Source organism: Macaca fascicularis, chromosome 12 (genome assembly GCF_037993035.2).
Source record: "Macaca fascicularis isolate 582-1 chromosome 12, T2T-MFA8v1.1".
NCBI lineage: Eukaryota > Metazoa > Chordata > Mammalia > Primates > Cercopithecidae > Macaca > Macaca fascicularis.
In genome coordinates this window covers 22,048,183-22,120,271 of record NC_088386.1, presented here as the reverse complement: position 1 = coordinate 22,120,271, position 72,089 = coordinate 22,048,183, and the positions used below count along the sequence as shown (strand labels likewise).

At 43.9% G+C, this 72,089-nt stretch overlaps 2 long non-coding RNA genes across 2 annotated transcripts; one reads left to right on the top strand and one right to left on the bottom strand.

The window, feature by feature from the left end:
• Positions 1-16,791: 16,791 nt before the first annotated feature.
• On the top strand, positions 16,792-22,412 carry LOC135966419 (uncharacterized). Its single transcript, XR_010579742.2, has 3 exons — positions 16,792-17,048; positions 17,442-17,500; positions 21,363-22,412. It is a non-coding gene; the product is annotated as an uncharacterized lncRNA (long non-coding RNA).
• Positions 22,413-40,626: 18,214 nt separating this feature from the next.
• On the bottom strand, positions 40,627-57,583 carry LOC123567891 (uncharacterized). Its single transcript, XR_006691010.2, has 3 exons — positions 56,695-57,583; positions 56,003-56,159; positions 40,627-41,347 (listed from the first exon to the last, which is right to left on the bottom strand). It is a non-coding gene; the product is annotated as an uncharacterized lncRNA (long non-coding RNA).
• Positions 57,584-72,089: the final 14,506 nt, after the last annotated feature.

The window sequence follows — 72,089 nt, the reverse complement described above, 5'->3', positions numbered from 1 at the left end:
CCACCAGCAGTGTATCAGTGTTCCCTTCTGCTATAAGCAAATTAGTTACTTTGCTTATAGCAAAGTCTAGAACTAGAAATACCATTTGACCCAGCAATCCCATTACTGAGTATACACCCAAAGGATTATGAATCATTATACTATAAAGACACTTGCACACATATGTTTATTGCAGCACTATTCACAATAGCAAAGACTTGGAACCAACCCAAATGCCCATCAATGATAGACTGGATAAAGAAGATGTGGCACATACACACCATGGATTACTATGCAGCCATGAAAAAGAATGAGTTTATGTCCTTTGCAGGGACATGGATGAGGCTGGAAACCATCATTCTCAGCAAACTAACATGAGAACAGAAAACCAATCACTGCATGTTCTCACTCATAAGTGGGAGTTGAACAATGAGACCACATGGACACAGGGAAGGGAACATGACACACCGAGGCCTGTTGGGGGGTGGGGAGCTAGGGGAGGGATAGCATTAGGATAAATACCTAGGGTAGATGAAAGGTTAATGGGTGCAGCAAACCACCGTGGCATGTGTATACCTATGTAACAAAACTGCACATTCTGCACTTGTACCCCAGGACTTAAAGTATAATAATAAAAAATAAAAATAAAATTCAAGAAAGTCAGGAAACAACATATACCAGAGAAGATATGGAGAAATAGGAATGCTTTTACACTGTTGGTGGGAGTGTAAATTTGTTCAACCATTGTGGAAGACAGTGTGGTAATTCCCCAAGGATCTAGAACTAGAAATACCATTTGACCCAGCAATCCCATTACCGGGTATATACCCAAAGGATTATAAATCATTACACTATAAAGACACTTGCATACATATGTTTATTGCAGCACTATTCACAAGAGCAAAGACTTGGAACCAACCCAAATGCCCATCAATGTTAGACAGGATAAAGAAAATGTGGCACATACACACCATGAAATACTATGCAGCCATAAAAAAGAATGAGTTTATGTCCTTTGCAGAGACATCGATGAAACTGAAACCATCATTCTCAGCAAACTAACACAAGAACAGAAAACCAAACACTGCATGATCTTACTCATAAGTGGGAGCTGAACACTGAGAACCCATGGACACAGGGAAGGGGAACATCACACACTGGTTCCTGTCGGGGTTTGGGGGGCAAGAGGAGGGATAGCATTAGCATATCTAACGTAAATGACAGATTGGTGGGTGTAGCAAACCACCATGGCACATGTATACCTATGTAAAAAACCTGCACAGTCTGCACATGTATCCCAGAACTTAAAGTATAATAAAAAATAAATAAAACAAATAAATAAATAAGAATTTTTTTCTGAAATAAAAAAGAAAATAATGTCAGCAATTGAAAGAATTAGAGGAATAACCTCTAAAATCCCTTCTTGCTCTAAACTTCTAGGCTCTAACAAGTTATAGTCCAATTTATTTAAGTCTTATTTCTCAATAAAGTTATAAAAGCTAACATTTGGGCAGGCATGGTGGCTCATGCGTGTAATCCTAGCACTCTGAGAGGCCGAGATGGGAGGATCACTTAAGGCCAGGAGTTCAAGTCCAACCTGGTCAACATATTGAGACCCCATTTCCGTTAAAAATAAACTTTAAGAAAAGCTAACATTTGATAGTAATAGAATTTGCTTCATTTCTCAGTTTTTCCCTCTATCTCAGTTATCTATTACTACATAAAAAACAATCCCAAAATTTGCTGGCTTAAAACAACCTTTACATTTTTTCCTATTCCTTCATGATTTTGGGGGCTAGAAATCTGGGCTGGGCTCTTGGGCAGTTTCTCTTCTAGTCCCGCCTGGGGTCACTCATACAGCTGCAGTCATCTGCAAGCTTGACTAGGACTGGAAAACCTAATATGGCCCAAGATACGTGACTCCCATGTCTACAGGCTGATAGTGGCTTCAGCTGGTGGGTCCAGGGGTCCTTAGCTGGGTGGCTCGTCTTTGCTCCATGTGGCCTTCTACCATTTAATAAGCTAGATTAGGCTTCGTCACATAGCAGACTGGGGACTTCACATAGCAGCATTTTAAGAAGGCAACAGGGGAATCTATAAAGTCTCTTAAGAATTGGGCTCCAAAGTTATACAACTTCCACTGAATTCTATGGGTAAAAGCAAATCATACGACCATGCAGAATCAAGGCATAGGATGATATAATAGATATTACCTCTTGATGCAAGGAATAGTAAGGATCACTGAAACTGAACGTAAATTGTTTGCAGCTTATGCTAACATTATCTTTTCACTTATCTCCACAGCCCATTGGTCACCAATATCAATGATTCATTGAAAATCTGCCCTCACAGTGAAAACAAGATGTTCTAACTACAATAACAGAATGTGAGTAAGCATAGTAAAGAAGTTTTTAGAAAACTGGCTTTCCCACACATGAAGTAAAGAAATAAAAATACAGTCCATTTCTTCACTTATACCACATCTCATTCAGTACCATCACAATGTCTACCAAAGCATTTCAGACAAAACACTAAGGCACTTTGCAACTCTGAAAGCAAAGTCCAAAAAGCTTTGACTACAATATTCCAAACTACTTTTGGCAGTTGAAAAAGGTAAGCTAAGAATGATGCATTAAAGAAAGGCCAGCTAGTAGTCATAGTTCCTGAACAATCCTAAATGTGTTTCAGGTCTCAAGGCCATGTAATTTTTCACAGTTGTGCTGGAACATCACATTACAAGTAAGTCGCCTGCAGCCCTGTCATGGAGACTGTCTGATTATTGACCATATTCCCTAAGACCTTATCACTTTACAGTCGCCCAGATATTTGCAAGCAGTAATCTAAGTAGTAAGTCATAGATCAGGTTGCTCAGCAGTCCAGAGATCTGAAACAACACATAAATCAAAATTGACAGGTAATTAGCCAACTTGCTTATACAGTAAAAAAATTTGCCACCAAATCTTCCAACTCAGAGACTGACAGACACCTGATGCTCCTTGATAAGATAGAACCTCGCCTTGACACACAAGTAAATGGGTAGCAAAGGCACTCACATTGTCATCTTTTCATATCATACTGAGCCAACCATGGAAAAAAACATCAGACCCTTCCAGGGAAATCATGCCCAAAATACCTGCAGATTCCTCAGCCCCTTGGGAAGGTACTCGGAAGGAAAAAGGACCTCAGATGCAGTTCAGATGAAATTTACCACTTCCTCAAAATCCACTCAAATCACTACTCAGATGACTTCTCTTTCTAGTATTCAGAATGTGTTCATTTCATTGTTTGAGGAGCACTTCCTTTGGGAGTTAAAATGAATTTTAAGGGTGGCAGGCCAGATGGCTGAATAGGAACAGCTCTGGTCTGCAGCCTCAGTGAGACCAATGCAGACGGCGGGAAATTTCTGCATTTCTAACTGAGGTACCTGGCTCATCTCACTGGGACTGGTTAGACAGTGGGTGCAGCCTATGGAGGGTGAGCAGAAGCAGGGAGGGGGGTCGCCTAACCTGAGAAATGCAAGGGGTCGGAGAACTCCTTCCCCTAGCCAAAGGAAACCGTGAGGGACTGTGCCATGAGGAAAGGTGCAATCTGGACCAGATACTACACTTTTCCCATGGTCTTTGCAACCCACAGACCAGGAGATTCCCTCGGGTGCCTATACCACTAGGGCCCTGGGTTTCAAGCACAAAACTGGGCGGCCATTTGAGCAGACACCTAGCTTGCTGCAGGAGTTTTTTTCATACGCCAGTGGTGCCTGGAAGGCCAGCAAGATGGAACCATTCACTCCCCTGGGAAGGGGGCTGAAGTCAGGGGGCCAAGGGGACCCCACCCCCACAGAGCCCAGCAAGCTAAGATTGACTGGCTTGAAATTCTCACTGCCAGCAAAGCAGTCTGAAGTCAACCTGGGACACTCAGGCTTGGTGGGGGGAGGGGTGTCCACCATTACTGAGGCTTGAGTAGGCAGTTTTCCCCTCACAGTGTAAACAAAGCCCCTGGGAAGTTTGGATTGGGTGGAGCTCACCACAACTGGGCAGAGCCGCGGGAGCCAGACTGTGTCTCTAGATTCCTCCTCTCTGGGCAGGGCATCTCTGAAAGAAACGCAGCAGCCCCAGTCAGGGGCTTTTATATAAAACTCCCATCTCCCTGAAACAGAGCACCTAGGGGAAGGAGTGGCTGTGGGTGCAGCTTCAGCCAACTTAAACGTTCCTGCCTGCTGGCTCTGAAGAGAGCAGTGGATCTCCCAGCACAGCACTCGAGCTCTGCTAAGGGACAGACTGCTTCCTCAAGTGGGTCCCTGACCCCTGTGCCTCCTGACTGGGAGACACCTCCCAGCAGGGGTCAACAGACGCCTCATACAGGAGAGCTCCAGCTGGCATCTGGCAGGTGCCCCTCTGGGGCAAAGCTTCCAGAGGAAGAAACAGAAAGCAATCTTTGCCATTCTGCAGCCTTTGCTGGTGATACCCAGGCAAACAGGGTCTGGGGTGGACCTCCAGCAAACTCCAGCAGACCTGCAAAGCAGAGGCCTGACTATTAGAAGGAAAACTAACAAAAAAAAAAAGGAATAGCATCAACATCAATGAAAAGGATGACCACACCAAAACCCCATTCGAAGGTCACCAACATCAAAGATAAAAGGTAGATAAATCCACAAACATGAGGAAAAACCAGCACAAACAGGCTGAAAATTCCAAAAACCAGATCCTCCTCTAAAGGATCACAACTCCTTGCCAGCAAGGGAACTAAACTAGACAAAGAATGAGTTTGATGAATTGACAGAAGTAGGCTTCAAAAGGTGGGTAATAACAAACTCCTCTGAGTTAAAGGGCAATGTTCTAACCCAATGCAAGGAAGCTAAAAACCTTGAAAAAAGGTTAGAGGAATTGCTAACTAGAGTAAACAGTTTAGAGAAGAACATAAGTGACCTGATGGAGCTGAAAAACATAGCACAAGAACTTTATGAACATACACAAGTATCAATAGCCAAACTGATAAAGCAGAAGAAAGGATATCAGAGATTGAAGATCAACTTAATGAAATAAAGCATGAAGACGAGATTAGAGAAAAAAGAATGGAAAGGAACGAACAAAGCCTCCAAGAAATATGGGACTATGTGAAAAGACCAAACCTATGTTTTATTGGTGTACCTGAAAGTCACAGAATGGAACCAAGCTGGAAAACGCTCTTCAGGATATTATCCAGGAAAACTTCCCCAACCTAGCAAGACAGACCAACATTCAAATTCAGGAAATACAGAGAACACCACAGAGATACTCCTCAGGAAGAGCAACCCCAAAACACATATTATCAGATTCACCAATGTTGAAATGAAGGAATGAATGTTAAGGGAAGTTAGAGATAAAAGTTGGGTTATCCACAAAGGGAAGCCCATCAGACTAACAGCAGATCGCTCTGCAGAAACCCTACAAGCCAGAAGAGTGGGGCCAATATTCAACATTCTTAAAGAAAAGAATTTTCAACCCAGAATTTCATATCCAGCCAAACTAAACTTTATAAGCAAAGGACAAATAAAATCCTTTACAGACAAGCAAATACGGAGGGATTTTTGTCACCACCAGGTCTGCCTTACAAGAGCTCCTGAAGGAAGCACTAAATATGGAAAGGAAAAACTGGTACCAGCCACTGCAAAAACATACCAAATTCTAAAGACCATAGACACTAGGAAGAAACTGCATCAACTAACAGGTAAAATAACCAGCTAGCATCATAATGACAGGATCAAATTCACACATAACAATATTAACCATAACGGTAAATGGGCTAAATGCCCCAATTAAAAGACACAGACTGGCAAACTGGATAAAGAGTCAAGACCCATCAGTGTGCTGTATTCAGGAGACCCATCTCACATGCAAAGGCACACATAGACTCAAAATAAAGGGATGGAGGAATATTTGCCAAGCAAATGGAAAGCAACAAAAAAAGGAGAGGTTGCAATCCTAGTCTCTGATAAACACACTTTAAACCAACAAAGATAAAAAAAAAAAAAAGACAAAGAAGGGGATTACATAATGGTAAAGGAATCAATGCAACAAGAAGAGCTAACTATCCTAAATATATATGCACCCAATACAGGAGCACCCAGATTCATAAAGCAAGCTCTTAGAGACCTACATAGAGACTTACACTCCCACACAATAATACTCCGCTGTCAATATTAGACAGATTAATGAAACAGAAAATTAACAAAGATATTCAGGACTTGAACTCAGCTCTGGACCAAGCAGATCTAATAGACATCTACAGAACTCTCCACCCCAAATCAACAGAATATACATTCTTCTCAGCAACACATCGCATGTATTCTTAAATTGACCACACAATTGAAAGTAAAACACTCCTCAGCAAATGCAAAAGAATGGAAATCATAACAAACAGTTTCTCAGACCACAGTGCACTCAAATTAGAACTCAGGATTAAGAAACTCACTCAGCCAGGTGTAGTGGCTCACACCTGTAATCTCAGCACTTTAGGGGACTGAGGCGGGCAAATCCTGAGGTCAGGAGTTCAAGCCCAGCCTGACCAACATGGTGGAACCTCATCTCTACTAAAAATACAAAAATTAGCTGGGCATGGAGGTGTGCACCTGTAATTCAGCTACTCAGGAGGCTGAGGCAGAAGACTTGCTTGAATCTGGGAGGCACAGGTTGCAGTGACCCAAGATCATGCCACTGCCCTCCAGCCTGGGTGACAGAATGAGACTCAGTCTCAAAAAAAAAAAAAATAAAATAAAATAAGAAAGAAAGAAAGAAAGAAAGAACGAAAGAAAAGAAAAGAAAAGAAAAAGAAAAAAAAAGAAACTCACTCAAAACCGCACAACTACATAGCAACTGAACAACCTGCTCCTGAATGACTACTGGGTAAGTAATGAAATTAACACAGAAATAAATAAGTTCTTTGGAACCAATGAGAACAAAGACACAATGTATCAGAATCTCTGGGACACAACTAAAGCAGTGTTTAGATGGAAATTTATGACATTAACTGCCCACAGAAGAAAGTGGGAAAGACCTAAAATCGACACCCTAACATCACAATTAAAAGAACTGGAGAAGCAAGAGCAAACAAATTCAAAAGCTAGCAGAAGACAGAAATAACTAAGGTCAGAGCAGAACTGAAGGAGATAGAGACATGAAAAACCCTTCAAAAAATGAATGAATATAGGAGCTGATTTTTTTTGAAAAGATTAACAAAATACATAGACTGCTAGCCAGACTAATAAAGAAGAAAAGAGAGAAGAATCAAATAGATACAATAAAAAATGACACAGGGGAGATCACCACTGGTCCCACAGAAATACAAACTACCACCAGAGAATATTATAAACACCTCTATGCAAATATAATGGAAATCTAGAAAAAATGGATAAATTCCTGGATACATACACCCTACCAAGACTAAACCAGGAAGAAGTTGAATCCCTGAATAGACCAATAGTAATTTCTGAAATTGAGGCAGTAATTAATAGCCTACCAAAGAAAAAAAGCCCAGGACCAGACAGATTAACAGCCGAATTCTACCAGAGGCACAAACAGGAGCTGGTGCCATTCCTTCTGAAACTATTCCAAACAATAGAAAAAGAGGGACTCCTCCCTAACTCTTTTTATGAGGCCAGCATCATCCTGATACCAAAACCTGGCAGAGACACAACGTAAAAATAAAATTTCAGGCCAATATAACTGATGAATATTGATGGGAAAATCCTCAATAAAATGGTAAACTGAATCCAGCAGCACCTCAAAAAACTTACCCACCACGATCAAGTAGGCTTCATCCCTGGGATGCAAGGCTGGTTCAACATATGCAAATCAATAAATGTAATCCATCACATAAACAGAACCAATGACAAAAACCACATGATTATTTCAATAGATGTAGAAAAGGCCTTCAACACAATTCAGCAACCCTTCATGATAAAAACACTCAGTAAACTAGGTATTGATGGAATGTATCACAAAATAATAAGAGCCATTTATGACAAACCCACAAACAATATCATACTAAATGGGCAAGAGCTGAAAGCATTCCCTTTGAAAACCGGCACAAGAAAAGGATGCCCTCTCTCACCACTCCTATTCAACACAGTATTGGAAGTTCGGGCCAGGGCAATCAGGCAAGAAAAAGAAATAAAAGGTATTCAAATAGGAAGGGAGGAAGTCAAATTATCTCTGTTTGCAGATGACATGACTGTATATTTAGAAAACCCCATCATCTCAGCCCCAAATCTCCTTAAGCTGATAAGCAACTTCAGCAAAGTCTCAGGATACAAAATCAATGTGCAAAAATCACAAGCATTCCTATACACCAATAACAGACAAATAGAGAGCCAAATCATGACTGAACTTCCATTCATAATTGCTACAAAGAGAATAAAATACCTAGGAATCCAACTTATAAGGGATGTGAAGGACCTCTTCAAGAAGAACTACAAACCACTGCTCAAGGAAATAAGAAAGGACACAAACAAATGGAAAAGCATTCCTTGCTCATGAATAGGAAGAATTAATATCATGAAAATGACCATACCGCCCAAAGCAATTTATAGATTTCATGCTATTCCCGTCAAGTTACCACTGACTTTCGTCACAGAATTAGAAAAAACTACTTTAAACTTCATGTGGAACCAAAAATAGCCCATATAGCCAAGATAATCCCAGAGAAAAGAACAAAGCTGGAGACATTGCGCTACCTAACTTCAAACTACACTACAAGGCCACAGTAACCAAAACAGCATGATACTGGTACCAAAACAGATGTATAGACCAATGGAACAGAACAGAGCCCTCAGAAATAATACCACACATCTACAACCATCTGATCTTTGACAAACCTGACAAAAACAAGCAATGAGGAAAGGATTCCCTGTTTAATAAATGGTGCTGGGAAAACTGATTAGCCATATGCAGAAAACTGAAACTGATCCCTTCCTTATACCTTATACAAAAATTAATTCAAGATGGATTAAACACTTAAATGTAAGACCTAAAACCATGGAAACCCTAGAAGAAAACCTAGGCAATACCATTCAGGACATAGGCATGGGCAAAGACTTCATGACTAAAACACCAAAAACAATGGCGACAAAAGCCAAATTTGACAAATGGGATCTAATTAAACTAAAGAGCTTCTGCACAGCATAAGAAACTATCATCAGAGTGAACAGGCAACCTACAGAATGGGAAAAATATTTGTAATCTATCCATCTGACAAAGGGCTAATGTCCAGAATCTACCAGGAGCTTAAACAAATTTACAAGAAAAAACAAGCAACCCCATCAAAAATGGGGCAAAGGATATGAACAGACACTTCTCAAAAGAAGACATTTATGTGGCCAACAAACATGTAAAAAAGCTCATCATCACTGGTCATTAGAGAAATGCAAACCAAAACCACAATGAGATACCATCTCATACCAGTTAGAATGGCGATCATTAAAAAGTCAGGAAACACATGCTGGAGAGGATGTGGAGAAATAGGAACACTTTTACACTGTTGGTGTGAGTGTAAATTAGTTCAACCATTGTGGAAGACAGTGTGGCGAATCCTCAAGGATCTTGAACTAGAAATACCATTTGACCTAGCAATCCCATTACTGGGTATATACCCAAAGGATTATAAATCATTATACTATAAAGACACAGGCACATGTATGTTTATTGCAGCACTATTTACAATAGCAAAGACTTGGAACCAACCCAAATGCCCATCAATGATTGACTGGATAAAGAAAATGTGGCACATATACACCATGGAATACTATGCAACCATAAAAAAGGATGAGTTCATGTCCTTTGCAGGGACCTGGATGAAACTGGAAACCATCATTCTCAGCAAACTAACACAGGAACAGAAAACCAAACACTGCATGTTCTCACTCATAAGTGGGAGTTGAACAATGAGAACACATGGACACAGGGAGGAAACATCACACACTGGGGCCTGTTGGGGGATGGGGAGCTAGGGGAGGGATAGCATTAAGAGAAATACCTGCCCAAGCACAGTGGCTCATGCCTGTAATCCCAGCACTTTGGGAATATGAGGCAAGCAGATCACAAGGTCAAGAGATCAAGACCATCCTGGCCAACATGGTGAAACCCTGTCTCTTCTAAAAATACAAAAATTAGCCAGGCGTGGTGGCACATACCTGTAGTCCCAGCTACTTGGGAGGCTGAGGCAGGAGAATCGCTTGAACCCAGGAGGCAGAGGTTGCAGTGAGCCAACCTTTTCAGTGGCTGAAAAGGTTGAAAGCCACTGCACTTTCAGCCTGGCGACAGAGTGAGACTCTGTCTCAAAAAAAAAAAAAAAAAAAACAAAGAGAAATACCTAATGTAGATGATGGATTGATGGGTGCAGCAAACTACCATGGCAAGTGTATACCTATGTAACAAACTTGCACATTCTGCACATATATCCCAGAACTTAAATTATAATTAAAAAATAAATTTAAAAAAAACAGCTCCTGCCTTTAAGGAAGGAGAAGAAGGGTGTGACAGACAGTGAGTAGAAATTGTGACAGTGAGTCACACAGCAAGCAGACGGTGACATTCTCACACAGATTTTCTTGTTTAACACAACACTCCTGTGATACGGGTATTATTACCCCTATTTTATTTTATTTTATTTTATTTTATTTTATTTTATTTTATTTTATTTTTTTGAAAGGGAGTCTCGCTCTGTTACCCAGGCTGGAGTGCAGTGGCCCAATCTCGGCTCACTGCAAACTCCACCTTCCAGGTTCACGCCATTCTCCTGCCTCAGTCTCCCGAGTAGCTGGGAGTACAGGCGCCTGCCACCACACCCAGCTAATTTTTGTATTTTTAGTAGAGACGGGGTTTCACCATGTTAGCCAGGATGGTCTCAATCTCCTGACCTCGTGACCCGCCTGCCTTGGCCTCCCAAAGTGCTGGGATTATAGGCATGAGCCACCGCGCCCAGCCACTCCATTTTAAAGACTGGGGAATTGAGGCTTCAGTTAGTAATCAACAGAGCCAAGATTCAAATTCAGGGAAGAGCAGAAGGAAAGAAGCAGGGCTGGGAAAGAAGGTGAAACTCAAGTGAAACACTGTAGGTAAAGCACTTTCTAGCAATACAAGACTTTGCAAACAGCTATGATTGTAATGTCAGTGAGCGTGAGGCAGAGATGTGACAACCAAGTGGAGAATACCCAGCTCCCTGCTGAAAATAAAAAACCTGGGGAAACGTTAGTTGCCAAGAGAGTCAAAATTTTAAAAGGGCCTAAGGATGGATGTTGGGTGAACTCAGGACAAGTGGAAGGAAAAACAAGTCAGAAGGAGAGCCAGGAGTATTTAGTAGCCCCAAAGCCAACAGTGTCAAGCACAAAAGAGTCAAATGCAGCCAAAGCGTGGAAGAGAAGGAGGCCCAGAAAAGAGTCACTGGATTTTGGAAATTGGGAGGCCACTGGAAACCATCAAAAGAGATGGAGGGTAGGTGACAGAGATGTAGGTTAGAGAGAATGTGGGCAGTGAGGCAGTAAGGACATCAGCGTAGAATCCCCATTCAGAAAGTTTCCCCAGGAAGGAATAAAAGGAAATCAAATGCAATGATAGTTTAGGAGATAGGAAGATCTAAAGAAGGAATAAGCTCTTAATATCCAGGAGAGAAGGCAATGTAGAGGTTGAGTACCATTCCCAACTTCTTCACCTGCATGACTTTGGGACTGTTTGTATAAAGAGAAATTTCTGTCATTGCTGCTGTACCTAATTAGAAAATATCTCCTCATTTTTCATCCTACCAAATTCTATTAATTCTTCCTGTTCAGTATCTCTTGGATTTATCTTCCCTTTTCTGCCATACTATCTGAGAGCAGGTTTGTCTCTTGGACTTCTGTGCCATCCTGCTGGTTCGATTTCCAAGCTTCCCACCCCTTCCCACAACTTGAATCTGAACCAGATTAACCTGTCAAAAAATCTAGTTTGCAAACATGAAAAACACTGTGTGGTGAAAGCACCCCAATATGCATTGGTTCAAGTCAGAAACCTCCAAAAATGCATGAAGTTCATCAGGAGCCTCCATTCCTCAAAGCCAGCCTTTCCTTAGACCCCTTACACCTTGACAGTCCGAAGACTGTCCTCAGCCCTCACTGTACATTAGACTCATCAGGGAAGCTCTAAAAATGCTGAGGCCCAGGCTCATTCCAGAGATTCTTTTATTTGGTCTGCAGCGGGTCAAGGCAAGGGTATATTTTAAAAGCTCCCTTGTCAATTATTTCCTGGTTCTCTTTACCGCTCTATGGGACACTCATAAACCCTGCTCTGAGCCTTTGCTCAGCAATGCTTTCCATGCCTGAGACACTTTCCTTCTTCCTTTCTATGAATCTGAATGCCACATTTCCCAAAGGCCTAATACAGTCTGACTTTTTTTAGGAAGTCTTTCCAGACCACCCCAGTCAGCAATTATCTTCCTCATCTCTAAGTTCTGATAACTGTTACAGATGGCACTGCAAAATTCAGCCCTTAATTCAATCAACATGTGCCTTCAAGGAGTTTATAGTCATGGTTTGGTGTGGTTAGTATGGGATGCACACAAAGCAGAGAGAGCTGCATGGAGAAGGGCAGGGCAGTGTGGAGGCCCCAGTATAGCCAGGAGGCCTCCGGAGCTTCAGGCAGCAGGACATGGGTCTGGATCTGTAGTCAATGGGAAGGTCAGGAAAGAGCTTGTACACCAGCAAAAGATTGGATCCTGTGGTCCTCAAACCCTTATTAGTCCTGGAGCTCTGTTTCAAGGAAATTCTGCAGAAGAACAGCAGATGGGTTCCCTCCTCACCTCCCCACCCCCTAGATATCCCCTTGAAGGTGTCACACAACTAGGACATTTGAAAACCATTGCCATGAGCCATTGAGTGTCTCGAAGGCAAAGACATAGGTTTTTCTATAATTATTTTATGTGAACAAATCTCAACTCTCCAGTAGATTTACAACCCTTAAAGGCAAGAAAACTGCCTCTTATGTTTTCGCATTCCCTAGAGCACCTTGTCATTCTGGAGATAGAGTATAATAAACAGTTAAAAACGCAAGCTTGAGCAAAGGAGGCTACCCACCATTGGGAAGCATAGAAGACAGAATTTTCAAAGGACTATTCATCATTTCAAGATTGATTTAAACATCTAAGTGGTACATGAGGAATAGAAGTGAGGTGACTTCCAAGAACTTGGAAATGCAGTTGCTCTCGAAGATTTAGGTTGGCAAAATTCATTCACAATGGCTGAAGTTAGCTATTATGCTAAATGAAAGAAAACCATAGCCTAAAAGAATTTCTATGAGTGTGTGCCCAAAGATTTTGGGAACACCTGAGATTCCTTTCAAGGTGACAGGATTGAAATGAAATTGGATTTAACCAATGGAGAATGAATCAGCTGTTTTGTATACTGCCTGGAGAAATTCTGTAGAAACAGAAAGAGAGTGAGCACACAGAAAAAGGGAAAACACAGGATCAGAGGCTGGCTGTGTTTACCCATGACTTCCAGGGGAAAGAGAGACAACTAGGTGGACAGAAGCCACAGCAGTAGAGGAGTGTACCTTCTGTGAGGGCCTAACCGAGACCTGCATCTGCCAAGGCTTACGGCTGCAAACTCAGCAACTGACTCTGGACTATTTCAAGAAAACAGTTGGGAATAAGGGGTAGGGGGATGTCCTGTTGAATCGAGTAGTATGGAAAAGCACAGAGGATCAATACAGGGGCTGGAAACCAGGTTCAGAACAGATGAAAACCTGAAGGTCTTGGCCACAGAAGCTATTGCTCAGCCTCACCTGGGTGCTCTCCCCAGCATAAATAAACTCCAACCATACTCCCGGCATTCCAGACACAAAGTCCTGGGAGAGAGTATGATGGATCGAGCTGAGGTCACGTGCCTGTCTCTCAGAGGAAAGCTCTGTTAGGAGGAGCCTTCTACCTTTAACAGAGGAGGTTATATATTAGACCAACCAATCCCAGAGCCTGAACATGATGGTAGAGAGAAAGATCCCTAAAAGGAAACTGGGGTGCCCAATGGGAAAAGTCACTGGACAGTCAATATCCACAACACAGTCTGAGGAACTCCAGGGTTGTTCTCTTGCCTTTGTCCCGACCCTGTGCTCACCTGGCCACCTTTCCACTTCCAATCCACCGTCCTTGCGCTGGGGCAGGGGCTTCTTCCCTGACAGCAGATGTAAACCTTTCTTTCCAAAAGAAGGCAGATCCCTCACTGTAAGTTAGCAGGATTGTCAATCAGCTAGGATCATGTTTACCTCAAGGCAGATCTCCTGAGTCAGGTCTTGGGATGCGTGAGGGTGAGAGCCAGCCTCTGACAGACAGCTGACCTCACCCACGAGCTCCACCCGGCTGCACGCCCCTCCACGCTGCGGCAATGACAGGCCCCACATGGCCAGTCTGGATCCAAAAACCTGCCACAAGGTTGAATTTCCTTGGATGTATTTTGTGAATTTCCACTTTCATCCATATGAAATTAAAAATCCATCTACAAAGTTTTCATTACAAAATAAAGTCTGCCTTTTCCAATCATTCCTGGACCATCTGTTGCTACTTGAGTGATTTGCCCCTCATGTAATGGAGATTGGCTCCCTGTTACGTCGCTAACCACAGGCTTGAGGAAGTCAGTCCTACAAATATGCTACTCGGGCAAGAATAAATGGGTCAATGACAACAGGTCAGGCTGCTGAGACTTCAGAGTCAGATATACTAGGGCTGCCATGATAATATTTATCCTTTGGATCATATCTAGAGTGAAAGGCCTTTTAACAAACCCTTGGTTTGGTTTCCTTATTTTTCAGATGAGGAAACTGAAGCCCAGAAAGGGGAAGTGACTTGCTCAAAGTTATCCAGCTCATAAGTGGAAGAACTAAGAAAACCTGATCTCATCCATCCTTTCCATGACATCATTACACTGTCCTTAAAAATGAGAAATTTCATCAACTTTCCAGGTCTCTTAAAATTAGTGAGTGCTCTCATCACTGGCCCTTTGTATCCAAACAGGAGATGTTGATGCTGTACTTGCTTCAATATGATACTCAGTGAAAAGCTAATAATTAGGAAACTCAAGAATTGTCGTGCCCTGATAATTCACATTTCTGGTAATCTACTGAAAAAAAAATGGGTGGGCAAGATCTTTTTTAGAAATACGTTATTACAAACATTCCTAAGTTGTGTGTGTGCGTATACGTGTGTGTGTATGTATACGTGTGTGTGTGTGTGTGTGTCAAAAAGAAGAAGTAATTTTCCACCCTAGTAAATATCATCAATGTTAAATGCAGCCTCCGAAGTGAGGGCCCCATCAAATCACATTTCTGCTGCATCACCTTGAGCAAGTTCCTTATTTGAAGGTCGGTGTCCTCTTCTATGAAATAAATAACCTACCTCAGCATGTTGTTTTAATTAGACAATCCACAGAAAACATTTGGCACAGTGTTTGGCCAATAGCAAGCCCTTGAGTTTTTTAAGTTCTTAAGTTATATTAACATAATGAAACCTTTGGTGTTTGCTTTTTCACAAGGCCCTAAGAACACCTCCCTGATGTTTCAAAGCATAGCACTGGTTCTCAAACTTGGCTTGTTTAGAATCACCTGGGGAGTTTTAAAAAGTGCAGGTGCCAAGGATGCACTCCTAAAGATTCTGGCTCAATTGGTTTAAGGTGCACTTGGGACTTTTCCCCCATTGTATAAAGCTCCCAGGGGACCTTGTATGCAGCAAAGTTTGAGAATCACTGATCTACAAAACTGAACCCATAACCAGAGAACAGGCAAGACAAGGACCATCAAGCAGTCAAGCTTACAGTCACCGCAACATCACTCCATCTCCCTACCTCATGAAGTTCACACTGAGATCTCGAAGCTTCTCATTCCAAAATATTTAAGATAAAAGAGGCCAGGCACAGCAGCTCATGTCTGTAATCTCAGCACTTTTGGGAAGCCAAGGCAGGAGGATCTCTCGAGGTCAGGAGTTTGAGACCAGCCTGAGCAACGTGATGACACCCTGTCTCTACAAAAAAAATTTAAAATTAGCTGAGCATGGTGGTGCATGTCTGTGGCCCCAGATACTCAGCAAGCTGAGGTGGGAGGACTACTTGAGTCCAGGAGTTCAAGGTTACATAGAGCTATGGTCATGCTACTATGCTCCAGCCTGTGTGACAGAGCGAGACCCTGTCTGAAAGAAAAAAAAAGAGAGACAGAAAGATTAGACTAAAATTGAACTAACTCCAGACCTTACCTGGTAGATGATTTTGGGGTGGGGAGAGGGAGGTGGAGGGGATGTCAAATCTTTTCCCATTTTCTCCTAAAAGAAGAGCAGCTTGGGGGAAAAAAAAAAAAAAAAAAAAAAAAACCCAGCTCACCAAAAGTACAGAGATGACGGTTCTGGAAATTAAAGGAGTCATTGTTTTATTTACAACGTGGAGTAATGGATTCTTATTTTTTCCTATAATTTTTTTTTCTACCTGGTAGCAAGGCCTCGAGTTTGACTGCATTTTAACAAGACACAAGAGAATCAGAGGAAGCTTTTGATTCGGGCTGGACTTTGTTTTCCAGGCTTGCCGAGACAAAGGGGAATCAGGCATGTGATCTCCTTTTCCAGCTAATTTCACAGAAGACCTGGAAGAGGAAGGCAGCCTGGAGAGTCCCCATGAAGGTCCCCACGGGCCCAGATTTCGCCCTTTTGCTGGCCTGGCCTGAAGGATCCCAGCATGCTGCCACCAGGCCACTGCAGCTGTTCACGTGCCCCTGTTTGGGGAAGTGAGGCCTGGGAAAGCAACAGCGCAGGGTTACAGTTTGTCCCACATCAACGGAATTTTGACCTGAGAGCTGGCTTCCTCCTCTCAGCATGCTGGTCCTGGCAAGTCCCATCACCAGCCAGCCTTCCCAAAGAGGAACGCCTTAGGGTTGGCTCCAGCCCCTCAACTTCCTCTTTCTTCCCTAGTTCCCTTGCAAGGGTGACCCCAGGGCCCCTGGCTCCCAGCAGCTCCAAGATGGTGGGAATCTGAAGGATGGCAGAACAGAACTGGGACCAGTGGTCTGAAGCCAGCAAGAGGCTGATTTCAGCTCAAAGTAAGCAATAACTTCCCAAGAGTACCATTGGGGGACAGTCTCAGTGGTTAGAGATCCACATCAGGGCAGGTGTTTGCACAAGGCCACAGAAGAGATTCTGAAACCAGATGAAGTTTGACCAGTTGTTCTCAAAGACGCTGTCCCTACCAGAAAGTACACGTCTATGAATCTTCAAGTTAGCGTCAATTCACCAAGACAACAACAGGAGTAAGAAATCATTTTCTTACTGTTTCAAACTTGTAAATATGAAACATTTCAATCATACTGGCATGTAGAGAAAATAATATACTAGATCTGTCAAGCCCATCACCAAAATTGAAACATGTTTTGCCATATTGGTCTTAGATTGATCTCTCTCTGTCTCTCTCTTTCTCTCCACCCCCGCCTTCAAAGAAAAGTGTCCAGATTCAACTGAAGCTCTATTTCTTCATCCTTTCCCTCCTTCTCCAAAGGTAACTATTAACCTGAAGTTGGCTGGTATCATTCCCATGTGTGTTTTTACTTTTTAATAAATATAAATGTATTAATACAATTATATTGTTTACATTTTAAGATGAATTGCATCTATCTATGTATATACTTATGTGTAGCACATACCTGTCCTTTTACAACCAACTTTTTCATTCAGCATTGTTTTAAAGTTTATACATGTTGATAGAAATTGAATCTAGTACATTTCTATTAACTGCTACATAGTGTAGTATTCAATTCCATTACCACATTCCATAAACCACAGCTTGTGGGCTATGTAGTCAGCACTCTTTCATGTGTGTACATATGTTGTGTGCACACATATACATGTGTGTATATATGTGTATCTATATGTATACATACAAACACAAATCTGTATACCTGTATGACGGTTTCTCCAGGCTGTTTATTCAGGAGCAGAATTGCTATTTCATAGCAGAAATGCATCTTTGACTTCAATAGATATTGCCAAATTGTTCTCCAAAGTGACTGTACCAATTTACACTCCCACCAGGGAGTTCCCTTACGGCCACATCTCACCATCCCTTTTGTCATCACACTTAATTAATTTTTACTAATCCGGTAGATGTGAATGGCATTTCATTGTTTCAATTTGCATTTCCCTTATCATGGGGAAGCAGTTATAGTTTTGAGCCAAAAAAAGAGTCTAATCCCTCCCCAGCCCACACACATACACTCAGTGGAGGCAGAAGGATGCATGGGGGTGGGAATGAGCCCAGATAGTGAGGTTCCGGAGACCCAGGGCTGGAGCAAGGATTTTGCGCCTCGGGGTCAAGCACAGATTAAAGTCAGAACAGAAGGTTGACTTCCAAAAGCACAGACCAAGGAATTGCCAAAGAGAAGTGACCAAGACCAGGGATAACAGCAGCTTGGATAGAGCCAGAACCCTGAAATCGCAGAGGTAGACAAGAGCAAAACACACTGGAGTCAACGGGAAATGGTCCAAGTTATTTCCTAAATAACAAAGGCAGTTGTTTGCAGCTGGCAGCTGGAGAGAACAAGATTGAGGTTGGGGCAGCTGAGCAGAAAGGAAGGGAGAATAACAAGTGCCAAGGTCCCGGAAGCCCAGCCTGCCACTGTCATTCCCCGGCGCGCCATCACTCTCCACTGTGGAACCCGAGTGCCCTAAGTAACTCTTCATAGGTTCTACCAAACAAAGCCCCTCAGGTCAACAGACCAGCAAATATGGGCCACGCTTTGGTCTGAGAGTTTGGGGTTTTCATTTCTTAAGATCTAACAACAACCAAAGCACTGCAGTGGGTAAATGATTTATTTTTGGCAAACTGTTTCTCCTTCTGGTGGCTTCTTTTCAAAACATGTTTTGGAAACATTTAAGTCCTTCCCATAGCACTGCTTCTCAGGGAAGTTAAACAACGCTAAATTGACCGACTGACTTCAAGGCATGTGTGCTAAAATATGCCTCCCATATTAAAGATATTGGAGCTTTCTGGAAATAACTTATTTCCTTGGGGGACCCCAGAGGATGTGGGAATCCCATATATCTCTATGTCCTTTTACCAGGCAAAACCCTGAGAAGCAGAGGCATCTATCAACGCGTGTGACAGATATGGTCTTCTTAATGGGGACAGGAAACCACTCTAACCTCAATGGGTCCACAGTTTCAAAGTCAACTTTCCCTTTGGCTCCCTTTTCTAAGGACAATAGTCAAGGGAGTGTCTAGAGAGACAAGCATAAAGGGGCTAAGAAACCAAGACCCTGAGATCTCCTTTCCCTGATTTGATACCATGCGAGTATAAAATAGGATGCATCCCTCAGTTCAGAATAGACCGTATTTAATAAAACTCTAGAAACATAAACAAGTGTCTAGAACTATTCTGCAAACCCAAGCTGTGTGAGGGTCAATTCTCACTATTCTGACCATTTTAAGATAAAATGTGACAAAGATATACTACCTTTCTGATGACTCTTGAATAACAAGGGCATGCATGACAGTATTGGTCATTTCTAATTCCTCTTGGCATTGGAATCTATCATTGAATACTTTATCTTTAAAATAAGTTTTAGAGCCAGTTTATTCATACATTTGCCCACCCCACCCCCCAACACACACAATAACATCATGTTTATATAAGAACATCAGTCATGTCCTCTGGGATATCCAAATGCCACAGAGCCATTTCATTCAAGATTCTCAGTTGAGCATCTGCTATGGTTGATTAGAAGAGGCTACAAGTAGGTCAGGGTCAGAAGGGTGCAGCTCACAAAGCATCACAGATGGTTCAAATGAAGAGCCTTTAATGAGTGGACCCCTCATAGAGTTGTGGGCCAGGTTGAGGGAACAGAACAAGAAAGGTGAGGCATCCGGGGACCACCAATGAGAAGCAACAGCCACACCAAGGCTGAAGGGACACCGGAAGGAAATAGTGTTACTGGAGCCCAGTTGAAGCTGGAGTCCTGAAGGATGGCTGCCAGTGGGAACTGAGGTAACGGAGGGGCGCAGCTAATATCAGAGACCCGGGGCAGAGAAATATGCCAATGTCTCTTCCCTCCCACCCTCAGATCTCCTGCTGGGTTCCCCATTTGTTAAACCCAACTGGAAGCCAGCTGGCAAGGATGGCTGAGTGATGCAGTGCTTAGGTGTCAGGCCCCACTGGCCGCAGAGCAGGGTGGGGAAGAGAAAGGATAGATCAGGATTTGGAAGGCGCTGGGGGTGCCCAGTGTCTAGCACGGTGGCTTATTTCCCATCCCACTGTGCTTCCCATTTGAATCAGCTGCATCCCTTGGTCACAAGGCACACACAGCAAACGGCACAAATCTTCTCTTGATCTCTTGATCAAATAGCTCATAAATCTCCTGATCCACGGTCTCCACATTTCTTAGGAGAAACATAGTCTAATTCAGAGTCATTTAATTCAAGAGTCAATCAGGCCGGGCATACCTGTAATCCCAGCTCTTTGGGAGGCCAAGGTGGGTGGATAACCTGAGGTCAGGAGTTCAAGACCAGCCTGGCCAACATGGTGAAACCCCATCTCTACTAAAAAATACAAAAATTAGCTGGGCATGGTGGTGGGCACCTGTAATCCCAGCTACTCCGGATGCTGAGGCAGGGAGAATTGTTTGAACCCAGGAGGCAGAGGTTGCAGTGAGCCGAGATCGCGCCATTGCATTCCAGCCCAAGTGACAGAGCGAGACTCTGTCTCAAAAACAAAACAAACAAACAAACAAAAGGAGTAAATCAAACAAGAGTTTCCCTTATAACTTGAATAATGTCATATTCAATTAGGTGGGTGAGGACCCACACTAGGCTTAAGCAGCAAATTCCATTTCTCCAGACCAATTTGCTTCCGGTTTTCAGCAGAGAGGAGACGGCTCTCTGTTCATTTTCTGGAGAAATGGCCTTGGATAGGCACCAGGCAGTTAGCTACCATTGATGGGAACAATGGACACCACTTAGTCCTTACCAAGTACGGGCACTGTTCCACAGGTTTGGGGTGTGTGCTGGTTGTTCCCCACTTGCTGAGGCACGAGATCAGAGGGTGAAAGGAGGAGGTGGGGTACTGACTCCTCTGCTCCCCTGGCTGTGTTGGCAGTGGCTGCCTGCCTCTCCCTGTGCCCACAGCTCCTCAGCTACAGCTCCACTGTGCCCACAGCCACAGCTCCACTCCTAGAGAGTGGCCCCTCTCCCAGGGCTACACTTCTCCCTGAGTTTTGAGAAAGCACTCCTTCTACTTGCCCCTTCAGATCTGGGGTGATAATAGCTTCTCTTGCAGGTTTCTCCGTCCTTTTTGGTTCCCAAACCCTCCCCACACCTCTGTAGATTGTCTTTTCATTAAACCTCTCCTCCATTATTATCCCTCTCAGTGTGTCGTCTACCTCCAGTGGTTCCCTGGCTGATACAATGTACATAAACCAGGTTAATGACGCTGAAGATCCCGACTAGAGCACCATTCTCAAGTGCACCGTGGGAACTGATGCTGGCAACGATGCATCCGTTTCCTCCAGGGACATGGTGACCTGATCTGCCTTCAGCAAAGACACAGCGTACTTCATCTTGCATTCTTTTTTCACAAAAGGAGTGGTGAACCCAGAAATAGGTTGAGTAATCACTATCTTGAGAGAGTATTTGGCATTTAGAGAAAAACACCAGCTTTGGGATCAGCCTTCCCCAGCTCTCCTACCTCCCTCTGGCTGATATCGGACAAGTTACCACTCTGGGCCTCAATATCTTAGTCTGTTAAATGGGACAAAACATATCTAGTCTACAGGGCTTTAAAAAGTAACAAATTTTAAATGCCTGGTCCAGAGTATGTCTTTAATAAATCTAAATTATCTCCCCCTTTACTTTAAGGTTCCCATTGTTTTCTCTCGCGTCCTGGTCTTGTCTTTGGGTCTCAGAATCCTCCTCCTGTTCTCCTCCTTAACATGAGTTGAGTTCCCTTTACCCAACCATCTTGAATCCTTAAGTCCCAAGGGCTTCATTCTTAGACTGTAATGGGAGGATGGGTTTCTCAATGATTCTAGGTGCCAGCGATTTGCCTTGTGATGTAACACACATGCACACACACACACACACAGACACACACTTGAGCACGCACATGGAAACCTGATCCAGGACAAGCTCATTCCCACTTATGACTCATGCTTCCATTCAGATAATAGTAATTGGTCTCTAGAGAATATTACAGGGGATAAAACGGCAGGGAGAACAAATGGATCGGAGTGAGAACACTTTTTGCAAATAATAGTCACTAAGGGCCCAGGGAGCTGATGCCCAGCTTGGCTAGAATTTAGTAGGTATTTCTTCCAAGGCAATTTTTAATTGGCGCTCAGTTCATTGTGGCAAATTCAAGAGAGTTTCCGATTAGTTCAGTCATGACCATGGGGTGGAACCAGTCCGTGCTTCCTCTTCTAGTGATTAGATCTGAAATGATTAGATCTGAATATGAAATTCCAATTTGGAGTTCTCCAACAAGCCATCGCCAGCCTTCATACTTTAGGAAAACATTTCAGGCAGTGGTTCTCAAATGTTCATTCACATCAGAATCACACTCCCAGAATCATAATCATACGCCCCATCCAATGATTTTATAATTACCCTTGCATTTTTAAGAAGCTCCCCAGATGATCCTCATGAATATTAAAGACTGATAACAAATGATGCTAAGAGACTTGAAGAAGAGTTGTCCCATCTCCTCCATGCACCTGCCAGATGAATTAGAGAAAGGCGATCTGTCACTGGTGAACACACCCATGCACGTTGCCACTGGCCGATGAGTAAGGCAGCGGCAGGGATGACCCGAGGGGCATTTCTCTCTGGTTTTCAAAAGGAGCTTCTCTCTGACTTATTTCTCGCAAAAGATTTGGCAGACACATTCAATACGAACTTTCCACATAATAAAATTTCTGGTGGACAACCGATGAAGCATGTTGCTTGGTAAGTGAAGAAAGTAGAGAGTATAGGCAGTAAACTGGGTCTCAATTTGGAGAGTGAGGGAGCAATTCTGGGTGAGGCAGAGAGTGAGCATATGGCAGAAGCACAGATGTTAGAGCTGGAAGACTCTGGGCTGCATACATTTATATTCTGCCTTCACAGTGTTGCCCTGCCTGCCTAGGTCTCCACACTTACAGCACAGTGGCCACAAGCCACATGTGGCCATGAGCCCTTAAAATATGCCTGGGTCATATCGAGATGTGACATAGAACACACACCAGCTTTTGATGAGTTATTACTAAAAAAAAGTCAATTAGGGCCAGAGGCAGTGGCTCACCCTGTAATCTTAGCACTTTGGGAGGCCAAAGCAGGCAGTTCAGGAGTTCAAGACCAGCCCGGCCAACACGGTGAGACCCCATCTCTACTACAAATACAAAAATTAGCCGAGCATGGTGGCACGTGCCTGTGATCCCAGCTATTCAGGAGGCTGAGGCAGGAGAATCGCTTGAACCCAGGAGGCAGAGGTTGCATTGGGCCGAGATCGCACCACCACACAACCTGGGCAATAGAGTGAGACTCTGCCTCTCAAAAAAAAAAAAAAAATTCCGTCAATAAAATCTCTCTTAATAATTTTTCTAGTGATTACACGTAGAAATGGTATTTTTGACATACCAAGTTAAATAAAACATATGCTATGAAAATAACTTTACCTACTTATTTTTTATTCCATGTGACTTTTATTCCATGATTTAAAATTCCATAGAAAATTTTAAATCATGTATGTGGCTCTCATTTTGTCTCCCATTGTATTTCTAGTGAACAGTGTTAACCATACTAATATTTACCTGATTGTTTTTTCTTTAAATTTGACTTCTCTTTTTTACCTAACTAAACTTAGTCTTATCCCATGTACCAATAACCATGAAATAAGACGTTTGATGTGCTAATTAAATTTTTTTCTAATAAGCATTAAAATAAATATATAACATAGCCTGTCCATCCACTACCCAAATGTGGTTTGTGTTTTGCCGGTGGTACCCAAAAGCGCATTTGGGGAAACATGCGTCTAGTGTAAGCCCTTTGACACCCAGGAAGAGGGAAAGAGAACATGGCGTCCGAGGCCGAGGCAGCCGGGGCTGTTTAGCATCATCTGTGAGTTGCGGCGGGCTGGGGTTACTTAGGGCTTCCAGCTGTGGGAACAGCCCCCACACAAACAAGCTCCCAGTCACTCACAGGCATGGACCAGAGATTGCGTGACTCTTTTCTGGTAACACTCTCTGGGCTTCCACTCTGCCCTGACATTTCATAAGGTAGGCGCCGTTCTTAAAGGGCCAGTAAGAACTGCAGCTTGCCTTTGAGTAATCGTGGAGGCCATGCCCTTCAATAACCCCTGTCTGCCCACTGCCTGCCCGACCACCACCGGCCTCCCTCGGCCTCCCCTTCCCCCCTCCCTCCACCAGCGCTGCTTCTGGGTGGCAGTGGCCATTGCCACAGTTCAAAGCTCCTCTGGCTCACAGCCTGGCCCTGCCTGATCTCGGGGGAGGAGTTTGGTTTTGTCCTTTGGACACAGTCCTCCTGAGAGGCTGTGTGAGCCCCTTGCCTTGGCCCGGGCTAAGGATCTTCATAGAAGCCAAGCCAATAGCCCTGTCCCGCAACTTTTGTAAGCCCCTAACCCAGTAGGTGCTCCATCAGTGCAGGTGAGGAGGCAGCCAGGGGCCCGGCTGGGGGTGGGGGGCAGTAGGTTCCTACTGTTTCTGCCTGGGTCTCTTCTCCAACCAGCAATGTTTCCTCTTGAGGAGGAGGAGGAGGCTTGGGGCCAGTCCCAGCAGCCAGGACTCAACACAGGTGCAAGGTGAGAGAACACTGGCTTTCCTCAGAGGAGCCTTCTAAAACATTTTGGGCCCTTTAAACCGGCCCCCACAGGAGGTCCAAAACAGTCTCCTCACAGACATCAGGGCACGCCCAGCAGTGGTCCTGGGCAGCTCCCTATTTTGTCAGTCTTGCTGCTGCTTCCCTGGCCTCCCTGGCATTCTCATTCCTCAGAGCTCCCATCTGCTTTCGGCCTTCATGTCTCAGGCCTGCCCCAGTGGCTCCTTTGAGCTAACATGATTTCAACCTTCACCCAAAGACCAGATGTAAGCTCCCCACAGCCCCAGCTGAGTTAACCACTGCCCCAGAGCCGATGGTCTCACTCTGTCACCCAGGCTGGAGTGCAGTGGCCCCATCCGACTCACTGCAACCTCCGCCTTCCAGGTTCAAGTGATTCTCCTGCCTCAGCCTCCTGAGTAGCTGGGACTACAGGCATGTACTGCCACACCCAGCTAATTTTTGTATTTTTAGTGGAGATGGGGTTTCGCCATGTTGGCCAGGCTGGTCTCGAACTCCTGACCTCGAGTGATTCACCCACCTTGGCCTCCCAAAGTGCTGGGATTACAGGCGTGAGCCACCATGCCTGGCTCATTTATTCACCTTTAAGTGGACACTGGGATGTTGTGAGGTCACGTAGAGTTGAAGTGTGCAGCTTGAAATGCTAAGGAGATGAGGGAACACCAGCAAGGAGTCAACACTCTTTGTGCCTCACCTCCATGAAAATGATAATAGTGAATAATCCTGGAGCAGTTACAACATGCCGGCCTGTGCTTAGCAGTGTATCACCTCTTGCAATCTTCATCACAACCTGAGGGAAAAGATTCAGAGAGGTTAAGTCACTTGCCCAAGGACACACAGCTTCTAAGCGGCAGAGCCAGTCTGTCCTTAATCTGCGTGCACTGCCTCCTTGCCCATGCCTTGTAAGAGATGGCAGAAAGGGAGAGCGGCAACCAAGGGGGGAAAGGAGGAAATATATTCAGTGCAGCTGCCCTAACGTCCCTCAAGGACAAGCACAAAGGGGCGGTGTGGGTGAGCACAAAGCAATTGGCCCAGGTGGCTTCCTCTCATTTGTCCCTCTTATCACCACAGTCCCACACTCAGCAGAGCCCCCTCAAGGTCGTGTGCCACACGCCTGTCCCCAGGGGTCTGTGACTGGCTTTCAGGGTCTGTGCGGTTGACAGCTTGAATTTGACAAGATCTGTGCTGAAAACGGAGCCCCTTAACTGACTCACAGAAAGCCCCCCCGGCCCTCCCTGGGGGCCCCCGTGATGGATGGGCCTCTCTCTGAGGCCTCAGTGGGCCGGCTGGGGAGGACCGAGGTCCACAGGGCCTCACTGGAGCTGCCAGGAGGTCAACTGCTGTCTGAATGACTGCTCTGTGCCGGCCGCCTCTCTCTCCCTCAATCCAGGCCAAGGTCTGTCTTTGGCAAACCCCACACGCCCCAGGGGACTGGGCACACTCCTGTCCCGATGCTCCCCTTTCTCCCTGCAGGAACAGGGTGTAGATCCCACTTCCAACCCCCATTTCTCCTCACAGTCCAGGGCCTCAAGGGGACCTGCTGGATGCAAAGCCGAGGTAACCTCTCCTCCTAGCGTGCCATTCCCTGTCCACCTCTGTAGACACAGACACACACAGGGTGTCAAGAAACGACAAGATGGTATGCATGCTGCACCTACAGGAATCAGGGAATGAATTCATTCATTCAACAAATTTTTGCCTGGCACCAGCTAGATACCAGGCCCTGCTGTGGTCACAGGGGACATAACAGGGATGGAAACAAATGTGTCCCTGTCGTCAGGGAGCTGACTATCTGGTAGCAGTTTTATATGTGGGGACTCCTGGGAAGAAGAAAATGCTGCAGGATTTTTAGAGGCCATGATCCCAAAAGGAAAAGGATAAGGCCGTGGCAGGGCAGCACTCCCCACTCGCAGCCTCTGTCTTGCTTCTTGCCTTCTCAAGGTATTTGCTACTCAGCAAATACACGTCAAAGTATTGCTACTCAGCAAGTCCCCTGACTACAGGTTCCCCAAACCAGTTGTGTTCAGAGTCGGGCTATGAGTATCTTAAATATACAGATTTCTACAAACATGCTCCTAGAGATTCCGCTTCTGTAGGTCTCCAGCAGGGTCCAGGAAACTGTATTTGTAAAAACTTTCCTAGGTGACTCCGAGACGTACCCAGGTGTGGGAAACCCTCACGCTTAACTCTGAGTTCCTTATTGGTTACACTTTTTTTTTTTGTCTTTTTTTTTTCCTTTTTGTGGAGATCGGGGTCTTGCTACATTGCCCAGGCAGGTCTCAAACTCCTGGGCTCAAGCTATTCTCCCGCCTCTGCCTTTCTAAAAGCTGGGATCATAGGCGTGAGCCACCACTCTGGGCCCAAGTTCCTTATTTGTCTAGGGATCTGTAGGACCTAGATTAGTGTGGGAATGAATGAATGAATGAATGAATGAATGAATGAATGAACAGACAAATACATGTTTGAGGCATGTTTGGAAGCTTGCGTGTGGCTGTGGTCAGCAGTAGACGCTTAGAGGACTGGTAAAGCAGCGTGGGTCAGAGCTGCTGGGCTTACTAATACCCCACGATGGGTACACAGGATGGGGGCAGGATGTGGGTCATGATGCCGGCAGACCTGGGTCATCTCGCCAGTAGAGGCAGATGAGCTCAGTGTATGTGGAGTGCTGATGACTCAGAGGAAAGTGGAGTTCACAGTCCACAGACATTTCAGGACATCTCAGGTAGCCCATCTGTGCCAGGTCACCCAGAGATGGAGATGGACAGACAGTGTGGGGTGGCCCTGCACCCTGAAACTCCCAGGCACCACCTTGCATTGTCAGTTTCTAATTTTACACACACTGGGGAGAGGTCTGCTGTGGGCCAGACTGGCCACCAGTGCTGGGGAAGTAGGGACTGGCCTAACCACAGTCCTCAAGGATGCCAAAATCTGGTGAGGAAGACAAGCATAGAGAGAGCAGAGATGGCAGAGGCCAGGACAGGAAACCTCTGGGCATCCTGGCTGAGGACACGGTGGCACACCCAGAGGAGAATGAATCCTGGAAATGCTGAAAGCTAAAGAGAGGGTAGGAACCCCAGGGCTGGGGTAAAAATGTGTAGGGTTCAGTTGGAGAGTGATGTGGAAGGATTCCCACACTGAGATTTAAATGCAGTTTCAACCACTTCCTAGCTATGTGACCTCAGACTTGAGCTCCCAGAGCCTCAGTTTCCTATCCCATAAAATGAGAATGATAGTAATTCCTACCTCTCAAGGTTATTGTGTTGACAACACAAGAAATCAGGTGTGAGAACACTGAGCACACAATAAGTACTCGATAAAACAGAACGACGACAACCACTCATTGAGCCCTTTTCACACATTTCTCATATGTATAACACAACCTGAAGGAACTGTCTGTCCTTAGCCCCAGCTCTCAGATAAGGAAACAGAGAAGAGAAGGAGATAAACGGCGAAGCCAGAACGTGAACCCAGGTCTGTCGCATGCCAGAGGCTTCCCTGTAATACTAGGCCATAAGCAAATATATTTTTGAAAGAGAAGATGTTTAAAAATCATAGTATCTGTGATTAGCATGATAATCAAAAGTAGCAGCTCATTGGAATTCCACTGAGGGTTAGAAAAATTGTACTGTATCCAGAGGATGCTACTAATCTCTTCCTTATATTGAGGACTTACTGGGTGCCAGGCACTATAGCAAGCACTGTTAGAACACCACACCAAACACCTTGGTTTGTTATTTTACAGATACACCAAGAGGGACTTGAAAAGATTAAGTGCCTCCCTAGGGCATTCAGTAAGTGAAAATAGCTAAGCCAAGATTTGGACGGAAGTCTCCTGGTCCTTGTTGCCTTGTTCCAATCCAGTTCTGCTGCACTGCAGATTCCCACCAGAGATCACAGAGCAGAACATGCAAAAGGTAAGACTCCTTGGACACATGAGGTATTTCCCAGGTGACATCCTCACTGGGACTGAAATCAGACTGGGTGGAGGTGAGAAGGAAGAAAAAGAAAGGGAACAGAGACAGAGTCCAATCCCAGGGTGAGCCGCTGTCCTTTCTACAGGCCATCAAGAAACTCCTACTGCCCTGGTTGACCTCTGTTAGAGCTTCAGGGACAGGGTGTAGGAGGACACCTTCCTACATGGAAGCAGGAATTAGAGGGACTCTAGAAATCTCATTTCACCGCAGGTGTCCATCCCTTTCTGATGGCATTGATAAGTTTGTGATGGCGCCATCTGCTTTGGATGACTTCCCCATAAACTCCAGGCACGTCGGATTTTGTTTGTCTGTATGGGTGAAAGGCCATTTGTTGTTGCTTGCTGGTTGGTTGGTTTGGTTTCTTTTGTCAACTAAAAATGAAATGCAAGCCTTCTAAACTGATGCCGGACGTGCAAGCCCACGGACAGGTGGGTTCCTTCCCTCTCCCCATCTAAAACCTCCCATCCATCAATGATGCCTGTCCTTCCAACCTCATGAGGTGGCTTCAGAGAAGAAACGAGGTCATTTAAAGCATTACAACAAAACAAGGGGGTTTTTGTTTGGTTTGGGATTTTGTTGGTTTTTCTCTTGTTTTACGTCATGACACTGAGCAGTATTGCCTCTCTTTCAATGGGTGAGGTAAGCACTTAATTCTGTAGTTCCAACTGAGGAATATGAAGGCCTGAGCTGGGATGTTGCTGAGCATGTGCGTCTCACATGTGCGCGGGCGCCCGCGCGCGCGCACACACACACACACACACAAGTAGCCAAATAGACTTCCAACATGCCCCTTCATCATCACCCAGGTAAAAGACAAGTGAAGGGAGAATTCAGAGACCGGATTTTCCTTGCTCTTGTGACCCTGTTGGCAGAAACACTGGAGGCCCAGACATTTCCACAGCTCCAGTGGTCCCGCTGCTCGAGGTGAAAGTAGGAGAGAAGAGGAGAGAAGTTTTGGCCTTCACCTCCCATGTCCCTGGGAAGTAGGGCAGTCAGAGGCTGTTCCTCTGGGAACCGAGCCTTTGTGAAGTCCAGCTACAGCCTTGGAGATGCCAGTGGAACACACCCACAGCCGTGCTCTGATTCTTCACAGCTGCCACGGCTAACCACCGCTCTTGCTCAGCAAAGACCTCACATGGAGAAGGCGCAGAATGTCAAGTCTCAAGGATTTGTTTCAATTTTTTTTTTTTTTTTTTTTTTTTGGAGACAGAGTCTCGCTCTGTCACCCAGGCTAGAGTGCGGTGGCACAATCTCAGCTCACTGCAACCTCCACCTGCTGGGTTCACGCCATTCTCCTGTTTCAGCCTCCCGAGTAGCTGGTATTACAGGCACCTACCACCATGCCTGGCTAATTTTTGTGTAGTAGAGACGGGGTTTTACCGGGTTGGCCAAGCTAGTCTTGAACTCCTGACCTCAGGTGATCAGCCCGCCTCGGCCTCCCAAAGTGCTGAGAAACAGGTGTGAGCTACCATGCCCAGCCTATTTCGATGTTTTTTATAGATTCCCCCCGCCACACCTACAAGCTGCCATTGCCTTTAGGTAGGACAAATGTCCTCTCTTCTTTATTATCTTAGACAGTTCCTTAAATCCATCCCTCTACTTTGACTAAAAAATAAGCTAAGTCAGGAAAAGCTCAGGCCAGGAAGCTGTGTAGGCGATATCATAAATGTTCTACTCATGGATATAAATATCTTAGGGCTTTGTCCCCTTCCAGCAAAAGGCAGGCCATTCTGTGGAAAGAAAGGCTAAAAGAAGTGAAAATTAGTGACTAAAATGTTCCTCTTTTTTTAGTGAGATAAAGCAAATCTGCATTTAGCAGCTTTTCTGCTGTCCCAACTCCAGGTGTTTAATTGGAGCTAACCACTTCTGAAGTGGAGAGAAAAAGGGAGAGAAGTGAACCCGAGGATGGGAAAGGAGACAGGGTGAGATGCCAGAAGGATGGCTGAGCCTGTTATGCCCAAAGCACCCTCATTCTAGAGCCGCAGCCGTGGGACTGGTAGTTCTCCTTAAGAGAGAGAGCATCACTGTTGAATTATTTGTGCGGGCAAGGCAGAGATCACCCACTCCCACCACATCCACACAACGGGGAGAAAGTCCCAATGTCTGAAAAACAAAAACTTATAAATAGGGAAGTGTCTGAGGCTGAAAAAACCAGCAGACACCTGACAATTCTCCTTACGCAAATCTCAACTAGTATACCAAAACAAGTGACTAAAGCTGGCATCACTTATGAAGAAGTTGACCTCTGTTTTCTACAGTCAGATGACTGGAGTCAGAGGCTTAAAAAACAGGAAGTGCCAGATGTAATATCAACTGACCCAGACAGTGAAAAGTAAGGCAGAAAACTAAATTGGAAGACAGGAAGTCACAATCACACCACAAACAATACAGATATTTGTCTGAGATATGCTTGGCGGCGTGCCCTATCACGGCCAGAAAATGGAGGAGCACGCCTGAGATGTTTAGCAGAGGCCAGGCCACCCCCAAGGGCCAAACTGACGCCCTCCTGGAAACCTCTTCTCTGCTGCTGAGAAAAACTTCAGGGCTTATATTGCTGGATGAAAGTGCCATTTGCAGGCTTAAGGCCAAATACCATTACTAAGCCCTGGGATTTAGCTCCTGAAATAAAATCTCTGGCCCTCCCCCACCCCACCTCCTCCTTGCCCAAGGTAAGAGCAGTGGCCCTCTAGCGTTTCCGGCAGCGATTCCTCCTTCAGGTAACTGCATGTTCACCTTGCCCATCCCTCGCCTACTCTCAGTTTCCATTCAGCTGATTTGAGTTGGCCCATGATGCTGCAGGCAAACCCCTGGCCACACCGACTGATTCAGGGGTTACCCTTTTGAAGCCCACAAACATGACTCCTGAGATTCTGCTGGAACTATTGGGAAATATAAGCTCCTCATCAACTGGAATTACTAATCTGGTAGCATAAAATCTTACAGCTGCCAGAAGGCACCAGGTGGATAGAACCTGCTGGGGAATTAAAACCAACACAAAGGAAAGCAGCACAATTAATACAGAGAAAAAAAAGACTTTGTCTTTAGGATTGGATTCCAAACTTCTGGATCCATCTTTACCTGAAGCTAGGCCACACTGCTGGATGTTTCAGCAGTGATGGTTTTGGATGGGAATCTGTTTAAAGAGTTATAACACAGTAAGCAAAGGGTCTAGTTTGTGGTCTTCGTGAGGTATTCAGCGGGACCCTCTCTCCTCTTCATTTGTACTGATCATCTGCAACTATATTCACCATGAGCCTTCAGCAAAGCTTCTTTGTCTCTCTGAATCTTTTCTCCTCTGGCATAAAGAGGTTCAACCAGAATGGGACTCTAAGGTCCTATGCTAAAATGATGATTCCAGAACTCTGTGATTTTCTCCTGAAATGTTTCAGACCCCTTAAAGCTCAGAATACACTCGACTTTCCATTCCCGTGAATGATTTCTATGCCCTTTCTACATAGCCCAGAGGGTCAGTATTTGCCTGGACAGTTTTTCAATATCACAGAAAACAACAGTTAGCTGCAAAGTTAGCTGGAAAATATTGGTTGAGGAAAGTTCTTCAACTAAACATTACCTCTGACTCTCTTCTCTAAAATCAAAGTGGCCAAAAGCCACAGGTATTGGAGATGTAAAAGTACTGCCCGTTTCTGCCACCCAAGGTTTCTGTGGTCCCTGGGTAGGTGATAGACTGCTAGTACCACAGACAATATGCAAAGGCACAGTCCTCAGGAAAATACAAGTTCCCCTTAAAAAAATTTTTTTGAGACTGTGTCTTGCTTTGTCACCCAGGCTGGAGTGCAGTGGTGGGATCACAGCACTGCAGCCTCAAAGTTCCTAAATTTTATTGTACACCTTTTTGATGAACTTTTTATTATCCAAAATTATTTAGGCTGCAAGTGACCAAAACACCAACTCAAAATGGTTCAAACAAAAAAGCTCATTTATTTGGCTTCTGTAATTAAGGATCGACATTCAGGTGCCCAGGTGCTCAAACGCTGTCTTCGGGAACATGTGTCTCTCCCTCTGCCTCTTGGTTTTACTTTATTTTCTGGGAAAACTCTTCTTATTTATTCATGTAAATAATCTACCAGCAGCTCCAACTTTATACGCTACCAAGTTAGCAGCCCCAGAGGAAAGCAAGAACCTCTCTGTCAATAGTTACATAAAAAACCTTAGAGCTAATACCCATCGGTCCAGCTTGACTTCTATGTTCCATCTCTGAAACAAGCACTATGATGCCAACTGGCTGGACCTAGGTCACACACACATACCAGGCCTACAGAGGGTGGGGTCAGCTCTATCTGGCCCACATTGGCTAAGACTGCGGAAGGGATGCTCACCCCAAGGAAAATTAGAATGCTGCTTCTAAAGGAAGGGGAAATGGATGTGTGGCAGGGAAAAAACAAACACTGCACAGCTCTTGAGCCAAATGCAAAAGGCCCAGCCTGGGATGCAGTATGTTTCCTTCTAAATGGAGGAATCTTCTCAAATGAGAGTAAAAAGTCCTATAGAGGGGTAGTGAAGAAGATGCAGGAGGTCAGCTCCGTGGGCTGGAGATTGAGGGTCAACACAGGCATTTGTCTTATGTGAAACAGCAACCAGTGTTTTGCAGGGCTGTGGAAAAGATTCGTTATTATGTATGAGAAGAACCTAGGAGGCATCTGATGTTGTCAAGGCTGTGCCCTGAGATGTGTTTGATGCCTTCCCTCTCAGCACACATAGACCAGGGCCAGCCACTGCAGAGGTAACTGGCACTGCCAGGCATCTTGCAAGAGCATTGGCATTGAATGGCCTCTCCTTCTATCATGGCCAGCTCAGTTCCACTGATATTCCAGCTGGAGCATGGCAAACACCTATTGACGAAAAACAATAGGGCTGGATTAAGGCTCTGGTGCACCTGAGTCACTGTGAGTCATATCCCCTGGGGGACCTTCTCAGCTCACCATTGTCATTAGTTAAAAAGATTCACGTAAGTCCGGCACACAGGAATGTCAAGCAGCAGCCAAGTTTGGGGATGTTGTCCTTTGGCTTGGAAAATAATTCTCCACTAAGAAGTTCACTGACAATGGCATTCAAATGTCCCCCAAAGACTGTTAATTTCAATTAGGGAGAACTTAAACTATAACATCCAAAGGAATGACTAATACTTTAAAGAATATGAGATATTTGGTTTGCTTTGCCAGTCCTCTTTTAGCAATTTTGGTCATTCCTAATCTTCTGCAAAGACTTCCAAGGCTGAGAATTAAGTCTGGCTGAGTAGAAGCCACCCTGGCACCTCCAAATTTTCCACCACCTTCTTCACAGTATAAGATTGTGCCCGGCCACCATCACGGACGCACCCCTGTGTCTCCTTCTCTTCCCCTCTACCCCAGAGAAGTTTGGCTGACAACCACAATAAGTGCTAATGGAAGAGATGTTGTAACTAAATGGCAGTGCATTTATATCTGCATGTGTCTTCTGCAATATAAGATAAACAGACTAATCTTCCTTACCAAGCTTAGAGGGATAACGAACAAAAATTAGAGTTGAGTAACCTGCCAACATAAATATTTCACAAAAGCTAAGCCACAGTAAATGGAGCCAAACTGTAGAATTGGAGTGGGACTTTCCAACGAAGATCTCCCTGAAGCATTCTCAAGTTCATTCTCTTAATAGAATAATTTCCAGTTCTTTTAATATTTGATTTTTCTAGATTGACTACCATTTCTACCAGACTGATGAAATAAGTACTGATCTTCATTTGCATATAACAGCGATTTATTAGACTCAAGCAATGTGCCAGACATTATGCTAAACACTTTATATGGATTCTCTCTTTTATCCTCAGAACAATTTTAGGAGAAGGGGCTTCATTATCCCCATTTTGCAGATGAGGAAATTGAGTCTCAAACAGGTAACATGACGTGGAGCCAGGAGTCAAACGCAAGCAGCTCACCCATGGCCCATGTTCTTAACAGGGTTCATACCACATTTCCACATATGGGAAGAATCTATGGCCCAAAGTGGTTACATTACAGCCCCTCCTCCCCTGAGAGCCACACAAGGGCCCCCACCACCTTCCAGCTCATGGCTCCACCTTTGTCCTATTCTCAGGGCCTTCCCAGACCTGGCCTATACCCACATCTCCATCACTTTCCCACTCGCGGCTGCACATTTTCTTCTCTGTCCCCATCCATCACTCAGTTCCCCACCACCCCTAAAGGAAATACACAAGCCAAACTTACTCCCACTGCCAGGCTTTTCTGCAAGCTGTCTCCCTCCCTGGAAGGCCCACCTCCTCTTCGCCACTGTTGGAGACCCTGGGTCAAGTCCCATCTCAAAACACCACCTTCTTACACAGCCCTCCTACCCTCTCTACCTCCTAGAAACTCCTGTGGCCCACTTGGTTTTCTTTACCATTCATTCTGAAACTTAAATACGGCCTTCTGATATTGGTTAGCTTTGAATGCACGCATATGATTAGCCCAACTAGCTTGCAAACTCCTAAACAGCACGAAACACACAGCCTGGCTCCTCTGCGTCACTTTTGCACCTAGCACAGGGCCTGGCTGCATCACTCAGCTCAGCCTCAAGACAGTCAAGATAATTGAGTGCCTTCCAGCTACAGGGATATTTGGTATATATAAGACATCCCACTTAACTGTTGGTTTGTGCTTGATTACCATAACACAGCCCAAATCAATCCCTGAAAATGGACAGCCCACAGTAGAACCAGCTCCCAGCTGTGACACCCACGTGGCCGCCCCTCACAACAGTGTGTCTGGGGCTTGTGGGAGAGCCCTAGGAATAGCCAACTGTTCTTGCACATTGGAAGCTAAGGCAAGGATGCTGCATTGGTCTTGGGGTGGAAACATGTACAGCATGCTTCTCAGATCCTCTCCGATCCTGAGTGTCCAAAAAAAATACCACTTGTTGTTTTTATTTTTATCATTCTCTAAGTAATACTATTTATGATTAAAAATATATATAATAAAATAAAATAAAATAATGGGCCAGGCGCAGTGGCTCACGCCTGTAATCCCAACAATTTGGGAGGCCGAGGCAGGTGGATCACCTGAGGTCAGGAGTTCAAGACCAACCTGGCCATCATGGTGAAACCCCATCTCTACAAACATACAAAAATTAGCTGGGCATGATGGCGGGTGCCTGTAATCCCAGCTACTTGGGAGGCTGAGGCAGGAGAATTGCTCGAACCTGGGAGGCAGGGGTTGCAGTGAGCCAAGACTGCGCCACTGCACTCTAGCCTCAGTGACAAGAGTGAGACTCTGTCTCAAAAATAATAATAATAATAATGGAAAATATGAAAAAGGATAAAGAATACATTTTTATTGTCATCTATTATCTCATCTTTTTGGTGTATTTCCTTCAGTTTGTTTTTTTATATCTGCCTGGCGCTGTGCTAAACCATAGAGATTTTTTAAATGTGAAGACCCATGCCAGCCCTCAAGCCACTTGCAGCCCAGGAGTGAAGCTTACAAGATAAGAGTAAAAGATCATACAATATGAAGACTGAGGCAAGTACAATGGATGAGGCCATGGAGTATGGAACACACAGAGGGAGAAGTAAAGACAAAAGCTGAGAATTCTGAAAGGGCTTGGCATTTGATTTTCAGCAGCACCGTTACTGAGATCCTGCTCTGCGCTAGAATGGTGAAGAACTGATGAGATCCAGAGACAGGAACTGACTTGTTCAAGGTCACTCAGCTAGTTAGGACCTTGACAGTTATTTCTGCAATACTTACTGGTCATCTATTCTGAAACCACAAGATCCTAAAAATGATTTCATTGAAATAAATACACACAGCAAAAAAGTGTGTATGTATATTTTTACTTATATAAAATATGTATCTACTTATATATATTTATTTTTATTTTACACACTCACATACACAAAGATACCTTTTATCAGGCTGCATGTTGATGCATACAGAATGCATGCCCTCACTTTATTGAAAAGACTGAAATTACTTGAAATTGGGGAACATCCTGGAAAATCTGGGACATATGGTTTGGTCACCATAATTATACTATGTGCTTTTTCTCAATCCAGTAGGGATTTCTTAAAATAGCCTTGCATTCCAACAGGATATAAAACCCTGTTGAAGATGCCCCAATCTGGAATCAAAGAGTCAGACGGGCTAGAAACAGATCTGGTTCATTTCACCCTCCAACTAAAATAGGATGCAAAACTAAACAATGTCATTAGAGGGACAGAGGACTTCATTTCCCCCAAACAGTCCTTTTAACCTAGAAAGCAAGAGGGCTGGAGCCATTGGCAAGCAGAACAATTTCTTGCTATTTTGCATTTCCTTCCTCAGAACTATCTTTAATAGTTTGAGCCATGGAAGAGAAAGAGAACAAACTAAAATTAATTTTTAATTGAATAAAACAACAAAATAAAGCACAGGCAGAAGCTTCCTAAGCCCCAGAATTCTACGTGCTCTGAGTCCAGGGCTCAGTTCATACAGACAAAAGGAATGAGGAGATTCGGGCTCTGTTCTGCCTGATTAATTCAACATTGTTCAGCAAAGGTCTGTCCCAATGGTTAGAACAACGACTAGATGATAATCACAAAGCCCTCAGTGAGCAGTTAAAAATGAATTTGTCTGAAACGTTCGCAGTGTCTACTGAGCAACATCAAAGGAGCTCAAGGCACAGCAGACTTTGTGGAGTAACAGGTTTAAAAATGAACATTTTTCTGCCTGCTAACTCTAAAAGCCCAACTTGTGTTCTCAGAGTCCAGGAGAATAAATCATCCAAGCAAAGAGATAATAATACTGAAGACATATGATGCAATTCCAAAAAACCCATTGTATGCCAATTATTAAACCAGAATGCTGATCACATCCTTAGCAAAACTGTATGTCACCTTGTAGGTCATAGGAAAATATGATCTAGAAAATAGAATAAAAATCACACTGCGAACTTCATGAAAAACAACTAAAGGAACTCTCCTAGTTCAGCAAAAAAGGTCAGGCTGATCATCATTTTTTGATGACTTTCTTGTAGGGATAAACTCAAATACATTTTCTTTCTCCCTTTCTGTTTGCAAGAATAATTTTTTTAAGGAAACATTTACGGCATCCTGATAAGCAGCACCTAGAAGATGACATTCTGGCACCAGGAATTCCCAAGACAGCAGAAGCTCCTTCCAAGCTCTGAGGCTGAGGGAGTGGGGCGTTTGGCTGGTTTTCAGCATCCATCCAACTCACAGATCCTCCCGCCTTGCTTTATTGTGTGTGCTACTATTTTCCACACATCACTGGTTCCAAACGTTCTTCTCCCCAGAGCCCTTTCATCTCATTCCGCTTCTCTATTACTCTCTGGGTCTGTTTACTTTCCTTCCCAACCTTCATTAATTTCAGCAAATACATATATTAAGCACCTACTCTTGCAAGACTCTGTATCACTTTATCTCTCTTTGTAACACTCCAACATACCCATTTTCCTTCCTCAGAAACGCTATCTTCTAGATTCTTTAAAAATTCTGTGTGGATAGGAGGAGGATGATAAGTTCTTGTGAAATATTTCAGACTTACAAAAGAACTACAGAGTAATATAGCGAAACACCTATGTACCTACTGCCCACATTAAAGGATAAAACATTAATACAATTGGCATCTCTTGTGTAACCCCCTCCCTGGCCACATCTCCTCTCCATCTCCCCAAATATAACCACTAAACTGAATTTGGTTTTTATTCTTCCCATGCATTTTAGAACATTTGTACTATATATGTCTATATCCAGTCACAATTGGATACACAATATATAGTATGGTTTCACATTTTCTTAAACTTGATATGCATCGTTTTTCTTTATACACACATTTTCTTTCTTCTGTTTGCTCTTTTGCTGAGCATTGTGCAGTTGAAAAGCCATCCATGTTAATACTTGTAGCTCTTGTTTATTCCACTGTCACTACTGTCTATTATTCCATTAAGTAAGTTCACCCCGGTACATTTATCCAGTCTCTGCTTGATGGACATTTAAGTTAATTCCAATGTTTATATTATTACAAGCAGTGCCACTGTGAACATTCTTGCACGAGGCTTCCTGCACACATTCCCAATATCCTCTTTAGCTTCACCTACATATTGAGTACCAGAGGAGTTGCTATTCCTTAAGTTGTCAATAAAACTCCTTCTGACCCAGCTATATTTCTCCCCCGCCTGAACTCTGGCCCTTTTCCATCTCATCCATGACTTAAAAGGACATGGCCAAGCTACTTTGATCAGTGAGGCTGAAAGATTCCAATAGATACCACCAACCCGGTCTTTGGTTCTGCCTCTCATCAACATGCGTGGAGCCAGGGAAGTTGCATTCTCGTTCTGTGCACCGCGGTGCAGAATCAAGTCCTGGAGCCAGGGAAGTCACATTCCCATTCTGCAAACCTCGGTGCAGAATCAACTCGTTGCTATTGGGTTTTATATGACACTTCTGACTCACTGTTTGTTCCCTGACACAAAGCAGGTGATGCTATCCCAAGAAATTAATTTGGATTTCCTTTACACTTTAAATTGTAAAACAAGAATGAGCCTCTCAGCCTGGGTGGTCTGTTTCCTAGCTTATTTTTCCTAATCCCTTTCCCCACAGTCGGGTGAAAGCACCATTATCTGCTCCTAGGCAAGGTCTAGGATGTCACATCCCAGGCTTGTTCAGTTCCTTTGGATTGCTTTATTTCCTTTATCATCTCTCTTGTCTGTGCTTCCAGATGTTATTAAATAATCTTCTAGATATGCCTTTAGGATTTGCTGCAAAGACACTTGAGATAAAGTATCTGTCAGAACCAACCTGGTAAGAATAAATGGGAAATATTTGGTATGAGAGTTGGGACCTTCCCTCCAGCAGTGATTATTCGAAGACAGAACAGTTTCTGACTGACGACAGAGTCTCTTCCAGAGTCTCCTTTATCAAGACATTAAAATCTTCCTCGAACTGCCTAGAAGTCAAATCTCCTTTTTATCATTTTCCTGAATACCGTTTTCTTAATGACTTTACAAGAAGGAAATGTGGAGAGTCTGAATAAAACCATGATAGAAATAAGGATATTTGAGAAATAATAATATGGAGAAGGAATATTTGGCTAATATCTAAGTGCAATAAACGATTAATAGCCATAATCATTGACAATTCAGGCACAAAAGACAAGTTTTTTTTTTTTTAATGGAATGATTTTTGTTTAAATTTCAATAGGTTTTGGGGGAACAAGTTGTATTTGGTTACATGGATAAGTTCCTTAGTGGTGATTTCTGAGATTTTGGTGAACCCGTCACCTGAGCAGTGTACACTGTACCCAATGTGTAGTCTTTTGTCTCTCACCCTCTCCCACCGTTTCCCCAGAGTCCCCAAAGTCCACTGTATCATTCTTATGCTTTTGCATCCTCATAGCTCCCATTTATGAGTGAGAACATAAGATGTTTGGTTTTCCATTGCTGAGTTACTTCACTTAGAATAATGGTCTCCAATCCCACGCAGGTTGTTGCGAATGCCATTATTTCATTCCTTTTTGTGGTTGAGTAGTACTCCATGGTATATATATACCACAATTTCTTTATCCATTCGTTGATTGATGGGCATTTGACTGGTTTCATATTTTTGCAATTGCAAATTGCGCTGCTCTAAACATGTGTGTGCAAGTATCTTTTTCATGTAATGACTTCTTTTTCTCTGGATAGACACCCAGTAGTGGGATTACTGGATCAAATGGTAGTTCTACTTTTAGTTCTTTAAGGAATCTCCACACTGTTTGCATAGTGGTTGTACTAATTTACATTCCCACTAGCAGTGTGAAAGTGTTGTCTTTTCACCACATCCACACCGACATCTGTTATTTTTTGCTTTTTTTTTTTTTTTTTTTTTCTTTTTGAGACGGAGTCTCGCTCTGTCACCCAGGCTGGAGTGCAGTGGCCGGATCTCAGCTCACTGCAAGCTCCGCCTCCCGGGTTCCCGCCATTCTCCTGCCTCAGCCTCCCGAGTAGCTGGGACTACAGGCGCCGCCACCACGCCCGGCTAATTTTTTTTTGTATTTTTAGTAGAGACGGGGTTTCACTGTGTTAGCCAGGATGGTCTCGATCTCCTGACCTCGTGATCCGCCCGTCTCGGCCTCCCAAAGTGCTGGGATTACAGGCTTGAGCCACCGCGCCCGGCCTATTTTTTGCTTTTTTGAGTATGGCCATTCTTGCAGGAGTAAGGTAGTACGGCATTTTGGTTTTGATTTGCATTTCCCTGATGATTAGTGATGATGAACATTTTCCATGTTTGTTGGATATTTGTGTATCTTCCTTTGAGAAATGTCTATTCATGCCCTTAGCCCACTTTTTGATGGGATTGTTTGGTTTTCTTCTTACTGATTTGTTTGAGTTCCTTGTAGATTCTGGATATTAGTCTTTTGTCACATGTATAGGTTGTGAAGATTTCTCCCACTCCATGGGTTGCCTGTTTACTCTGTTGATTATTTCTTTTGCTGTGCAGAAGCTTTTTAGTTTAATTAAGTCCCATCTATTTATCTTTGGTTTTTTTGCGTTTGCTTTCGAGTTTTTGGTCACGAAGTCCTTACCTACACCAATGAAAAGACAAGATTCTTTACCAAGAAATGGTATCAACCAAGAAAACAAAAGGAACTACTAAAAACAAAGAATATATAAAGAACACAATTGAAATACACATCCCCAAATGACTTACATATTTTAAAACTGGTGTTGGGAAGGAAGACAATACCTTCTAAAATTGCCACTTGGAAATCTCAATCAAGAATTTGTCACCAAAACATGTAGGGCAAGTTTTCCCCATTGAGTATGTATTCCTTGATGTACACATGCACACACACACACACACACATACACAAACACTCACAAAGCATGAATGCACATATGCATGCACACAGTGTATGCCTGAAACTTGCAAGTACTTTAAATGTTTACAAATGAAATAATATGGAAACATTTCAGAGGTGCTTTGTCTTTGCCAGTAGACCAATTATGCAATTATATTCTATTTAGTGAGCATTCATTATAGTCACACATTGTGCCAGTTACTTTTATGAGGATTTAATACACACCCAAACCAAGGCAATTTGCTTCACATGTATTATTTCATTTGCTCCTCACAGAGGATTTTCTTATTCTCCTTTTTTTTCATGAGGAAACTGGAGTTTCAATCAGTAAATAATCTACTGAAGCTTTCTCAGTGAATTAAGAGTAGGACTATGAACCCAAGGTTGTCTGTTGGACTCCAAAACCTAAGGACTCAAGCACTACCCTAACCTGGGTCCACACAAAAGTTAACCATGATACTTAAAATCTTTTAGTCCTCGCAGTACCTTGAATATAGTAGGCATGATGGATGGGTGGATGGATGGGTGGGTGGGTGGGTGGGTGGGTGGATGGGTGGGTGGATGGATGGATGGATGGAAAAATGGATGGATGGATGGATGGATGGATGGATGGATGGATGGATGGATGGATGGATGGATGGATAAATGGAAGGATGAATAGATGGACAAATTGACAGATTGAGGAGATGAAGGATGGTTTTTCTCTCCATAATAAGGGATGTATATAAACAAACATCCTTCTGGATATGGAGAGCATCTATTACTATCTATAGTAGGTAGGTAGGTAGGTAGGTAAGTAGGTAGTTAGAAAATAAAACACTTGATTTATCTGTTTTATGAATTTAGTTTTTCTTTAGAGTTTCCTTTAACCTTTATATCTCAATATAAAGCACAGATGGAAGTATTTAGAAACGAGCTTTCCCAAATTGTGCCTTTATGCCCTAAGCTCATTTGAGGAACACATGAAAATAGCAAGTCTAGGGCCTAATCCCTACATGGATCTGGTGGTTTCACCAGCTCTTCCCATACCAAACCTTTCTGTGCAGCCAGCTGCCTCCCCTGAACAGGAGAGGCCTGGCCGCAGCAATCTCCAAGAAAAAAAAAAAAAAAGGTGGGGGGGAAGTCTGCACACCCACATCTGCTCTATAGCAACCCGCATGCCCCAAGCAGAGCCACAAAATCCTCTCTATATAAGGAGATCAGCGTTTCTCAGGATGGCCAGACCTTGAGCACGAAAGTAGGAAACTCAAATAAGGAAGAATAAACCTGCACAAGAGCTGCATGAAGCACTGGCGCCAGGGCTAACACTGCAGCCAGGGCAGCCCATGTCCGACCAGCCACAGGCCCTGCACAAGCGGGGCACTCCTACATAAACTCTGATGGGACACTCCAGGAAGGTTTTTGCACACGTTGTTTAATGAATCTTCATCTTACTGAAGTTCATATTGTGTTGATCCCATTCTGCAGATGAGGTGAGTAAGGTTTCCAAGAAGACAGATGATTTACAGGACAGAGTCAAGAGTCAAGCCCGCATCTGTCTGATTTCGAAGCTAGTGTGCTTCCAAACACACTGAACTCCTGATGGTCCCTTCCTGTTCCTGACCCATCCATCTGCCACCCAGCTGCACAGTACAGTTCCCCAGGTGCACAATAATGTGAGAGTTAAATAACAGTAGTAAAGACCCATATAAAATGTTTACAGCCATATTAAGTTTTCCTCATTGCAGAGTGACTGGGTGCTTCCTGCATCTGATGAGCATTTGGCTTTGAGATTTAACCAAGACTGCTCAAAGTACACAAACACAGTCCACAGCAGAGCGGACACTGTGTCGAAGGTAGGGAAATGACCAGTGTGATCCATTTTGTGTGCAAGCTAGGACGATGCTAGAGACTTTGGTCCAGTGGGTCTCCCTGAGATGAAAATAAGACCCTAGTGCAAAACAGTAAGCACACTGATGCATGTTCATAGCTTTCACCTATTTCCCGAAGAGGAGCTAGGACCCCCAGAAGATGGGAAGCACCCTCTCAGGGATTCCTTTTAATGGCCAGTTCTTTAGGCGTTGTCCCAGGGCAGCTGTGGAAAAGGCTCGGTGTCGGCACCTGTTTGGCATTCAAAGCCAAACACAGGCTATTTTCCAAGCCTTCTGTGCTGGGCCTACCAGGACAGGAAATGCAGATTAACATCCTAAACAGACCCCTCTCCAAGTTAAGCTCAGCATTCTCCTGAATCCCTGTCCAATCTGCCTGCAATACTTCACCATGAGCTACAGTGCTTGCAAAGCTGTACCGTGTTCATTACCAGGCACACACTTCACAGCTGATTTCAAATTTCCACAGACAACAACTGTGAGAGCAGGCAGCTAACGGCCCTTAGCTGTTAGCCAAAGAGCATAGATTCTCAAGAAAGAGAAGTCAAGGATGAAGCCACGGCAAGTTTGACATTTGGAATCTAAATTTGACACTGCTGGAAAGGTCCAAAGGCCTCAAGCCCTTGTTCTCTGGAAGGCACTGTTTCACTAAAAAGGAGAAGGATGTCCCCGACAGATCGAGCAAATGTTTTCAGGACACTGTGGGGTTCCCAGCCACAAACCGCGTGTCAAAACAGAGACCTCGAAGGTGTGGGCATCGGGCAGAATTGACGTGAGGCCAAGGGAACAGGAAACAATAAGATAATAACCCCCACTGAAGCCTAGAAACCAAGAGCAAACAAACACACACCCAGGGTCCCTGGGATGTCACATCACGGGCCTCCTGCCAGGGAGTGCTGAGCGGGCACAGAGCTGCCCTCCCTTGCCATCTCTCTGAAGCCCCCCACCTTGAATTCTATGCAAAAGCTGTGCTCCCCTACAGCTAGTCTGGAAGGGGAAGAACTTTCTTTAAACTACAGCTGAAGAAGTCAAGACTTCAAGAAGCAGTTTGAATAGCAGGGAGTTGGATAGAGAGCAGGCACAAGATCGAAAGTTTCCTCCACAAAGAATCAGTCAGGTCTTCAGGCTCACTTTTATATCTAACAGGAAATCTAAGGAGCAGAGGACTTGGCCCCAGCAAAACATTATAATAAGAAAACCCATGATATATAATGTATGACTTCTTACCATAAGTATGCATTACTTTTCTATTTCCTTAAAAACCACTAAAAATATAAAAAATAAAAATTCTATGAAGTATATATCATGGGTGTTATTGTCACCATGTTCTATGAGTAACTCCTGTACCCAAGGTCACACAGTTAATTAGTGGAGAACTAGAACTCAGGCCTTGTAACGCTTAACTATTTCTTCCGTTCACCTCACCAGAGGCATCTATAATAGCTGCCTGGGTTCCAACTTTTTTGTTTGTTTGTTTGTTTGTTGTTTGTTTGTTTGAGACGGAGTCTCACTCTGTCACCCAGGCTGGAGTGCAGTGGCTCGATCTCAGCTCGCTGCAACTTCCACCTCCCTGGTTCAAGCGATTCTCCTGCCTCAGCCTCCTAAGTAGCTGGGATTACAGGTGCGTGTCACCACGTCCGGCTAATTTTTGTATTTTTAGTAGAGACAGGGTTTCATCATGTTGGTCAGGCTGATCTCAAACTCCTGACCTCATGATCCGCCCACCTCGGCCTCCCAAAGTGCTGGGATTACAGGCGTGAGCCACCGCGCCCGGCGGGTTCCAACTTTTTATAGGCAGTTTCATAGCAGTAAAGGTGACTTTACAGGCCAAAGGAATGGTGACTCCCATCAGGTGTCAGTAAGGTGGGAGAAAGAGCCCGGACGACCGTCTTATTCAGTTGAGGCCTCCTGTATACTTTGCACACACAGATGACAGCCTCCCATGCCCTCCTCAAGTTTCTGGGAATGCAAAGGTGTTAAGAAATGGACCCCAGGCCAGGCTCAGTGGCTCATGCCTGTAATCCCAGCATTTTGGGAGACCAAGATGGGCAGATCATGAATTCAAGACCAGCCTGGCCAATATGGTGAAACCCCATCTCTACTAAAACTACAAAAATTAGCCAGGCATGGTAGCACACACTGTAGTAGCTGTAGTCCCAGCTACTCAGGAGGCTAAGGCAGAAGAATCACTTGAACCCAGGAGGTGGAGGTTGCAGTGAGCTGAGATTGAGCCACTGCACTCCAGCCTGGGCAACAGACGAGTCTCAAAAAAAGAAAAAGAAAGAAATGGACCCCAGCCACCTGAGTTCTCACAGAGCAGGGCGGGGGAGGGGAGCAGAGAAGTAAAGAGAATTCGCAATACGGCATGAGAGTACTGAGATAGTGGTGGGTGCAGGATGCCACAGCAGCATTTACCGATGTTTATTGGGTCCCACATTAGGCCAGGCCCTGGGGATTCAGCGACAAATAGGAGGAGGTCCTTATCTTTGAGGATCTCTCTAACCAGGGGAAGTAAATTAACTCAGCCTAATGGGATCAGCCAGTAAGTGCTTTGGTGGACATTTGAATAGAACTCAGAGGATGGAGGAGAGGATTCTGAGCTGCAGGACACCTGGCACTCACTGCGTAACCCCTAGCAAAGGCCCACAGTCAGCGCTGCCCAAAGGCACTGCCATCTCTTCCACCGCTGTGCTCCTCCACCCTTCCCTCTGATTGTTAGAATAACTGAGAAAGTTCAGGGGTTCGCTTCACTTCAAAGCGATTTTCCTCATTGTAGTTGTTCTTGCCGTTCTTGTGAAGCAATCCTTCAGCTCTCTGTTTGCCTTCTCCTTATCATTGTTTTCTCTGCCAGACCTGGTGGGGCCTTCAGAGACAAATCCATTCGGGAATAGCCCTCCTCCCAGAAAAGTCCATCAAAGGCAGCTCCTGTGGGTAAAAGGCTCCACACGCAGAGGGCAACTGTAGGAACCACACCAGCTGCTCTCCTGGGTCAATAGGTCAAGCCCAACAAAAACTCGAGCTCACATTTTTGACCCTGAGTGCCTCAATAAACTTCAGAGGGCATTTTGAGTATTAAGGTGATACTTGTAAAAATAACCAGAAGTGTGGCATTTCTACTACGGTGTAATGGCAAAGTAAAATTGGAAATGGCTGACGAACGGCTATCATTGACTCAAGCAAGTGAACTGAAAAACATGCCGGGAAAATAAAACACTCCTGTGACAGAAAGAGTTGAAGGTATGGATTCAAAATTGATCCTCCGGCACAAGCAGGCAGTTCAAGTGTAGAGGTTAGATATAAATCGAAAGGGATCTGGAGCCTCGGTCCTCTGGAAGGAAGAAGGAAGCCTGAGAGCATTTGCGGGTCTCTCCACAGAGCAATAACACAGAAGCTAACAGTGAACGTTTCCTTTTGAGATAGAGTCTCACTCTGTCACCCAGGCTTGAGTGCAGTGGCGCTATCTTGGCTCACTGCAACCTTCGCCTCCTGGGTTCAAGTGATTCTCTTGCCTCAGCCTCCCAAGTACCTAGGATTACAGGTGTGTGCCACCATATCCAGCTAATTTTTGTATTTTTAGTAGAGATGGAGATTCACCATGTTAGCCAGGCTGGTCTCGAACTGCTGACCTCAGGTGATCTGTCTGCCTTGGCCTCTCAAAGTGCTGGGATTACAGGCACGAGCCACCGCACCCAGCCAGTGAATATTTTCAACAGCTTGCTTTCTTCTACTAAGCACAACACCTTGCTAAATAAAGGTGGATCCTAGTAAGCATTGCCTAAATGAATATTCTAGTGTGATTTTTTTCACTAGAATTATACTTGCATTGCAAATGTGGGTGCATCTATTGATTTGGCCTGTAGGCCTTCACGTTATTTTTATAAAGGTAAATGAACTAAGGGGATGACTCCACGTGTCTCAAGGCCTCTACCAACTACTCTTCTTCCTTTCTTTCTTCCTTTCTTCCTCTGTCTCTCTCTCAGCAACAGGAAATTTGATCACTGAGCCTATAGCAAAGGCAGCCAATCAATAGCTCAGAGTGGAAAAAGCTCATCTGGGAAAACTCATATAACTGACCCAGCAGAAGGGAAGTAATCAGAGTACGCCTCATGTCATGTCCCTACTGGCCAAAAATACACACATTTGGGAATACGTATAAGCAAAATAACCTGGTAGATTACTATAGAAGAATTAAGACGAGGATCAGGAAAGGGAAGAGTTTGATGGAAGTCAAGAACCTTTGATTACTCATCTCCTGCAAGGACAATCTGAGAGAAAACACAGTGACATCATTAACCATCAATCATTTATTTTTGGTTCCAGGCCACTTCAATAAAGCAAATAATGCTAAAGCAAGCCATATGAATTTTTTGTTTCCTTGTGCATATAAAAGTTATGTGTACACTATAATGTAGTCTATTAGGTGTACCACAGCATTACATCTAAAAATGGTGCATATCTTAATTTAAAAATACTTCATTGCTAAAAAATTCTGACAATCATCTGAGCCTTCAGCAAGTCACAATCTTTTTGCTGGTGGAAGGTCTTTCCTCAGTGTTTCTGGCTGCTGACTGATCAGGGTGGCAGTTGCTGAAGGTTGGGAGGCCTGCGGTGATTTCTTAAAATAAAACAACAGTAAAGTTTGCCACATTAATGGACTCTTTCTTTCATGAAAGATTTCCTTGTAGCATGCATTCCTGTTTGATAGCATTTTACTACCGTAGAACTTCTTTCAAAACTGGAGTCAATCCTCTCAAACCCTTCCACTGCCTTATCAACCAAATTTACATAACATTTTAAATCTTTTGTTGTCAGATCAACAATATTCACAGCATATTCAGCAGGAATAGATTCCATCTCAAGAAACCACTTTCCATACTCAACCATAAGAAAGCAACTCCTCATCTATTCAAGTTTTATCGTGAGATTGCAGGAACGCAGTCACATCTTCTGGCTCTACTTCTCGTTCTAATTCTTTTGCTATTTCCGCCTAACATGTGGCTACTTCCTCCACTAAAGTCTTGAGCCCCTCAAAGGCAACCATGAGAGTTGCAATCAATTTCTTCCAAACTCCTGTTCATGTTGATATTTTGACCTCCTCCCATGAATCATAAGTGTGTTTAGTAGCATCTAGAATGTCGAATCCTTTCCAGAAAGAATTTTACTTAGCCCAGATCCATCAGAAAAATCACTATCTATGGCAGTTCTAGCCTTATAAAATGTGTTTCTTTTTTTTTTTTTTTTTTTTTTTTTGAGACGGAGTCTCGCTCTGTCGCCGGGGCTGGAGCGCAGTGGCCGGATCTCAGCTCACTGCAAGCTCCGCCTCCCGGGTTTACGCCATTCTCCTGCCTCAGCCTCCCGAGTAGCTGGGACTACAGGCGCCCGCCACCTCGCCCGGCTAGTTTTTTGTATTTTTTTAGTAGAGACGGGGTTTCACCGTGTTCGCCAGGATGGTCTCGATCTCCTGACCTCGTGATCCGCCCGTCTCGGCCTCCCAAAGTGCTGGGATTACAGGCTTGAGCCACCGCGCCCGGCCCTAAAATGTGTTTCTTAAATAATAAGACTTGAACATCAGAATTACTCCTTAAACCCTGGGGTGCCGAATAGATGTTGTGTCAGCAGGAATGAAAACAACATTAACCTCCTTGTACATCTCCATTAGAGCTCTCGGGTGACCAGGTGTATTGTCAATGACTATTTTGAAAGGAATATTTTTTTCTGAGGAGTCAGTCTCAACAGTGGGCTTAAAATATTTAGTAAATCCTGCTGTAAACAGGTGTGTTGTCATCTAAGCTTTGTTGTTCCATGAATAGAGTATAAGCAGAGTAGATTTAGCATAATTCTTTAAAAAACCTCAGGATTTTGAAATTATAAATAAACATTGGCTTAAATTTAAAGTCACCAGCTGTATTAGCCCCTAACAAGAGAGTCAACCTGTCCTTTGAAGCTTTGAAGCCAGGCATCAACTTCTTTCTAGCTAAGAAAGTCCTATATGTCATCTTCTCCCAATACAAACAAGGCTGTTTTATCTACTTTGAAATTCTGTTGTTTAGCGTAGCCACCTTCATCATTTGTCTTAGTTAGGTCTTCTAGATGGTTTGCTGCAGCTTCTCCATCAGCATTGCTGTTTCACCTTCCACTTTCATGTCATAGAAATGGTTTCTTTCCATACACTTCATGGACAAACCTCTGCTATCTTCAAACTTTTTTTTCTGTAGCTTCCTCACCTCTCTCAGCTTTAATAAAATTGGAGAGAGTTAGGGCCTTCCTCTGGATTAAGCTTTGGCTTAAGGGAATGTTGTGGCCGGTTTGACCTTCTATGCAGACCACCCAAACTTTCTTCACATCAGCAATGGGACCGTTTCGCTTTCATATCATTCATGTGTTCACTGGAGTAGCACTGTTAATTTCCTTTAAGAACTTCTCCTTTGCATTCACAACTTGGCTAATTGTTTGGTGCAAAAGCCTAACTTTCAGCCTATTTCGGCTTTCTACATGCCTTCCTCCCTAATATTAATTATTTATAACTTTTGATTTAAAGTGAGTGTCAAGTGACTCTGCCTTTCTTTCACTCGAATACCTAAAGGATGCTGTAGAAAAATTAATTGGTCTAATTTCAATATTGTTGTTTTTCAGGAAATAGGAAGGTCCAAGGAGAGGGAGAGAGATGGAGGAATGGCTGGTTGGTGGAGTAGTCAGAACACATACATTTACGAATTAAGTTCATCATCTTATGTGGGCACAGTCCAAGACAATTCCAATGGTAACATCAAAGATCGCTGATCACAGATCATCATAACAGATATAATAATAATGAAACAGTTTGAAATATGGTGAAGATTACCAAACTGCGACACAAAGATTGCAGTGAGCACATGTTGCTGAGAAAATCGCACCAACAGACTTGTTCGATCAGGGTTGCACAGGCCTTCAATTTGTAAAAAACGCAATTGCTTCAAAGGGCAATAAAGCAAAGTGCCATAAAACAAAGTATGCCTGTAATTCACCTCTCTTTCTCCTCTTTCCTGGCCCCATCCTCCCCAAAAATATCACGACTGACTTTTTAAATCCTCTCAGCAAACTATCCCAGCATCAACCTCACCTCTTTTTTTATGCCTTCAGGGATGTAGCCAAAGCTAAGGAATATGTCCTGTTCCGTGGAGAGCGGACGATCAATAGGTGGTTCCCAGATAATGGAGTGACTGGAGTGAGGGTGAGCTCCCTGTTCTCCAGCAGCTGTCAGAACTGACTACCCAAGTGCTGAACTGAAGACAGCCCAAGATAGTACAAAGAGTAATTTGGACAGTGGAGTGACCATTGTTCTCAGAAAGAGGACAAAGCGGGGGAAAATGGAACATATTTAAAAACATTTAGAAACACAGACAATTCAACTCTTTTTTGGGGGAAGCATGGGGAGAGACAGGAGGTATTTTACTAGGTCCTCTGATGTGGAGGAGCAGAGCTGTCCATATGTGTATGTGTGCATTTTTCTAGAGCGAGTGAATAGCTGTCATCAGACTCTCAAAATTCTCCCAGAACCTTCCTTCCCTCTCTATCCCAAAGAACCATTAAGAGACTGCCCAGGAAACTGGGTCAAATGTAAAACATCACACAGTGGAAGAATTCCAAAGTTGGATACCCAGGAAGTCTGCCCTCTGCCTTTAAACACAAGCATGTGGGGATCTTTGGCTCTGTGGCTTCATTTAGCTCATGTATTGGCTCCCATTGAATGTCTCATAGGCAAGTACTCTTTCTTGGTCAGTCCTCTGTAGGTAAAGTTTGAAAAATGCACTCCGATTTTCAAAGACCCCAGCCAAGGATCTGCCTCAACTAAAGCGCTCTCTTCCCACCCCACATAAACACTTCAATCCCCTGAAGAAGGAGGCTTAAGAGTTTCCAAGTTTGTGACTGGTTATTACTACAATGGACAATTCACTGAGAACTGAAAAGTTTAAACTTTCAAAATTTGAATAACTTTGGTTGTGGCTATTCAAATAAGGAAATGTTAACGTTTTTTTCTCACCATTTATTCACTGACTCATTGAGCAAGAGTTTATTGATCCAGGCCCTGGGGATGTTCCATGAATGACACCATTCCTCCCCTCAGGAAGCTAATTGTCCCAGACTCTGTCTACCTTCAGTTACTCAGAGTGACAATTTTCAAGCTTACTACAGGATCTAAACTAAGAATCCACCAGATGACTGTCTATGGCAGTGGCCCTACTCTTTGAAAGTGACTTTAAAACTTACTGGCAAATTCTATCACAAGGATTCTGATGAGGACCACCTGGGGCTGCCAGGCGATTCAAGTGAGAAGAGATAGGTGAAAGGTCTTTGTAAGCTCCAAAGCACTTTATAAATGTAGTGTATTGTGACAATGACCTCCTTCTACTCAGTTCTTACAACTTATAGATTTTTCTTTTCTTTTTTCTTTTTTCTTTTTTTTTGGTGGTGGTATATGGAAGAAAAGAAAGTATCAGTAAGGCTATGAAGATAGACTGAAATTTTAAGGGCATTGCAAAACCTGTACTACTCCTTTTGCCACTGCCACCACAAGCAAGAAAAGGAAATATTTTCATATGGGGAGCAGGATACAGAATCAGAGGACAATTTAAAGCAGATAGCCCAGGAATATAGATATGGGTGCGCAGAGGTGCTGAAAGCCTGGAACATGAACAAACACTCCCCTACATTTTAAAAGAAGAAGAAAATAGATTTTGCAAACAGACCTCAAAACCAACATTAACCTTGGGCAAGAATTGAGAACTGATTATAATAACAGCTGCTAATATATATGAAGGCTTGTCATGTGCCAGATACCATGCCAAGCATTTTTCATGTATTAATTCACTTCCATTTGGTAAGAACTCAATGATAAGAAATTAGTTAATACACGTATAATTAGAACAGTGCCTGGCACGTAGTAAGTACTCAACACTCTAGCAGGATTATCAGCTCCATTTTACAAGTGTGGAAACCGAAGACAAAGAGACGAGTCTGTGTGTTTATATTTACACAATGAATTACAGTGATAGACCCAAGCTGCCTGATCTTAAAGTCTGGAGGAAAAACATCTTCAAGGACTTTTCTGTATTTAAATTTTTATCATTCTTTGAATGACTAATTCAATTCAACACACAGTACCTACTTTAAGTAAAAGAGTCCAAGTTCCAGGAGAACTTGGAGTTTTTAAGTACCTGCTTTGAGTAAAAGATTCCAAGTTCTAGGAGAAAAGGAAACTGGGTTATGTCACTGCTGTATCTCCAGTCAATTAATTGCAGGCATTTGGAAGAATAAGAATTAAGTCACGATACCGCAGAAGCTCACGAGCCAGTGGAAAGATACCTGCTTAAAAACCTAATATCTGTCTGGCTGATATACGGACTCCAATAGAAGAATGTGCTGGGGAATGAGAAACTGCACATCAGGGAGAAACCTCTTGAGCTGGGTGTCCTTCGCTGTGAGTCAATGTTAGAAAGCTTTGAATCATAACCAGGCAGGAAGGGGACTGATGCCCTCTTGGCATAATAAGGCCACTGCTATTAGTCTGTTATAAATAGGGTTAAGGTTATGTTAATAGAAAGAATATTAATTTCTCCTGATTACCAGATGGGGGTCTTTAGAAGGAAATTAGTCCCAGGGGTCATAAACTGTCTTTGAGTTTTTATACTTTGGGAGAAAGCCAACCCAGCCTGGAGTTAAAGCCCCACTGTGTGTTCCACCCCACCCCAAAAAAAATCCTCTAGGCCAGATCTCACCCCTTAATGGTACCAGGGAGTGAGGCGCCCGGAACAGGAATGCAGCGCCCTACCCGATCTGCCACTACCACTTCCATCACATGCCACACTTGACCAAAGAGAGCTTTGGAAAAATCACATAAAACCCTTCAAAAACAACTCCTTAAACCCTCCATTAATGTCCTAAGGGAGTGACCAGCTAGAGTGATTGTGTTGAGGCAGCAACATAACAGTCATTCAGAACTACCTTTTCCCAAAGCTGTTTATAGATTGCAACGGCCACATGACAGTTCTCACCTTTGAAACATATGTGGAAGGTTTTAGGCAGGGCTGCAAAGAAAGTTCCTGAAAGGGAGGAGAAGGCATTATCAGCTGTCATGCACCTTTTTGCCTTTCAGTCTTCCACTATCCTCCTTCATGAAATCCAGAGATGGTGGCTGGAGGCATGGCAGCCCTTTCACAGCCGCAAGGAAAATGTCAAGAGACTCACAGAGCTCTCATCTTAAAATCCCCGAGTTACCAAATCAGTATCACAAACTGAATACCTAAAGATTTCTTCTCATATGATAAAAAAGAATTCCTATTGTATTTAAGCCATTGTTATTTGGGTTTTCATTCCTAAAACTGGACTCAAAACTCAAAGCAGTCATAGATTACTATAGAGCAATGAGGTGCAGTACAAAGAGCTAGGAGGTCGGACTCATGCTGGAGTCCTAGTTCTTTAGGAACTGTGTGACCTGAATCAATGACCCTCCTCTGTAAAGGAGAGTGTCTTGCTGTGGGTACTCCCAAAAGCCAAGTCTGAACAAGGACTTGGGTGGCAGCAGGTGATTTATTTGAAAGGTGATCTTAGGAAGCCAGAGAAAGGTAGTGGACAAGGAAGGAGGGAAGATCAATAAAGAGTGTGCTATTGAGCTGGGTCTCACTGTGGGCAATTCTGATTCAAACCCCTGAGGACCTTCAAAGAAAATTCCGTAGAACCTTCCTACTGAAAATGTGGGCCATGGGCCAGCCTCCGCATTAGCTGGCAGCATGTTAGAAAAGCAGAGTCTAGTCCCCACCCCAGACTTCCCGTACAATAATTTGCACCAGGAGATCCTGTGCACATTCAAGTTTGAGATGTCCTGGTATAGAATGCACCTCAATGCTGGGCATTGGAAAGACAGAAGGCTCTTGTCACTCATTAGTAGAGGAAACATTTGCTGTCTTGCATTTCCTGGCTGAACAGACTTCCACAGCTTAGGAGAAAACCCTAAAGAAGGAAAGTTGGGAGACTCAGCAGGCACTTGAGGTGGGAACCCTTCATGAGGGGAAAACTGATCACCCAGGCTGAGGGGATGAGGTGTGGAGCACCAGCAGCATCCACAACTGCGGGTAGTTATAATACCTAGTTCATACGGACATTGGAGACATGAAATGAGCTACTGTATATAACAGGAGAGTTGCCCAGTACTCTATTGCTGTTATAATCATAGCTACAACAACCAACCTCATTTGAAAAGACATCTTATGACTTACATGATAAAAGCCAACCTAGTTCCTGTATCTCCAACTCCCTGAGATAAGAAGCACAGTCCTTGACCTCAAGGAACTTCCAACCTTGATAGGGAGATAAGGCTTGGGGACATGAAGCAATGCAAGACTGGCGTCACACATTATGTAATAACACACTCACATCAGTATTAGCAAGAGTCCTTTTGTGTGCTTATTATATACTAGGCACTCTTCTAAGAGGGGTGTGTGTGTGTGTGTGTGTGTGTGTGTGTGTGTGTGTGTGTGTGTTTTAATTCATTTGATCCTTACAAGAACCCAATAAAGTCGGTTCTATTATTAGCACCATTTCACTGATGAGGAAACTGAGGGACCAACAGGTGAAGTGACCTGCCCAGAGGCTATACATTTAATCTCCACACACCACTAAAACTAGTATAGCTCCACATTGCCTATCACCTCTCCTGCAGTGAGCCTCTCACTGTGATTTTAGACATGTTCTCTTTTTCCATGCTTAACTCTCCTTCAAGGTAAGCAAGTTGTCTAATGCTGTCGTCATTGTATAGATAGTGTGGGAACTGGAATTCAGTGAGATTACATTTCAGAGCACAGCAATAGCCAGGGCTCCATTAAAGGCTTCAGAGGAACCAAAATCAGCTGAGCTCCTATTCACCCGGAGGTCAGGGAGGTGGGGTGGACAGTGCCTAGACCTGGAATCAGGAATGCTGAGTCCTAAGCCAAGTGTGGCCACTAACTCAAGCCATTTAGCCATTTGAGTCTCATTGTTCTCATCTACAACCCAAAGCGGGTAGGATTAGCTCATACCCTAGTGTTCCCTTTAAGCTCTAAATTCCAATGGCTGAATGACTTGCTTAAGCCCTCTACTCATCATTCAGTCCTCCTGGGAAAATACCTATAATGCAAAACCTGAAAGTAAGGAGAGTTTTTCCAGTCTTATTTGCTATAATATTATTTCACCAAAGATTTAAATATTGATCATTTAAGAAGCTGCAAAGTCAAAAACCCACATAATGATATCTATAAACATTCTATGGATGTCATCTCCCATCTAATGTCAAGGTGTACTGTACTTTCAAGACTATTTTCTAATTTTGCAAAGCATTTGCACTTGGACTAACCTGGCCTTCCACTTTGCACTCTATATGTCTAATTCATTTGCTCTCTGTGACCTGATGTAGCGCTCAGCACCCTTGCTCCTTCCACAATTGTACCTTATAACTTCATCATTAATGTCACAACGTGAACTCACCCCAGCAACTTCTTACCATGTGTGCCAGGTTACTTTCTTGCTGCAGTGATGCAGTCTTCCTACCAGTGTGCAGTTTTTTAAATGGATCAAAGATCGGAGCCTATCTTCTGAAAAGTCACCCTCCAGGCTCCAATATTCCGGAAATCCATTGTTTGAAAATACCGGTTGGACAACTTCAACACAAACAGAAAAATGCCATTCTGTAGGCTTCAGGAAAAACATTTATGAAGGTGCCCTATCCAGTCAGTTCTTTGTCCACCCACAATCCTCCTCCACCCTCAAGAGAAGGTCCTGTGAATTGAGAGGAGGCTCAGGCCCTAAGAAAAAGCCCAGAAAGGGGTGATGTGAATGGCACATTGTTCTATTCTGCCAGTTGCTCTGACTCAAGGACCACAGGTTAATTTCATAATCTTCCCCTTCCACTCCTCTTTCTGTTTTTCTTTTAAAGCAAACAAGGCATCAGCAGGACTCCCAAAGCAATTTAAAAGTCATAAGCGTCTGTCACTGTGAAGGATACAGCATCCACTATTTGCAAAGAACTGTAGAGACACAAATAGCACAAACTCAGTTCCTGTCCCTCCAAGTGCCTAAGATAAAGACAGCACAGCCTCTGACCTCAAGGGACTTACAACCTTGATAGAGAGATAAGACTTGGGGACATGAGGCAATACAAGACCAGTGCCACACATTATGTAATAACACACTCACATGAGTATTAGCAAGTGTCCGTGGCTGGAATTTCCCCTGTTCTCTTCCCCTCTTCAGTGCCTTCAAAGTCTTCTCTTGAGCCAATGTTGTTATTTGTGCCTAGTTGAAAGACTGCTCCCTCCTGCACCTGGGCAGCAGAGACAAAGACCCTAACTTCTCTGAGCAGCCTGAAAAGCGACAAAGGGGAATTGGCACAGTTGGAGTTGAGAAATTGGCAGAGAGGTGATAACGTTTAAAGTCACAGACATTGCTCTCAGCATTTATTGATTGTAATTCAAGAGAGGAAAAAGGAATAAAATTATCCCCATACTGGAAGTCCTTTGGAATATGCGCCAAACAGTGTCTAGGGAAAAACTGGCATGTTCTTGAAACACATGTTACTCCTCTCCCCTCCCATACCCACAGCAGACATCACTAATCAATGACAGCACTCTTCCCTGCTGGGCACTGCGTGTCCTTAACACTGTTCTCAGCACAGCACTCCAAGCAGCCACAGCAATTGAACAGCGTTGCCACAGGAGATGAAGTCTCTTCTATCCCAGCTAGTGAAAGGGAGTGAAGACACCTGGTGCTGCCTTCTGGGTCCCCTCACCTTCTCACAAACACAACATGTTCATCCACACCTCCTGGCCATTACAGGTCAAGACACTGTACTTGAATGTTCTCCCTTCTGCTTTTCCAAAGCAGAGTCATCCTTTCAGGTCTGGTTCAAATTTCATTTTTCCAAGAAGCCTCTAGGGTGCCCCAACCCAATGTTCCCTCACCCAATCTCTCTTTCCTTCCATTTCCCAGGGCTGCCTTCTGATACCACACAAGGGAGCTCTATCCTGCGCCCTCCGGTTTTGTTTCCTTATTACTCTTTCTTCCTCTACTAGACTTTAAACTTCTAATGTCTTCCAAACGTTTAAAAAACTTTGTTCAAAAAAAAAAAAAACTAACACAGGACATCGGATACAGTAGAATATCTGGTAAATAGGGGTTTTGTTTGCTTTAAATTTCAGTAATGGAATTGTTAACTTTGGGGGTGACTTTTAGTTTTGCTTTCTAGAAGTAGAGGCTGCTGTTTGCTTTGGAGCCCCTCCCCTCTTTATTTGGGGAAGTTCATAGGCCTTTCAGTTCCATCAAAGGAAGATAAGTCCCCACTCATTGTCCCCGGAGGAAACTGTGAGGTCTTCTTATATTTGCATGTATGTGCCAAACATGTAAAGTGAGCTCCCAAGCCAGACTGTACACTTGAAAGCAGAAGAAAAATGGTTTTTCCTAGAGAGAAATGCATACTGGACTGTTAGCTCTCCCCATTCCCTACCTGTCATGGACTGAATATCTGTATCCTCTCCAGATTCATATGTTGACATTCTAACTCCTGCTTTGATGGTATTAGAAAGTTTGTGGGGGTGATTAAGTCATAAGAGTGGAGCCCTTGTGAATAAGATTAGTACCCTTGAAAAAAGCCTCAGAGAGCTCTCTCTCACCCCTTCTACCAAGTGAGGACACAGAGAGACAACAGTTATCTGTGAAGCAGGATATGGGTGGGCCCTCACTGAATACCGAGTCTGCCAACACCTTGATTTTGGACTTCCCAGCCTCCAGAACTGTGAGAAATAAATGTTTATTTTTTAAACCACCCAGTCTATGGTATTTTCGTTACAGCAGCTTGAACAAACTAAAACATTATCCCCAATGGAGATAATAAAAGTGAATACCTGGGACTCTGGAGAATGTGCTGAGGACCACTATACTGGGTCATGGAGCTCGCCCTTAGTTAGACTTCTTGAGGGGAGGGAGAAGATTGTGTCTGGGCTTGGAGCAAATGTGCAAGGAGTGGTTCTTCCTTGAGATATGGGGCCAGGGCAGGGGTGGCAATGAGCAGAAGAACCTGTGGCTGAGCCAGACAGTCTGGCTTTCAGCAGTAGCATCATGACAACCCTGATGGCAGGGGACAGCAGGCCTGCAGCCAGATTGACCAGACTTCCTGACCATAGTAACCAGGCTGATGTCCTGGGACAGAGTAGCAAGCCTAGGAGTCCCCAAGAACATCCTGGGAGAAGAACAGCCACATAAAAATGGACTTCTCCATCAATGAGGGGTCAGAGATACATGGGGTCAGAATCATGTTAATTGACTGTTAAGATACAGAGAGAGAAAGCTGCTGCAGGTGATCTCTTTCAAGTAGGTGACATAGATCTGGGGTCCTACCTATTTGGACCCTATCTCTTCTTACCTCTCCTGCTTTCCTAAAGGGCTCAAGTTGAAAATCATAAGTTCTAATCTGAATTCCTTGTTTTATGCCTAGAAGAACCAGAGCCCAGAGACATAGAGAAGATCATTCAAGAGCACATGCCAAGCTAAAGACAATACCAGGGACAGAACCTCATCTTCTGATTCCTGGTCCAGTTCTCCCTCCAGCTCAGCAAACAGCCTTTGGATTCCACTTGGGAGCAAGTCTTCCCTGAATGCCCACCATGTGCTCAGTCCTGTGCTGTGCTGAGTGAAACACACAGATGTGTAGGACTTAGTGCCTGTTCCCCAACCCACACCCAAGAATCTTACAGTCAGGTTGGGGAAATAAGGCCAGTGAACCCTGACTTCCTCATGCTGTGGGTGGTACTGGAAATCAATCTTCCTGCTTTAGATTTGTACCATTGCTAGGTCTGAATATCTGTGATCCTCCCTCATACCCAAAACTCATCTGTCAAAACCTAATCATCAATGTGATGGTATTAGGAGGTGGGGCTGTTAGGAGGTGATTAGATCTGATAATGGAATTAGTGCCCTTATAAAAGAGGTCCCAGAGAGCTGCCTTTCTCCTTCTACCATGTGAAGGCACAGCAGAAAGGTACCATCTAAGAACCAAAAAGCCACCCTCACCAGACACCAAATCTGCTGGCACCTTGATCTTGAACTTTCCAGCCTCCAGAACTGTAACAAATAAACTTCTATTTATAAGCCATCTACTCTAAGGTATTTTGTCATAGCAGCCAAGCTGACTAAGAAAACCCATCTATACTCATGAAAGAGTAATGCAGTTGGGGTACTATTACCATTGGCCTAGCTCAAGAGATTTCTAGCAACCTTTCCCTCTCTCCCCAAGTAGGGTTCCAGGTAGAATGCATGCACTATTGCATGGGGCCTACTTATACAAAAAAATGCATTATTTATTCCAAATTCAAATTTAACTGGGAATCCTATATTTTTTATCCTAAATCTGGCAGGTCTACCCCCAAGTCCAGATGTTGAGGGAATTGTGCAACCACTGGCCTTACCTTGAGTTCAGCAGTATCCTAGGGTAAAAGACACAGAAGAAGTACATAGGTAATCAGTGGGGACTGAGCAAAACCTTGGAGTGTGGATGGATGTCACTCTGGTCAGGCAATGATGGGCCAAGGTGCCAACTGTTGATGAAAGGAAAGCATCACCAGACACCTACTGCAAGCTGTGCTGACAGAAATCTGGGCTCCTTTCAAGTGCCATGGTCAGCTTCAATGTTGTGCTTGAACAACACTTCTCTTGCTGGTCTTTTGTCAGCTCCATTCTCCCAGCTTACCCATACAGCAGACCCATCCCCTCCTTAGTAACTTCCCAGGCTTGGTTCTAGCTCTTGAGGCCACCTTGTGCTTCCCTCCTTCTCCCTCTCTGCACTCCCCTTGCCCACATTCTTTTTTTTTTTTTTTTTTTTTTTTTTTTTTGAGACGGAGTCTGGCTCTGTCGCCCGGGCTGGAGTGCAGTGGCCGGATCTCAGCTCACTGCAAGCTCCGCCCCCCAGGTTTATGCCATTCTCCTGCCTCAGCCTCCCGAGTAGCTGGGACTACAGGCGCCCGCCGCCTCGCCCGGCTAGTTTTTTGTATTTTTTAGTAGAGACGGGGTTTCACCGTGTTCGCCAGGATGGTCTCGATCTCCTGACCTCGTGATCCGCCTGTCTCGGCCTCCCAAAGTGCTGGGATTACAGGCTTGAGCCACCGCGCCCGGCCCCCTTGCCCACATTCTTACTGGCACTGAACAAATCCTTCTTTCTACCATGGCACTTCGTTCCCTCTACCTCCTCCTCAAACCCTCTTCTCTTATTCCCTCAACATAAACGTGATGACCTATCTGACCCAAAGCTCAAGTAAAGGAAAAATCAGTTCCCACCTCCTGAGAAGCAGGAAGAACAGAAGCCTCACACCCTCCCCGGAGGTTAGGGGAAACATCTGTGCCTTAGGCCTAGCAAGGAAAGGGAAGAAACACAAAGCATTTCACTTCTTTATTAGTTTAAGTATAGAATAAGTGGCTACAACAAGACCAAAATTGCAGAGTCTAAAACAAGACCTAAATTTCTCTCTTATACTTAATATCAGGAGGCAGATAGGCAGTCTACAGCAGGTAAGCAACTTGATTCCCTAAAGCCAACCCAGGACTCAAGTCCCTTCTTTTCTTCCATTATCCTACTGGCATGTGCCAGCGTCTATTCTAGCCAGTAATAAAGGGAAGAGGGCAAAAAGGGGAAGGCCAAACACGTTCTTTTAATAAGGAACAATTGTGGACTTCTCCTCACAGGATGTCAAGTCACATTCTTCTATCATCAGCCACATCTAGCTGCAAGAGAGGCTGAGAAATACAGATTCTAGCTGGGCAGCCATGTGCCTTGTGCAAGTGGGGAAGAGAAATGTCTTATGAAAAATGAAGAAGGCACAATTATTATTCTCTGCCAAAATTAGAACAGTCTGAAAATTCAAATCTCACTATAATATACCAGCAATACACAACTATACATGATGCAATAGAAAGGTGAGTAGTGCAAATGACATACTATTAATATAAGGTCCCCAAGGAGAGAGGATTTGTTGTGAGGTTTATGATGGGGATAAAATTTCACCCAGGTCCTGGGAAGCCAATAATCACTCAACTTTCATTTCTTTGAAAGGCAATTTTTAACCAGAGCCCCCAATACCACTAAGGACATCTACTTATTACAACAAATTGTTAGAAAAAAAAAACACTGGATCCTTGATAAGATTGAAGCATACACTCAAGACATTCATATCTCCAGTTACTTTGCAAACAACATATTAAACCTCAGGCCTCTCTCTTTCTGGTTTTACAGGTGTGTTGTAAGAAGTTGAGCAACTAAAATATCGTAAGGAGATAAGAATTAAGTTTAATTTCCTCTCATAGCCCTCCACTCCTCCTGAACAAAGTCATTTCCTGATGTATTGCAAGACAACGTTAATCATCCCCACCCCATTAAATCTATTTGCTTTCATTACATGTTCCTAATCCAGTTGAGCATGGACAAAACATTGGATTTACTTCCGATGGATTTCACCTCTTATTTTAATAACTACTTCCTTCACCTATTTTCCCTGGCTTGTCTTTCATCTTCTCCTCCCTAACCCTTCGGCTTCCTTACGATCTGGGATATAGAGAGCTCAAAGAAGCTCTAACAATGCCCTTTCTTCACATCGGCCAGCTCCCATCTGCACCCCCAACTTGATCTATGCCCCACTGGTTCTGAGCATTAGTCTGATCTCAGGGTCAACAGCATAAGAACTACAGCAGGACATTTTGCAGGCAAAGGTACTGGGCTACGGCAAGCTCCCTCATCTGCTCTGTAACAACATTTGAAGCAGGTGTAAAAAGTCACACCAAACCCATCTCCCTTCGGAAGCACAAGGTCAAAAGGATAAGAATCAAGGAGCTGGCGCAATCCTAGTCATTCTCTTTGTTCACTCCCTCTTGCTACCAGGTCGGGAGGGTCCAGGGAGAAATTAGGCTCAGAATTATAGTCTGAGCAACTTGGCTTTCTCTAAAATGAATGCTTCAGAAATGCCCTGTAGGCAGATCATTAAAACCTTCTTAAGCATTGTTATGGGAAGGCCTCTGAAAGCCACAAATCTTGCCACAGAGGTACACTATTTATCCAGTCAGCATTTCCATAGCGAGCTGATGGCTGGTGAAGGATTTAACAAGGTGGTCCTCCCAGTCCCTTCACTTTACAAAGTGCCTGTTACAGGTGCGTAGGCTGACCTTGAGTAGGTTCGTGTCTTTTCTCTGAACCTGTTTACTCATCTGTAAAACAAAAGAATTTGGTCAAATCCTACAAGCCTGAGTTGTAAGGAGATAGTTTTAAGGACCCCGTTCCCTCTATCCATTCCAAAGGGCCTGGATTCCACTCTGGAATGAAATGATGGTTCCACCTTGGGAAAACTGGCCCAAACTCAGATAGACTAATTGGTGACAGAAAGGCCATGTAGCCTGAATATTTAATTAGGCAATGGGAGTAGACATCTCTCAGGTGTCTGCTGAGCTCGGCCCGCAACCCACTTTTCTTCCCAACACAGTTCACATGGTTGGGCTTCCAATAGCCCTTCTGGTGGTTAGACCAACTGTAGACACCTGACCCATGGACAGCCAATCAGATTGCCTCCTTCAGGAACTGGGGTTGGCCAGTCAATTTCCCCCGGAAACTGAAATCCTAATGTGTTTGTGGGCTGCTCTGGGTCAAGATGGAAAATGCATGCTCACCTTCCATTCATTCTTTCTTGTCTTTGAACTTTAAAATGTGAGGTGTTCATTCTCATAGATCCTCAATTGCCTACGTGTATCTGCCCAACAGAACTTACCATTTCTCCTCAAGGTAGGAATGGGCGTGAAAAAATACCAGTTGTGTAACCCCCATTTCGTACCAGAAGAGCTTCCTTGCTGGTTTTCCTGGCTTGGCGGCATGGTGTGGGAGCTTAGGCACATAGACCAACCTAGAAGGTGAGCTTGAAGATAGCATTAAAGGTAACCACCTGAACTGATGATTCAGAGCTAGAAAGCCCATACCATTTAATTAGCTCCCTTTGCACTGGCCTCAGTGGCATTTGAATAACATGATCTTGGCACTTACTGCAAGTTGTGAAGCTAATGAGACTTACCTCTACAGCACTTATATGGACTTTGGAGGCCAGGGCAGTGCAGTGAGGAACAAAGGGGAGTTGAGGAAGGATTATGTAACAGGGCCTCTGGGCTGTAGGGCTGTCATGGTCAGCCCTATGGACCAAAGAAGAGACTGTTGATCTGCTGATAGAGTGATGACACCCCAGGTTTGCTTTTTATTAGCCGTTCTATTACTGGCCACCACAGCATCCATAGTTAAAATCCAATCTGAATGCTCCTTGAGAATCCTTGGGCGCAGAGTGTTGGAAGAGAGGCTGACAAGCCTTGTATCTTGTGAGCTACTCTGTCCTCACAACAATGCCCAGACATCTGTGCCACAACCTGTTCTGACTTCCCTTTTTCTGTGCTTCAAGCAGCCTTTTCCGTTCTTTGCACTAAACCAAGTTTGCTATCACTCACCTGCCTCAATGGTTTCAGGGGGAGAGCTGTTGGTAGATGTGCTCACTCGTGACCTGGTGCTCAAAGCAGTGAACTAGAGAAACAGCCTGATGGGTGGAGTGGCTAAAAGGAAACCAGGGCTCAGGATAAGGAGGAGCAGCCTGCTGATGAGCTAGGTGCCCTTGGGCAAGTCCCTTAACTTCCCTGACTTTCTCTTAACTCCTCCGTAAAACAAGCAGAGAGGATAAGGTAAACTTCAAGACCCTATGACTACATGATATGATTTCCCTTGCTCCCTCCTCCTGCAATGCCTCCTGTGTCCTGAACAGTTCCTGTGAAAATTACTTCTAGGAAAGGTATTTGCCCCTCCAAAGCCTTTTCCAGATGCTGCTTGCCCAAAAGGGAGCGAGCTCTGACTGGGATTCACCCCAGACTTTTTTCCTCTAACACCAGAAATGCTCATTTGAATTGATGACTTGAGGACTGGACGTCTGTGTTGCTCTGGCGATAGACAGTTGAGTTTATTGGAAATGAACACCAGGCTTTCAATTCACATCAGTCTGGGTCCTCGGATTTGCATGATTGCACATTCAGAGACAGGCACCTGCACTCGGGGCATCCTTGGCTGCCCACACGTTCCACTGAGCCAACCCCAGCTGCTACAAGCTGCCTGTTTAAACAAGGCCTGCTGGGAGTTGAGCAGCGTTGCTGAGGCGAAACTGTGTTAGTGGTTGAGGCTGTTCACACAGAAGAGTCCCAATGTTGACCAAGCCTGTCTGGTAGCTGCTGGGGCAGCTGCAAAGGGTGTGTGACCCAAAGGAGCCTCCTCCCTCGTGGGCTGGAGCATCCGCTAAAGCCTGTTCTTCATTCCTACTCAGCATCAGAGCTGAGTCCTATGATGCTCAGCTCCTCCACCAGGGAAACCTCCTTGGACCTCAGTCCAAATTCAGAACCTCCTTCATGAAGATTTTATAGTAGCAGACAATCCATAGGTAATGTCAGGGTTTAAGTCCCAACATTACATTGACTAGCTGTGTAACCCAAGGGCTTGTGGAGCCTGTTTCCTCAACTGTAAATGGGGATAATAATATTGCCTACATGGTTGGGCTGCTGAGGATTAAATTAATTAATACACGTTAAACACTTAGAACAGGGCCTGGGATGTGGAAAATGCTCACTAAATCTTAGTCATTATTTTGTCATTAATTTGGTTGAGAGAGGTCAGATGTGGAAAGCACCTGGAAAAATGCAATTTAAGTTCATCGTTGAAAGGCAATAATCTTATTTAAGTATCAAAATGTTCCTTGTAAGCAAGATGGAATTGTTTAACTGTGACACCAGGTACTATAAACTGCAAAGTAATCTCTCATGAAATTTTAGAATTTGAAGATTAAAATGCACTACTTAGAATGCAGTCTGGAGAGAGGGTAGGAGAATGGGAAGAAGGTCTCCTCCTTTAACCAGATCTGGTAGACCACCCTCAAGCTTTCTAGTCTCCCTCCCCATGGAATGACTTGCCATCTTGCTCAGCTCCAAGCAAGAAAACCAAAGAACCGAGAAGTTAAACAATTTTTTTTGCTGATCTGCAATTCAAGACCAGGTTCATCTGGATCAAAAATCCTTTGCTGATTCTGCCTCTCCAACCAGTCAAGCACTGTGCCGGGCAGACACTCTGGAGGAAACACAGATATATGACACGGCCCCAAACCCAAGAGTCAGCACTCTAACAGGAGTGTCTAATATTACACAGAAGTTCTGGAATACAGTTGAGAAAACCTCTCAGCAATTGAGAGAGAGAGAGAAAATTAGATGATCAAAGCAAGAGATCCAATATCCAACAAACAGGAAATCTAGCAAAAAAGAGAGAGAATGAAAGAGAGGAAACCATTAAAGAAATTTAATAAGGTTCCTCAGACCTGAAGGACACGAGCTTCCTAAATGAAAAGGATCTGCTGAGGATACAGAACTATAAGTGGCAGGGAATCCATCGTCATGAAATTGTATATAATCAGGGATAAAGAGAAGATTCTAAAGGCTTCCAGAGAAGGAAAATAACATACAAAGGATGAGGCCCAGGATGGCACTAGAGTTCTGACCAGCAACACTGGAAACTAGAAGAAAATGGAGCAACATGCCCAAAGTTCTGAGTGAAAACTGTTCCCCACCTAGATTTTAATATCAAGACAAAGTCAATTGAATGTGAAAGTTTAAAAAGTCATTTTCCTAAAACCGTGAAGTTTTCAAAACATTTCCTTCCCATGTACCCTTTTTCAGGAAGTAGTGGATGTATTCCATCAAAATAAGGGAGTAACCCAGTGGTGTGCTGTAGCTGGCTGACGCCAGCACCCAAGATTATCTCTTTTCAACTCTGAATTTAGTGGCATCACATTGGTCGCTTAAAACCAGCCATGATGGGAATATTGATACCACAGAAACCAGCAAACACTATGAACTAGGGTTTCCCATCCCCCTCAACCCTCCCTGACCCCCAGGTGGTTGTACATTTACCAGCACACCACTGGAATAAACCAAGAAAAAGAAAGATAAAGGATCTGCTGTGGTCTGAATGTTTGTGTTTCTCCAAAATTCATATGCTGAAACCCAGTCCCCCACTGTGTTGTTATTAAGAGGTGGAGCCCTCATAAATGGAATTAGTGCCCTTATAAAAGAGGCCTGAGGAAGTTTGTTTGTCTCTTTCGCCCTTCTGCCATGTGAGGAGACATAGAAGGTGCTAACCATGAGGAATGGGCCCCCATTAGACACCAAATCTGCTGGTGCCTTGATCTTGAACTTCCCAGTCTGCAGAACTGTGAGCAATAAATTCCTATTGTTTATAAATTACTCAGTCTAAAGTACTTTGTTACAGCAGCCTGAACTAACAAAAGACCTTTAGGAGAAAAAGCTCAGTGAATTCCAAAGATAATGGTGAAGAGAAATCTCAGTAAAGCTGAGGAAAAATCAGATAGAAATAAGGTTCCAGGGCCAGGCATGGTGGCTCATGCCTGTAGTCTCAGCACTTTGGGAGACCGAGGTGTGTGGATTACTTGAAGACAGGAGTTTGAGACCAGCCTGGCCAACATGGTCAAACTCCGTCTCTACTAAAAATACAAAAAAAGTAGCTGGGCAAGGTGGCACGCGTCTGTAATCCCAGCTACTCGGGAGGCTGAGGCAAGAGAATCACTTGAACCCAGGAAGCAGAAGTTGCAGTGAGCTGAGATTGCACCATTGCACTCCAGCCTGGGTAACAGAGCAAGACTCTGTCTCAAGAAATAAAAAAATAAAAAATAAAAGAAATAAGGTTCCAGAAAAAAATATCTTTCAAAAAGAAGTTAAGACTGATAAATTATCTGAGAGTTTCAACAATGTTGAGAGATCTTCTAAAACTCTGGTAAAGACTTTAGGGACATACTAGTCACAGATATCAATACCAAGAAAAAAAAAGGGCAATTATTAACTACAGGGGAAATACAACATTTCACAAAAAAGAAGGAATTGTAACTGTAGTACATTATTTGGCTCTGCTATGAATAATGTTGATATAATCACAGTGAAAGGAATATTAACATTGATGTGACTAACACTACAATGTAACTTTATCAAAATAATGCAATGAGGGAAATAGGGAGATGTTAAGTAGAATACTTTCTAAATCTATAGTAGCAAAACAATAAATAAATGTAATATAAAAATATTTGTAGTATAAGCATGTTACATAGAACTAAGAAAAGCCTGGGCACGGTCGTTCATGCCTATAATCCTAGCACTTTGGGAGGCTGAGGGAGGCAGATTGCTTGAGCCCAAGAATCTGAGACCAGCCTGGTCAACATGGTAAAATCCAGCCTCTACAAAAAATACAAAAATTAGCTGGAAGTGGTGCCACTGTGGCCCAGCTATCCAGAGAGGCTGAGGCAAGAGGATCACTTGAGGCCTGGAGGCCAAGGCTACAGTGAGCCAAGATCATGTCATTGCGCTCCAGCCAGAGTGACAGAGCAAGAACATGTATCCAAAAAAATAAAATAAAATAAATAAGGAGAAATACAGCCGAAGAAACAAATTTTAAAACTGTACATGGTGAACTTGGGGTGGGGCAAGATGGCAGAATAGAGCCTCCACCAAGCATCCCCGCCGTAAAAACACCTTTTTTTTTTTCAGATGGAGTTTCACTCTTGTTGACCAGGCTGGAGTGCAATGGCGTGATCTCAGCTCACCACAACCTCCAACTCCCAGGTTGAAGTGATTCTCCTGCCTTAGCTTCCTGAGTAGCTGGGATTACAGGCATGTGCACGCCCGGCTAATTTTTGCATTTTTAGTAGAGACAGGGTTTCTCCATGTTGGTCAGGCTGGTCTCAAACTCCTGACCTCAGGTGATCCACCCTCCTTGGCCTCCCAAAGTGCTGGGATTATAGGCATAAGCCATTGCTCCCGGCCAGGATGCCAATTTAATAATTATCTACACACACACACACACACACACACACACACAAAAGCACCTTCATAAGAACCAAAAATCAAGTGAGCACTCACAGTATCTGGTTTCAACTTTGTATTTCTGAAAAAGGCACTGAGGAAGTAGGAAAACAGTCTTGAATCTCCAATGCCACCCTTCCCCATCCCCTGGCAACTGCAGCGCAGTATGGAGAGTGTTTTGGTGCACTGGAGAGAGGAAGATCACAGCATCTGTAAGGCATTGAGCTCAGTGCTGCCCTATTAGAGAGCAAAGTCAGACCAAACTCAGGTGATGCCCAACCACCAACAGAGCATTTAAATCAGCCCTAACCAGAAGGGAATTGCCAATCACAGTGTCTGAATTTGAGTTCCTGCAAGCCTCGCCACTATGGGCTAACATGCCCTGGGGCCCTCAATAAACTTGAAAGGCAGCCTAGGCCACAAGGACTGCAACTCCTAGTTGAATACGAGTGCCGAACTGGGCCCAGAGACAGCGGACTGAGGGGGCATGCAACCTACTGAAACACCAGCCAGGGTGACTAAGGGAATGCTGGCATTTCCCCTCCCTTAAATCCAAGCTGCACAACTCACAACTCCAAAAGAGACCACTTCCCTCCACTTGAGGAGAGGAGAGGGAAGAGTCGGGAAGACTTCATCTTGCATCTTGGATACTAGCTCAGCCACAGCAGGATAGGGCACCGGTCACAGTCATGAGTCCCCCTTTTCAGGCCCTAACTCCCAGATGACATTTCTAGACACATCCTGGGCCAGAAGGGAACCTGTAGCCTTGAAGGGAAAGACCCAGTAGTGGCAACATTCATCACCTGCTAACTGAAGAACCCTTGGGCTCAAAATAACCAGCAGTGATATGCAAGTATCACACCAAGGGCCTTGGATGAGACTCTGAGACTTGCTGGCTTCAGGTGAGACTCAGCACATTCCCTACTGTGGAGGCTATGAGATGATGCCCCTTCCACTTGAGAAAAGCAAAGGGGACTTTGTCTTTCACCTCAGGTACCAGCTCAATCACAGGGGGGTAGAGCACCAAGCTGGCTCTTGGGGTCCCTGATTCCAAGACTTGGATCTTGAATGGCATAATTTCTGGACCTGCCCTGGGCCAGAGGGGAGCCCACTGCCCTGAAGAGTGGATCCCAGACAAGGCAGCATTCACCACAAGCTGACTGAAGAGCACTTGGGCCTTAAGGGAACATAGGTGGTAGTCTGGCAGTACTCCCCATGGGCCTGTGTTGGCAGTGGCCATGAGGTGAGGCTCCTCTACCTTTGGAAAGGGAAGGGAAGAGTGGGAAAGACCGTGTCTTGTGGTTTGAGTGCCAGCTCAGCCACAGTACAGTAGAATACCAGATAGACTTCTAAGGTTTTTGACTCTAGTCCCTGGCTCCCAGACAGCACCTCTGAACATGCCTGGAGCCTGGGGGAACTCACCACCCTGAAGGGAAGGACACAGGCCTGGCTGGCTTTGCCACCTGCTGATTGTAGAGCCACAGGGCCTTGACCAAACAGACTGTAGCCAGGGGGTTGTTACAGCAGGCAATTGGTGAGACTCAGTGCTATGCTGGCTTCAAATTTGACCCAGCGCAGTCATAGTGGTGGTGGCCACAGGTGTGCTATGTCACACCACCTCCACCTCCGGCGGCTCAGGACAGAAAGAGAGAGACTCCATTCATTTGGGTGAACTCACAACTCCAAAAGACACCACTTTTGGAGAACAAGAGTCTCTGCCTGGTAATTCAGAGAAGTCTTTCAGATCTTTTCCAAGACCATGAAGGCAGTGCCTCTAGGAGTCTACGAGAACCACAGTGTTACTGGACTTTGGGTGCCCTCTAAAGCAAATACAGCTTAGATCACAATATCCAAGTTTGTTTGAATATCTGGAAAACCTTCCCAAGGACAGGTACAAACAAGCCCAGACTAAGAAGACAATAAATACCTAACTCTTCAATGCTCGGACACCAAAGAACATCTACAAGCATCAACACCATCCATGAAAACATAATCTCACCAAATGAACTAAATAAGGCAGCAGAGACCAGTCCTGAAGGAACAGAGATATGTGACCTTTCAGACAGAGAACTCAAAATAGCTGTGTTGAGGAAACTCAAAGAAATTCAACATAACACAGAGAAGGAATTCAGAATTCAATCTGATAAATTTAACAAAGAGATTGAAATAATTAAAAAGAATTAAGCACAAATTCCAGAACTGAAAAATACAATTGGCATACTGAAGAACGCATCAGCATTTTTTAATAGCAGAATTGGTCAAGCAGAAGGAAGAATTAGTGAGCTTGAAGACAGGTTATTTGAAAATACACAGTCAGATGAGACAAAAATAAAAGAATAAAAATCAATAAAGCACACCTACAGGATGTAGAAAACAGCCTCAAAAGGGCAAAGCTAACAGTTATTGGCTTTGAGGCCAGGTGCAGTGCCTGTAATCCTAGCACTTTGGGAGGCTGAGGCCGCAGATCACTTGAGCTCAGGAGTTCAAGTCCAGCCTGAACAACATGGCAAACACTGTCTCTACAAAAGATTCAAATATATATATATATATATCCAGGCATGGCAGCGCATGCCTGCAGTCCCAGTTACTTGAGGGAGCTGAGGCAGGAGGATCACTTGAGTCTAGGAGGTCAAGGCTGCAGTGAGCTGAGATCACACCACTGCATTCCAGCCTGGGTGACAAAACATGACACTGTCTCAAAAAAATAGATAGATAGATAGATAGATAGATAGATAGATAGATAGATAGATAATAGATAGATAGATAGATAGACAGATAGATATCAGAGTAGAATGAATAAAATTGAAATAAAGAAAATGATATAAAATATCAATGAAACAAAGAGTTGGTTTTTTGAAAGTTAAAATTGACAAACATTTAGCCAGGCTAATGAATTAAAAAGAGAGAAGATCCAAATAAAATCAGAAATAAAAAAGGAGACATACAACTGATACCACAGAAATTTAAAGGATCGACTATATCCCAATAAATCAGAATATCTAGAAGAAATGGACAAATTCCTACACACTTACAACTGTATAGGACATGTACACCAAGACTGAAACAGAAAGAAATCCAAAACTTGAACAGATGAATAGCAAGTAATGAGACTGAAGTTGTACTAAAAGTCTCCCAGTAAAGAGAAACCTTGGACCACATGGCTTCACTGCTGAATTCTACCAAACATTTAAAGAAGAACTTATACCAATCCTACTCAAACTATTCTGAAAAATAGAGGAAGAGGGACTACTTTCAAACCAATTCTATGAAGCCAGTAATACCCTGATACCAAAACCAGACAAAGATACATTTAAAAAAAAAAAAAAAAGGTCAGGCGAATATCTCTGATGAATATTGGTGCAAAAATTCTCAACAAAATACTAGCAAACTGAATTCAACAATATATTAAAAAGATCATGCATTATTACCAAGTGGGATTTATCCCTGGGATGCAAGAATGGTTCAACATCCACAAATCAATCAACATGATACATCATATCATCAGAATGAAGGACAAAAACCATAAAGTCATTTCAATTGATGCTTAAAAAGCACTTAATAAAGCTCAACTCTCTTCATAATAAAAACTCTCTGAAAACTGGCTATAGGAGGAACATGTCTCATCATAATAA